This window comes from Cupressus sempervirens, chromosome 3, assembly GCF_028749045.1.
Source record: "Cupressus sempervirens isolate cs-2001-9-10 chromosome 3, ASM2874904v1, whole genome shotgun sequence".
Lineage (NCBI taxonomy): Eukaryota > Viridiplantae > Streptophyta > Pinopsida > Cupressales > Cupressaceae > Cupressus > Cupressus sempervirens.
The window spans coordinates 109,066,526-109,138,614 of NC_143120.1; the positions used below are offsets into that span (position 1 = coordinate 109,066,526).

General features: G+C 34.6%; 1 protein-coding gene across 4 annotated transcripts; it reads left to right on the top strand.

Moving 5' to 3' along the window:
* The first annotated feature begins 12,167 nt into the window (after positions 1-12,167).
* On the top strand, positions 12,168-24,345 carry LOC149565019 (bZIP transcription factor 1-A-like). Of its 4 annotated transcripts, none has more exons than XM_089818550.1 (14): positions 12,168-12,952; positions 15,849-15,932; positions 20,806-20,972; positions 21,095-21,142; positions 21,242-21,340; positions 21,426-21,509; positions 21,824-21,883; positions 21,998-22,167; positions 22,373-22,430; positions 22,541-22,589; positions 22,697-23,013; positions 23,101-23,190; positions 23,342-23,467; positions 23,597-24,345. In XM_089818550.1, exons 3-14 carry the CDS (start codon positions 20,910-20,912, stop codon positions 23,831-23,833), a joined length of 1,401 nt encoding a protein of 466 aa, XP_089674676.1. In that variant the 5' UTR covers positions 12,168-12,952; positions 15,849-15,932; positions 20,806-20,909; the 3' UTR covers positions 23,834-24,345. The 4 variants fall into 4 exon arrangements, with proteins under 4 accessions (XP_089674676.1, XP_089674679.1, XP_089674675.1 ...); XM_089818553.1 differs by having other exon boundaries at positions 23,113-23,190; XM_089818549.1 differs by lacking the exon at positions 15,849-15,932.
* The last annotated feature ends 47,744 nt before the right edge of the window (positions 24,346-72,089 follow it).

The window sequence follows — 72,089 nt, forward strand, 5'->3', positions numbered from 1 at the left end:
CATCATGGGCTAAAACTAAAAAACTCTTTCATTTACTCTGAACATGGCCAAACTAGGGCATATTATATATCAAAATTTATAGAAATGTCGACCCGGATCCAATGGTGAGGTCTATTTTTACCCAGGAGGTCATTTTTGCAAGCTACCCCCCCAAAACCCTCATTTAAAATGAAACATCCGAAAAACTCTTTTGTCCAACAATTTCACATGCCAAATCTTTTAACATCCCATCATAACAGCAAACCCAAAACCCTCAGATCTGCAATAAATCATTCATATATCTTGCCCTTTCTTTTATCCTCTCATGCATTCCCATAGATTCAATATAGGGTTATAATAATAAAACCATAGCTCTGATACCACTTGTAAGGAAACTTGGCAACAAAGAATATAACCATTTCCACATAACCCATAATAGATCTGAAATAAATATGGAATTAAAATCCACATACAAGAGAATAGACAACATACCCACAAAATTGTGACACAAGATATACCTTGGGAAACCCTCATTGAGGGAAAAAACCTAGCCTCCAAAAGCATCCATCACCATGTATTATTCAGCAAAAAATATCATTGCCATACAACCATGGAAGCCTTCATGGCCATAGCCACAACCGAGCAAACTATGTGAACAAGCATGAATCCACACATCCCATGCCATGCTTCCAACCTTCACAAATGCTCCCTTGGCTAACCTGTCAAGCCTTGTCCCTCTCGACTCTTGCCTTTTGTCTTCTCCTTGTCACTCTCTCTCTACAACAACTACCCTTGTGGCTGCTTATATAGTAGTAAGTCCCACAAAACCACCAAGTGGTATTACATAAACCATGTGCTACCTAACCCACTGACCCCACATTTAATATTGGGCATTTAATTCTTTTCCCAATATTAAATAATTACATAAAATATTTTCACAATGTTACAATACAACTCATCAAGAATATTCCATGGGAATCTTTACATGTTGCACGTCCATCTAGGTACAACAATACATAATAAAATAAAATAATAAAATATAACAATATTATGCAATGTGTGCAACATCCATTATCTCAACAGGATGATGACAATAATGTGATCTCATTCACAAGAAAACATGCCCGGTGAGTTCAAGCATATGTATTGATTATATTCGGAGGCTTTGGCTTGGACATTAAAATCTTTCCTATTTTCCTCAATACATTCATTCTATCTAAAATTATAATGCTCTTAATGTTGATATATGAAACTTGCATGCGCCTTTTCAAATAGACTTGTGTCATGATTACCTTGATATTTCTTTTGTTAATGCTTTGAGACTTCAATTTTATGCCATTATGCATTAATGGCTCATGACAATCTGCAAAGTATCTCTACATGCCTACTAAGGTCGAGAAATCTCCCTGATACTTGAAGTGTATTCTATCAAGAATATTACACACCTTCTTTGCATATTCCCTGTTTAAATCTCAATTTGGGAACCTTGAAATTTGAACAATTCGGATATGGTGTCTTTGAAAGTGGAATTTATTAGAATGATTGAGCCCAAGATTATATTATTGAGCCACCAAACATGAACGTAACAAATTGTACTTTAAAACCTGAATTGGTGAACTTACACCTCAAAATCTGCATTTGGAGCATGGGTCTAAAATTGAACACTGCAGATACTGGGTTTTTCAAACTGTTGAACTTAAACTTAGATTGGAAACTAGAAGCTGCTCTTCAATTTTGACAACCAATGAATTCTAAACTTCTCTGAATCAATGAATCTGCATTTTGAACAATGAATCTGAACTTTGCTTGAACTAAACCTACAAGATGCCCATATGAACCATTAAACCACTTCAAACCTTGGTTCAAAGAGGTTCGAGACTCCACACTTAAAGTTTTAAAATTGTGTCCATATTGGGTACCAACACAGTGCAAATCAAGTTGTGCAGTGGTTATAGAGTTCGCAATTGAAGTAATGCAAGTCCAGTGTTAACTGAGCTACTTAGTGTTGACCAAGTGACTCAGTTTATACTGAGCTCAAGGTGATAGTGTTTACCAAGCTATGCAGTGGTAAATAAGTGATTCAATTTATATGTCAAGTTTCACAGTATTCACCAAGTCACCAGTGCAGACCGAGTTCAAGACTACTTGCAAGTGATTAGTATGGACTGAGCTTCTACATCTACCGAGTGCATGATGATGTCAAGTATCAAAACCTCACCGAGTCAATCTTCAGAACCTAAGTGTCTACATTTGAGCTGACTTTGTAATATTTGTGTAGACTTATATTGTGGCCAACTTTGTAATTGTATAATTGGATTGGTATATATGTAATGTATTGTATCACATCCAAGGTGTGTAAATATATGCATGGAATCAATGTGATCATTAGTGAAGAGCATGAAGTGTAAATTAAAAAGGCTATAACAATACGAGGAGTAACAAAGATTCATCTATCATAGCAAAGTGATTTGTACACTTAGAGGAATCTCATTCAGCAAACCAAGTTGCAGATTAGAGATCAACTACTGCTTCATCCTAACAGGTTGATTAGTCAAATCTTTTAACAAGGTAGAACTAACAGTCTTATGCAAATCTCTTTACTCGATGCATACTTCATTGTATGTTTGTAAATCCTTTAACAAGGTGGACTTAGTAGTCATTATTGCTCCTAATAGGGTAGATCATCAGAAGTGATCAATGTAAGACTTAATAGGCCAACTTTATATTGCAGTACTAAAGCTTGTGGGTATCATCCCCACCCTAGTTTTACTTTCTATTTTGAGGGTTTTTGGGTCACCAAATCTTTGTGTCAAATTGTTATGTATGCTTTCATGCTTTCAGTTTCTCATGCATGCAATTAGATCAATATTGGATTAAAGTTTTATAAGTTTTATAAGTTATTGATTCACCACTCCCCTCTCACTAACTTAGCCTTAAAGAATATTTCCAACAATTGGTATCAAAGCATTGTGGCTCATAGGAAAAAGTTTGACAACTTGAGAAAAGATCAAAGGCCATGGAGATATTCAGACTTGACAAGGCCATTGATAATGAGAAGCTAGATTTGGAAATGGCTATTGCCCAACTCAAGAAAGCAAAGGAGCAACTTTCTCGATCCCAAAAAAGAAGAAAAGATCTTGCAATTCAAATGAATGATCATCTCTATATTGAAGAAAGAATTGAAGACCTTCATTCAAGCAATCCAGATGAAGCAAATGAAGCAATCAAAGAGCTTCGAGAAAAGAATGGTTCATTGCAAGAAGAAGTAAGAAAACTAAGAAGACAACAAGAAATTCAATCAGTATGATTATGCGAAGTTATGGAAGAGAAAAAAAAGACAAGAGAAGAGATAGAAGGAAAGAAAAATGAAATCCAACACCTATCTCTTCAACAAGTAGACTTCATTGATCAGCTCTCCAATGTAAATGAAGAAATCATGAACCTAAGATCTGAGAATGAAAGATTGTAGAATAACCTAAACTGTTAAAGACAAATCAATGAAAGAATAATGAAATCTCAAGCAAACACAAATCAATTGAATGAGCAAAATCTCTATAGACAAAAAGGAAAAGCAGGAATTGGATATACAAAAGAAGGAGAATCATCCAAGAAAGGAGCTCAAAAGAATCAAAGACCTACTTGCAATCACTGTGGTAGGATAGGACATACTTCAAACAAATGTTGGAGCAATGGAAAACCAAAATTCAATGGAAAATATTACAATTGCAATCAACATGGTCATAAGGGTAATGAATGCAAAGAGAAACTAAGATTTGAAGGCAAATGTAAGAAGCATGGGCACAAATCATCATAATGCAAAACCAAGATATTAAATCCAACAGAACAAATTGTAAAAGCCATATTGGTTGGGACTACAACACCTGGTGCAGATGTCATTACTATGGAGAATTTGGACACATTGGAATGAATTGTGTAAAGCATCATTTGAGGAAAAGAGATACTACTAAAAGATGACTTGGTCATCTTGCCAAGAACTGTATGAATACTGGTAGAATTAAAGATGAAAAGGAGGCAAAGGCTAATAACATTTGAAAATAGATGAGACGACAATGGGTTCCAAAGTCTACCGAGAATGCAAGTCCAAACAATAATGAACAAGTCACTCAAAAATTAGGTGGCTCAAAAATTTCTACTTGATCTCTCAAAGGAGAAATTGGGACTAGGCTACTAAAGAAGACATTCAAATCAGTTCTAGTTAAAAAGACAAAAGATCCATATCTATATTCAAGATACAAAGGGATCATCGAGTAAAAGGGTACCAATTACTATTGAGTCACTTTCGTTACCAAGTGAGGTTGGGTTATAGACTCTATCGAGCAAGGTCGAGAGTAACTAAATTTCATATGGTTACCGAATGATGGAAGACTCTACTGAGTAATCAATGCAAGGAAGTGGATGACAATTGTCAATTTGATCTACCATCTGTACTGAGCATTTATGGTGAAATTTGATAAAAGGAATGAAATCAAAGTCATTTTCACCGTGAAATTTCAAGAGCAATCTTCAAGAGCATCCAAGCGATTTGAGTGAATTGTTTCTAAAAGACTTCAAATTCTCTTAAACCCTACCAAGTGAAGATGGCATCCAATAACAACAAGACAAAACAACATTTAGACATGCTAGTTCATGGTGAATGGAAGGCTCCAAACTTCAAGCTCACTCCTACCATCGTTGAAACCCTAGATCTGAGTGAAGCACAATCACAAATCCCTCCAAAGATACTATTGATAAATGACATTCATTCTCACTTTAAATGCATGTTTCAAGATATTGGTACTTTGGAAATGGATGAAACCGTAGAACAATTGTGTGTAAATGGTGTTTTGGAACCCAAGCATCAACACCTAAAGACTAAAGGGTTAATCCATATTCTTGACATGCCCCATGAATTTAAAGTAAAATGGATTAAATTTATTCTCAGTTGGGTGCATAATGGACAATTATGGTTGGAGCAACCAATTTTAATCACTAGTCTCCCAATGTTGGCTAAGGCTAAATCGACCAAAACCCTAGGTCGAGCTGAACTAGAAAAGAAAACCCTAGTAGAATGGGATGGTAGAGACATGAAAATAAGTAGTGTCACTGATATGGAATTAAATATTGGTATACATATCATTGCACACAAGATCTAAAATTTAAGCTAGTTGAACAGTGTGTCGTTTGAAGCAACTGACCTTGCATACAAGATAATGAAGAATAATCTTTCTCTTGACCTTGTTGAGCTACTGTTGAAACAATTCAACAAAAACATGGATAGCATCAGGATGTCAATGAACAACTCATGTAAGTTTGGCTCTTTGTTGACTTGTTTATTCTTTTATGTTCATAAATTCTTCTCTTCAAAAGGTTCAGTTGTATGGAGAAAAGAGGTGCCAGTTCTCTACCAAATTAATGAATACATTGTTGAGATGGGAGAGAACTATAATAATATCATGGATATCTTATTTGATGCATTTAAAGAGAAAATGAATAATAAATTCAGGATACCAAGGAAATTAGTTGAAGATTACAAGGATGATGTGTGTTTCATGGTAGATAGTGATAAGGTATACATTCAGGCAGTCAGACCTAGAATTGCATGTGTAAAACCTCTTGGGTATGAGGTTAATATAGATAAAACTAAGAATATTATTGAGGCACTTTTAAATGAACTAGTTGATCCCAAGGCTACATATTTTGGTACATATGGTGAAGCCAAAGCCAGGATAGAACTGGAAATCAAGCTCCCTTAGGTGGTGAACAAAGGCAAGAAAATAATTGCTAAGTTGAAAACTAGTTCTACTCTTTTGTTGACCAAGGGAAAAGGTGAGGATGAAGAAGCAAAGGATGAGGAAGAATCAGAGGAAGAGGAACCACTAAAGAAGAAGGGCAAGGTAATCATTACCAAGCTTGCCAAGCCATCCACTATTGTGTTTACAAGAAGATCCTCAAAGAAGAAAGCTGATAAGGAAGGACGAGATATAATATTCAAAAAACCTCCACCCACCTTCCAAGATAGATTGAAAGAACTACAGGAAGGAGTAGGTATAACAAATTTCAAAGCATTAAAGTATGAAATCAGGACTGAGGAAGAACAAAAGTAGATTGAAGACCTGGTGATGGACGAAATGGGTAAGTGGAAATACTCACCAGACTAGCTTACTTCTCAGATTCCTAATATTTTGATGGATAAGATTAAGCCAAGATGGAAATTTGTCATGCAAACTGTAAAAGACATTTATGGGAAAACCCTGAGGTAACTTATTCTGAGCTTAGCAGACAAGGAGATTAAGGAATCTCTAAAGAAAAATGAGGAGAAATTAACTCTGAAATTCAAGACTTGTCTGATTCTGATGAAAGATATTGAGCATGTGGTAAGAAATGCAACAAATGCATGGAAAAATATCTATCTTCTTCATAAACTAAGTGATTTTGCTGTTGAAGTGAAAGATGATGATGATAAAGAGGAGAAAGATGAAGAGGAAAATGTTGAAGAGACAACACATTTCGATAACATTGATGATGAGGAGGAACAAGAGCAAGAGGCTACCAAGGAAGAAATGTAGGATGATGAGGAAACTAACCCAGTCAAGATTGCTGCAGTAGTTATTATCTCACTCCCTCACTCTCCAAGAAAAAATAGTGACAACATCTAGCACAGAGATGGCCTTAGCAGGATTGATTGTGACTACCACTGATAACACAAACATCCAATCAATCTCTGCACCAGTTCAACTCAGCACATCACTGACTGAAGTGACCTCCACTTCATCTACCAAGTCGCAGACTCTTCCCTCTTCTACTGTGTTGGCTACAACAGTGTTGGATACAACAATTTTGGATACATCAATTTTGGCTACCATAGGTATTTCTATAGGCATTTCTACAATAAGTGCAGTATCAGTTTTTGCAGCTAGTCCTATTATGTCTACTATTGTTTCCATTCCTAGCAAGCAAGAAATAAGTGTAAGGACAGTTGAGACCAAGTCTCAACCAAGCACAAAAAATTTGGGCCAAGGAAAAGAAAAGGAGGAGGAAATATACCTTGATGAGGATATAGAAATCCCAAACTGGGACATATCCAAACTCAGTCCAAATCAAATGCAAACATTTGGTGAACTTCTCCAAAAGAAAGCCAAACAATAGAGGCTAAGAGAGGAAAGGGATAAAGAGTTCAAAATCATTGAGGATGGCAACAATATTTTGGCAGAGGCTATAGGTATAGTGGTTGATTCATCTCAACCAATTTTGTTTCAGCTAGTAGAGGCATTCTAGAAGTTCAATGAAGATTCAGATGGACAGGACAAGTTACTGCAGAAGGCAGAGAAAAAAATTGAAAATAAAGTGTTAGAGCACATTGCTCAACAAATTGCAATTTATCAAGTAGAACTCTCTACCATTTTGGGCTCTTTGGAAACTTCATGTACAAATGTATCATTACTTTTGGTAAGCTATGTGACGTTTCAAATTTTACTAAGGAAATAAAGGACAAATTGTCCAAGATTGATGAAGACCTCAAGGGGAGTGCTCAACAGTTGTAGCTTGACCCCAGTTCAAGCTCTGCTCATTTCAATAAGATTAAATTTTTGACAGAGTTACAAGCAAAATTGCTTAGAGAAGAGGCCATAATCAGATCTACATCGGTAGATATCCAAAACATGATTCTTTCTAACATGGATGCACTACAAAAGCATGTTGCACATTCTAAAACCCTCATCCATGACAACTACTTCTCCATAGCAGACCGGATGATTGAGTTGTTAGCAGAAGTGCAGATTGCACTACATACATGTAAGGTCTTATAGGACAATTGGGACAAAACTTTGGCTATCATACTCGAGGTACATTTAGACTTTTTGTCTCATTTTGGCATTAATATGTAAATATATAGAATAAATCTTTGGCATTATTGTCAAAAAGGGGAAGAAAAAATAGAAGATATAAGGGGAAAAGATATGAAAATGATGAGTTATGGGGGAGAAAGATGTAATAATTGGTACATAAGCTGAAAAGGAAATGGGGTGGATAAATGTAAATAATGATTCAAAGAAGAATGTATTCATATGCACAATATATTGTATAGAAGCCTTACCATGTACAAAAATATATCTTACAAAATCAATTTTGAAAAATCTTAAAAATAGTATACTCTACCAAGCTAAGAATCACATGGTGATGGATAAAGGTGTTCAGGAACTTTTTGAATTCAGTTTTGACTAATAAGTGTTTTTGTCACTAATGCCAAAGGGGGAGATTGTTGACATATCAATCAAGTTTGTTATTAGTGACATACACTTATTCAGATTGTAAGTATCTACCAAGCTTATTGTATAGTTAACAATGTTAACCAAGCATTTTAGTTGTCACCGAGTTCTACAGTTGCTACCGAGTCCTTTGGACAAATTATAGTGTAAACCGAGTAGTTACAACTGTTATGAAGATCAATAGTGTAAAACAAGTATCTCAGTGTATGCCGACTTTACCAGTGCAAATCGAGCTGTGCAGTGGTTACCAAGTTCGCAATTGAAGTAATGTGAATCTAGTTTTAATCGAGCTACTCAGTATTAACCAAGTGACTCAAGGTGATAGTGTTTACCGAGCTATGCAGTGGTAAACAAGTGATTCAGTTTATATGTTGAGTTTTACAGTATTCACTAAGTCATCAGTGCAGATCAAGTTCAAGACTACTTGGAAGTAATCAGTATGGACTGAGCTTCTATGTCTATCGAGTGCATGACGATGTCGAGCATTGAGGTATCAGAACCTCACCGAGTTAGTCTTTAGAACCTGAGTGTCTACATTTGAGCCGACTTTGTAATATTTGTGTAAACTTATATTGTGGCCGACTTTGTAATTGTATAATTGGATTGGTATATATGTAATGTATTGTATCACATCCAAGGTGTGTGAACATATGCATGGAATCAATGTGATCATCAGTAAAGAGCAGGAAGTGCAGATTACAAAGGCTACAACAGTATAAGGAGCAAAAAAGATTCATCTATCATAGCAAGGTGATTTGTACACTTAAAGGAATCTCATTTAGTAAACCAAGTTGCAAATCAGAGATTAGCTATTGCTTCATTCTAACAGGTGGATCAGTCAAATTCTTTAATAAGGTAGACCTAACAGTCTTATGCAAATCTCTTTACTGAGTGCATACTTCATTGTATGTTTGTAAATCCTTTAACAAGGTGGACCTAGTAGTCCTTATTGCTCCTAATAGGGCAGATCATCAAAAGTTATCAATGTAAGCCTTAATAGGCCGACGTTATACTACAATACTAAAGCTTGTGGGTATCATCCCCACCCCAGTTTTACTTTCTATTTGGAAGGTTTCTAGGTCACCAAATCTTTGTGTCAAAGTGTTATGTATGTTTTCATGCTTTCAGTTTCTCATGCATGTAGTTAGATCAATATTGGATTATTGTTAATTGGATTAAAGTTTTATAAGTTTTATAAGTTACCGATTCACTCCTCCCCTCTTAGTAACTTAGCCTTTAAGAATATTTCCAACATACCTCCCATCCATAAATTCAAGTTATTAAACTTAAGATTCAAGTACTCACGTATTCAAGGATAAATCAACTCTATTTAATCATAAGGCATGCAAGATATGAAGTAATGTTTACATCTTAGCATGTGTCAAGGAATTCATGTTCTTCCTAGATCCAAGGTGAATATAGGATCAAGAGAACTTTCAAGCATCTTCATGAGCAATTCAATAGATGCGAAGGTATAACATCTTATCAATATTAGGATTACAAGACATAAGTCTAACAATTACATGTAAATATAACCAAAAATTGTAAAGAAATAAAGCACACAAAAGTATAACAGAAGACACAAAGATTTAACATGGTTCACCGAATCTTGGACTATGTCCACCAAACAAAGAGTCCAATCTCATTATCCAATTAAGATAAATTATAGTCTAATATATTTTACATTACACAACTGCTTATTTATAATCCTTTAGGCAATTTACCAATGTCCATCAACAAGTATACCCTAAAAATACTTAACAAGTTAGCCTAGGGAAATGCTTAACCAATCAACTAAAAAAGACTTGATGAGTTAACCCCAATTTTATCAGGGATCATTTCCCCAAACCCCACAATAAGTGGACAAGTGTATAGTACTTGCTTGATCAGTCACCACAAACCAATGATTAAGCCTCTGCTATTGAACACACTTTTTCTGTATGCAATTTCAATTTGATTTCAAAGTTAATTCCTTTATAAAGGATTGATTGAGGCAAACCCCTTTCTTCCAACATTTTCCATGTTTTCTATGCGTAGGTGAAAAATGACAATTTCAAATTTAGTTTCAGGAAGACCAAATAATGTGCTACAAATCCCTTCATTCTTCATCTCTTTTTGATAGAGCAAGGGTGCTACCCAACATTACGGGTGAATCAAGTCGCCCCTACACTCTAGGTCACCCCTAATAGACATTTCAAGAAGAAACTTTATGTGCAATTCAATTACAATTTCTTTTTCTCATATCTAGACTCAAAATTTGCATATCACCATGTTTCTCATCTACATCTATAGATGTGTCCTCTTTGTATCCTATATCTCTTTCTACTTCCCATATTTCTTCATTCAAATTGCATCAATCAATCTAATCTTAGTGAAGGGAGGAAACTCCCACACTTGTTGAGCACTTGAGTCCCCTTGAGCCTAATGTGTAATTTCCCCTTCCTAATGTAATGAAAGAAAGATGAAATTTGCAATTGAAACATTTTTTTTCCTAACTTATTTGATTATCCCAGTAAACACTCACTCCATCCTAGTTATACCATTCAACCTATATGAATATTTATATAAGTCATGTCATCTTGTTATAATAGGTTTTAGAGAGCACCTAGCAGGAGGACATATCAACATGGTTCACTAAGATGGTTTTACTTGCCACTTGATTGCATCTAGTCATGGATAAGAGCTAGTTGATCCAACAAACTAATTTCAATTAAGTTTTCTTAAATACCATCTCCACATGTGCGTAAGGGACACCAATATCAAATGACATGTTGAATTATTTGTTTAAGTTCTTTCTATTCCTTAAGAATCCATGGTGGGTGGGGGTTGGTTTAGGTAATCAATAATTAAGTGTTATGCAATATTAAGTGGGAGCTTTACTATGCACATAAATATTTTAAGATATCTAAAGTATTATCCATCTCTTTACATAGATTTTGAATGAAGATAATGCTGCCATCAACAAAACATAAACTAAATACATTAATATTATCCATAAGAAAGATATTCCAAATAAAATTATTATTTATATCGAAATTAAAAAATCAGCAATACCAACTACAAAAACATAGAAGAAGGAAACCAAAAAAAACCTTAACACAAAACTTTCCATAAAGAAAATTAAAAAAAGCAAAAAGCAAACAGAAAACATTAAGTACTAATCCAACATTAATCACATACTTTATAAAACAAAACAGTATTAATAATTTATACATGCTAGATCCAATCTTATTTTTTATAACACTAACCATAATTTATACATGCTAGATCCAATTTTATTTTTAAGAAAACTAACCATAACAATGCCAAAAACAGGGACAAAAAACACAAACAGCTCAAAGCAATATAAATACACCAAGAGATCCACCTTTTAACACTTGCACAATCAAGATTTTCTTAGATAAAAGATAATTAAAACAAAAAAGCTTTGAATGCAAAGGCCTAAAAAAAAGAAAGAATCATTAAAACCAAAATAAACCAGGCATTAAAAAAGAAGTGACAATCCCCTTTCTCTACCTAGTTTTGGCTTTGTTATCCCCATCATCTCCACTTCAGCGGACTTGAAACCCAAATCCAATCTAATTAATCGGGGGTGCAACTTAAAATAAGCAAGGCAGCACGTTTCAAGGACTCCCATTCGTCGCTGGCCACGCAGGCGCCTGTCAAGGGTGGGCCCCACAATCCACGCGGCGGCAGGCCGCGTGGCCCAGTCATTGTCAGCTGTCCGATTCCCCACTTCCCACGGAACCGACACGTGTCCCCACAAAACCCTAACCCCCGAGCCCATCCATCCATCTCAGACGTACACGTGGCAGGCCCACCGTAGGCATACGGGGAGTACAGGTAAGCGTAGGGTGGTCGTATATACGGGACACGTAGACGAAATGTTTGCATATGTGGGCGTTGTAGGAGAAAGAGCAGAGCATGCGTGGATGTTCTCTTTTTTGAGGGTAAGGAGTGATTTTGGTCGTTTGCTTTCTCGGATTTCTGAGGAGATCGACAAAACCATGAAATTGGGTCGACAGAGCGCGCAAATGGGTATCCGTTGATGTAAGTTTTTGTGGGTGACTGGGCGTGTTGGGTGATCTGTGGAAATTTTCCTGCAAAAAAACCTGTTGTTGAGATTGCAAGCATCTCGTTTTCCCGGGGGTCTGTTTTTTTTTGTCAACCAAATCACCAGTTTCGACAACGGATTACCATTCCATCTCATTGAGTTTTGGCCCATTTAACAAGTTTGTCTGATAGGTTTTGTAGTGGTGTTAACTTACCTAGCTAGCTTTTGTTGTCGTCGGAAGCACTTTTTCTGCGTCTTGGCAGTCATTTCCTCCACACCATTGCACCATTTAGTATCCATTTTGTTCATATTTCAATTATTCCCCTGACCCATAGTGTTATTCGTTCAATAGTCAGGATTGTATGCCTTCTTAACTCGCACTTCTGTCTTTAGTTGTAGAATAGTTTGATTGTCGTCAAGGACTTTGGGATTCTGTTAAATTGTCAGTTCGAGGGCAACCCATCTTGAATTCTTTTGCCTGAAACCCACAAACACCTTACATAGATCTTGGAACCTGCTTCTTCAACTGTGTCAGTACCGCAGGGAAATACCCTTTTATACGTATATCTCTGTGTTTATATCGCCTGGTTTTGGTCCAGACTAACTTCGGGAGGACTGCAAGTGGAGAGGGCCTCCTAGGGCTACTTTTGTTGAGGTAAGTGGTAGCAAATTGCAGATTCTGTTTTTCATGGCAGTTTTTTTATAGTTTTTTGTAGTTAGTGGCCTCAAAAAATATCTAGTATATGGATTTTGGTAACTGGGTTACTCTCTTTTGCTAGCTAGGAGTTTCGAAATCTAGTCTGTCTTTCCATTTTTCTTCCGAATAAAGAGAGAACAGAAATTTTTTGTTTGGGTCAAAAGTGCAAACTTTTGGTATTGTTTGCTTTTCAGTTCTCCTTTAGAAACAGTGTTTTTAACACCTGTTCACTTTGCTTAAATTGAAATCGTTGTTGCTCTTCTTATATCTTCTTTGCTTAAATTGAAATCGTTGTTGCTCTTCTTATTTCTTCTACTAGCAACTAGTCGTAATTGGTTCAAAACTTGTGTCAGGTTACAGATCAGTGCCATTTTGACTCTTACCATCTACTTAACCCTTTTTTCAAGGTGTTTACTTTAGGAACTCTTCGACTGTTAGGAAATCTAAGTACAATCATTAATGTTACAGAACGTAAACATCTCGTGACTTGAACATGTTTTTATGAATCCCTTGTGTTTGACCACCACATGTGTACTCCTTTTGTTTCTCTTTTGAGACAGCATCTACACTTTTAGTGGATTTTGATTTTTAGTAGGCTGCAGCTCAGCACGAAGAAAATTCTCTAACCTGCAACTTCCTTGTTTTTACTTTCGAAATGGTCTAATTTAGGATGTCTTTGACCACTTTAAAAATAGTCTCATAGGTAATTCCGTGGAGGATAGCGACTTGAAAACCCCGTTACAATTGGTAGCAAGACCTTGTGTTTGTCGAATTTCTTGCTGATTTTTTAGGGGGCTATTTCGTTTTTTGATCAGTGACTGTGAAAGGTTACAGGGTGCTTGCATTCTAAAAGGGGTCAGAATCTCAAATAATACGGAATCAAAATTATAGCTGGGTAGATGTCTCTATCTTAATCTCATCAAAATCAAGAACATTAAGGAAAAAAAGAATGTTATGGTTTAGTCATTTAGTATTATAATGAAATCTCTATATAATTATTTTTGGAGGTTATAAATTAGGGTTCAAATTCTCTACAAAATTACTTTGGCTAGAAGTGCTTGCAAGCTTTTGGGTGAATGCAAGAATCATAATGGAACAAAATGCTAGTTTGAAAGTTTGTGTAAATTCTTGCTCTGATCTGTCTGTAGCGTTAAGTTTACAAGTTGAGATCTCGCCAAATGCTTGTAAATTATCTGGCCAACTTCCAAGGATCTGCGAAATGCCAAATTCATTTCTCTTAAACATTACTTTACGGATAAGTTTCTTAATGTTGTCAAGTTTAATTGCTATCTGTTTAGTTTCACACATTCTTGAGTTGTTTATACTTTTGTCACATATCATAGATTCTATTGTTTGCTCGCAGCATCTGTTTATGTTTGATTTCACTGAATTTCTGGCAGTTTTTTGTTCTATAACTGTCACTTTCTATGACCACCTTGATTGTATTTGGTAACTTGTGTGTTTGCTCAATTAGTTATTAACCATGAGAATGAAAAATAGACAAATGTACCAGAAACCTTTCTGCAGTAGCTCTTTTATTTGGTGCCTTTCAGCTGCATTGCTATTGTTTTACTTATATATTATTCTCTGCATTGCAGTTTTAGTAGTCAGTTATCTATTTGGACTGCCCTTAGTTTTTCAAATTTAATTAGAAGAATGCAAGGAAAAATGAAAATTATGAGGCTTTTATCATACAATCTCGTTGCAACCATAAGCATTTATGTTGCTGACTTACTTTGCTAAGGGAGTATGTGACTGAGGATCTCTTGCTTAATATTCATTTTTGAGATACAATAATGGATTAGTTGGTTGGTTGCAATGCTGTTTAGCTAATTGTAGAGTCTATTTCTACTGTATATGAATTGGCTCTGTGCTTCAGAGTGTTCAGTGCAAAAGAAGTGTGACCCATGATATGTTGAATATGTAACTGAGGGTCTCTTGCTTTATATTCGTTTTTGAGATATAATAATGGACTAGCGGGTTGGTTGCAATGCTGTGTAGCTCATTGTAGAGCCTGTTTCTACTGTAAATTAATTGGCTCTGTGCTTCAGAGTGTTCAGTGCAAAAGAAGTGTTACCCAGGATATGTTGGATTAGCTAAATTAGTTACTATGTGGTTTTTCTTTTGATTGGTAACACTAAATTTCTAGCCTTGCCCAAGCTATGTGAGGTGACAAATAGGGCAACTCATTGGTGGCATGAACACACTGCATTATTGCATGTAATTCAAACCCGTGAGCAGAGGGACAGGCAGAGGCACAGCCTGCAAGCACACTGGCCCACGGAGGAGTTGGAGCAGGAAGTCACTGGCATGGGCAACATCCATGCATAGGTTCAAACCTCAATGGATCAGTGTGGCACAGTGGCTTGTTATCACAATGGCTCAGTGGGGGGGTGGGGTTTGAATATTGGTAGCTACAACAAAAATGTCATTATTTAATCATTGCACTATGCCAGAAACCACAGTTATCATATGTGGTTTTATGTGTGTTGGGAATGGCATAATTTTCATGTACGCTAAGAAGAACTACTGAGATTTTTATTAAAGTATAACCAGTGATGAATTCATTGCGTGTATATTTGTACTAGTGATTGTTGTCCGCCTCTGGTGATTTGTACATACAAAAGCTAAGAATAGTGCAGTTGTGGCAAAACAAATGTTTGAATCAGGTTGATTTTAAAACATTAGTTTAAGAGTTCTCTCTTTTCCTTTTTATGAGACTGCTTCTACTATTCTCTAGGGTTTTTGTGTTTGATATTATTCGAGTTTCTTGAAGACATCTGTAATTATTTTAGGATATTGCAAACTAAATTGGACAATGATATTAAACTTGCCTTTGCATTTGTTATTTTAGGGAACAAGTAATGTAATGTAGCTTTATTGTGCATCCCTTCAACTGCCACATTGGACTTAATACTGCAATCAAAGGCTATCTGTGGTAAATTTTCTGGGCTATGGAGCCTTCTGTTCTCTCTTTTGAGGGAAGAAAAATGACAGTGTTGTAATTTATATTAACTTATTTAATACATGGTTTGTTCTAAAGTTGTTCTCTATATCATTCTAACCATTTACTTTTATATGGAGGTTTTTTCATTTTTAGGGATGATCAATGAACTAGGCGGTGTTTCACTCATCATTTGCTACATTAAAATGAGAAGCTGCATATGTCTAAGCAATGTAACACCTTGTGATGAATACAACCCACTGTAATATATGTTTTACAATTTAGAGTGGTTAAAGTAGAAAAAGAGCATTAGTTTGTCAGTGATGCAAAAGGAAATTGGTTTCAATTGGCTTTTTTGTAAATTCTAGGTATAAGTTGTGTTATTATGAAAATGCAGTCAAATATAATGATAGAGAATGATTGCCCAGGGTGCGTGTTCCCCAGGATTTGAGGGATCATTTTCTTTTCTTTTTGGTATAGCATGTCTAAAATGTAATTCTCTATTGCTGCTTGAGCATGAATTATCTTGAATGTTGCGGGAGAAGTGATTTATTAACAGCAGAGGACTAAATGTTTCTGGTCAGGTTGAAATAAATTCTATTTCAGATGATTAATGGTAGAATTCTGGGGATGCTCACCAGTTATTGTATGTGGGTCACTACAGTAATAAGTTTATTGCTAGTAAAGTTCTGCAGGCTAGAGAGGTGTTTTTTTGGAAGCATTTTTGTGTTTCTTCCAAAATAACATGTGCTGGAAATTAGGGTTATTTTTCTAAATAAATCGTTGTTTGTTTGGTATTTTGTCACACACATGGGAATCTCAACCCATTTTCAAAAGTTATAGTTAACAAATATAATACAAGGGTGGGAAAGATCTAATTTTACGATCACAAAACAAACATATTACTTGTGTGCTTATGAGGAAAATGTGATGTTTATGCTTAGGGCATAAACTTGCATTTTGTACACATGAAAAGTGTTATCATTAATGCTTATTTTAAATGGTAGTCAATGTGGGTCAAAGAGGGCCATCTTTGAACATTTGGAGTGTGGGGGACAAACATTAGTTTGGGCATCTTATTTTATGATTTTACACTATATATTTTATTTCAGCTTTAATCATGTTCAGTTTGTGTGTGTTTTATTTCTTGAAATTTCTGTCATTGGTATTCTGATTCCCAAGATGTTTTATGTCTGTGTTTTAGACTGCATATGACTCTATAGGAATATTCTGAAATCATGAGTAAATATGGTCTAAACTTTAGAGTTTGATTCTACAATTGATTGAGGCGAGTAAATGTAAGTGTCAGGAATAAGGGAATTGTGAATGGTTTTGTAACATTTGTACCAATATTTCCAATTTTAGGCTTTAGATCGATCACACGTGAGTGAATCCAAGTGCAAACAGAAATTTGGAATGGGCATATTGATAAGTTAATGGTATCAAACCAGTGTACACAAATTGGCAGTGGTACCAAGAGAACAGACATAGGTTACAACATTGTTATCAATCATGTAGATTCTTGTTTCTGACAAGCTTATGGTAATAAACTACTGTACCTTTAATGGCAGTAGTAGTAAGAGTAGTCAACATTGATTCTAGTGAAGTAATCAGCCATGCAAATTCATTTTTTTGCCAAGTATAACCTGGTTAAGGCACGCATGGTTCACAAAAAGATTTATCAGCTAAGTGTGGATTCTGGCTACAAAAAGGTACACCAAGTTCAATTGAAATGAAAAGACTTAGTATTACACGTCAGATTTTATCATCCTAGAAACACCATTTAATATTAAACTATTAAAGAGTTCACCACCTTGTTTTGCACATTTTTCCATCCATGTATGGAATGCTATATTAAGTTCCTTCCAATGCCAGATGTCCAAATAAGAGAAGATTATTACTGTGATACAAGTCCTTGAAATGGAATGCCCTAAGCTAGTTCGTCTAGTTAAAATGACTAGCCCACACAACAAACTGATTCTACACCACCACATTCAACCTAGAAATTGGCCATTGGCTGTTTGATCATACCACCAACCTGCTTTTATGACAAGGGGCCTAAAACACCACCTTCATGCCATATCAGTTTGCTACAGACCACATACCAATGTCTGGACAGAAGACCGACAGGTAACATCATTCTTGAAATAGGGGAGACACCAAAGATAGGGTTGCTAGTGGGGCATGTGGAGAAGCAAAGGGGATGAAGCTATTTAATCAGAAGTCTTCTAATACACCAGCTCTCACATTCCAGGCCACATAATCTTTTACTGTACGACATTTTGACCCGCTTTCTTCCTTTATTTAAAATTTGACTGTATTACTTACTGACTCATGATCAATGGGGGGGAATCATAGTCTTATTTACAATAATACTGTTGTTTGGAAGACCTCATATCCTTAGCAATGAGAGAAACAGCAGCCGGGAGCAAAAAAAGAATCCTATACCATTTATGTTCGTCCCAGTGGTTCGAAATAAGCTTAATCATTCATTAGCTGCCAAGTACCAACTGCATTTCAAGTTCTTTCTACTTGATAAAGTGAAGTTGTAGGAAACTCATCAAAATATGGTCTTACACTGTCTTATGTAGTAGAGGTTGGCTCGGTTATATGTGAACTAACAACCATCACTAAAATCCCCTGGGGTTTGCCTAAAGCTGCCCTATTAAAATTTAGATTGACAAATTCTTCTTCTGGAGGGTGGTGCCGTATTGTAGAGTGTAGACACTTTTTTTGTTTGAAACAGTGATATTTTTTTATTTTGATGCCATTCCAGTCTGCTCCAAGTTACACCGCTGTATCTTCTTCATGAGTAAACAAAAATTTAAAAATAGATAAAAATTGAATAATTTAAAATGATTGATAAAGTGGCAGAGAAAACACCTAATTAGGTTGGCAGGGCAATTTCTAGCCCCCCTTCTTTTCCACATGTTCAAATTTGCAGCCCTAAAATGTAAGAGCTGCTATTTCTTAGGAAAAGATCCCATTAATGATTTAGAATTTTTTTTCGACTTCATGGGTCCTCTTGCCCCTTAGAAGTAGATTGTGAAGCCTGGGGACTTGTGGGACCAGACTTATTTGGATCTCAGATGTATTGGGGTTTTGCATGAAATTTGAGATCAAAAGTTATTTGGCTTTTACTTGCATTTCTTGTTCTCTTTGTTCAACTGGAATAGCTATTTTTGAAGAGCTGGCTGAGCTACTTGTTGTCAGTTCTTTTGGAGATGTTTAGTTGGGTTTTACATGAAATTTGAGATGATCATTGTCATTCTCTGTTCTTTTGTTTTCAAGGTTCTCATTACCTGAAAAAATTGGTTGGAGATAAACATATAGCAAAATTATGTGATGTGTAAAAATAAGCCACTTCGTTTTTCTGCTTTTGTTCAGGCATATGGAAACCCTCATTTCGAAGGGACTGTGACGGCATTGTTCTTCTGTTGACCCAAATCCAAATTGCAAAATTATACATGCTTTGAGATGTTTGCCTGAAAACTGTTCTCAATCCGCCAGAAAACAAACCTGGATTTAGGGTCAAATCCCAGTTTGAACCCTTTCTGGGTAATGAGACAGTCCACTTTCTGGGGCTTGCTGGGTCCCTCTGACGGCATTGTACTTCCATTGACCTCAAATCAAAATTGCAAAATTGTACATCCTTTGGGATGTTTGCCTGAAAGCTGTTATCAATCCGAACAAACCCGGATTCAGGGTCGGATTCTGGGTAATCAAATAGTCCCCAGGAGCTTGCTGGGTCCCCTGTTAAACAGCACTGAAATCAAACAGAAAGATCCTGGGGAAATCAAAACAATTTCTGGGTGAATTTTTCTAATTTCTTCTGTTTTACACATCAAGACATTTGAATTTGACAAATTGATGTTGTAGTAGTACTTTCATCACGGTGGTTTTGTTTGCTATATTTGATGTTCAATGGTATTCTGAACTTAATTCCCGATTTTAGGGTGCAAATGTGTATATATTTATGTTTCTTTGTATGGATGAACCCTAATTTTTTTTGTTGTCTGTGTACTGGAATCCTATACCAGAATTGAAATTTGAACTGGTAGCTTGACTCGAAAGAATTTGACAAGTTGTTTTTGTCATTTTTTTATTTTCAAATGTTGTTGTCACATTGTACTTTTTAAAGCAGAAAACATGGCTACCATGGAGAAAAGCATTTGAATCTCCGAAACATAAAAAATTACCTTCAACAAGAATATAAATGGCATGTCCTTTTAGAATGAATTGTCTTTAGTTTGTCAATTTATTTTGATTTGGTTACTTATTTGTCCCCTACAGACGAAAGCATTAAGACATGAAGCATAAAAATTGCATGTAGCAGGAATAGAAATCAGAATATCCTTTAGAGAGATCTATGTTAGTGTTCCAAACTTTAAAAAGATAGTAGATAGTATCTTAAGGGAGATTTACAGTCATGTAACCAATAAAATGGGCATCTAGTGAGAACTTATTTCTGGGGTATGACTAAATCATGAGAAAAATTCTATGTAAACATGCTGTTTATAAAGTTTCTCTCTGAAACATGTGCCATTGGTGATGAATTTGACATAATGTGTCATCCAATTTTTGTCAATAGATGTGGTTTTGATTTTTTATGTGAATACTGCAACCGGGACTGGAAAAAGACATAAGATGATTTTGATCTTTTAAATAAACAAGGTAAAAACAGAGATTGAGGGTCAGATAAGAATTGAATTAACCTGTTAGATAATTTATTGTGGGCATGACAAATGGAATTAAAGCATTTTTCCTCATTCAAATGCTCTTTTTTGTAAGAGTTGGTGGTTGGTTATTTTAAAAGGTGATTTCTTCTCTATAATTTTTAACACTTGCAAATGTGAACCGTTTCCAGCTAGGACGATTTCGAGGTCTTCCTGTTAAAGCATTGGGGAGCATATTTTGCATTTGCTTGTCTTTGTGGATTCAAAGTTGAATTGTGTTTTAGCTCTGTAACCAATGGGAACGGGGGAGGAAGGAACACCAGCGAAGACTCCCACGAAACCATCTTCCACAAGTCAGGTGTGTCTCACAGCTTCAGTCCAAGAAAAATATTTTGACTGAAGAACCTTGAAAGGATCCAATGTCATAAAGATAGTGGATAAAACTGTTGTGGTCTGATAATGATCTTTACACTTGTGCAGGAGACACCAACTACACCTGCATACCCTGATTGGGCTGCAGCTTTTCAGGTTTGTGATCATGTTTGTCTGCAGTTGGTTTCCATGAGTGGGTAGTAGATCTTGGAATCTAAGTAAGTTTGCACCATCTGAATTGTGCTGGTTTTTCAGGCATATTATGGTCCAGGAGCTACACCGCCCCCTCCTGCCTTTTTTGCGTCCACAGTTGGATCTGCCCCAACACCTCATCCATATATGTGGGGAGGACAGGTATTTGACAAAGTAATTTGATGTCAGTCTGTTGGGGAAGCTATAATGTTATAAATTTTACTTTAACTGGTTTCTGTGGTTTCAGCCTTTGATGCCACCTTACGGCACTCCACTTCCATATCCCGTGTATCCACACGGTGGACTCTATGCACATCCTTCAATGCCTCCGGTAATTATTTTTTTTTACTGTTAACTTCTCCATTTTCCTGCGAGTGTTCTTCCTTTACACCCACAAATGTTAAAATTTAGGAACTGAATTTAAAATTCATCTCTTTATTTTGGGTCATGGAAGATCATTAGTTTGCTTATTCATCTGCCTGTCCACATCATCACAAATTCTTAGTTTTATCAGATTCGTATTTGTCCACATCATCACAAATGTCATTTGTTTATTTATAGCATATACCTTTATCAGATTCTTAGTTTTGTCATCCCAATTTCTATATGCAACTAACAACATTTGAAACACTGTTGTTACACTAGGGTGCACTTCCATACGGTCACTATGGATTGCCATCACCCGGCAATGCTGAAGTTACAACGGTAACTACACAACCTGTTCTAGACAGTGAGTATTTAATGAGATGCCTAGGCTCCTATTAACTGTTCAGCTTATTAAAAGGTATGCACATTGATATCTACTTTAAATTAATCCAGGCTGCAGCACCTCCAAATTCTGAAGGAGAAGCTAAAACTTCAGAAGGCAAAGACAAGAATACAATGAAGAGGTCAAAAGGAAGTTTAGGGAGCCTTGGAATGATAACTGGTAAGGGAGGGGAAGGTGGGAAGGCAACATCTGGATCTGCAAATGAAGGTGGATCGCAAAGGTAGGATTTTATAGTAGTTTGATCTGAAAGTACGTTAAATGATTATCTTATGAAATGTTATGGTCTCCTATATAATGTCTCAATGATTTACTGAAATGACATTTATTAATTTTTATCTCATTGAATCTCTAAGGGGGCGAAATTGAAAAGCAACTATTATTTGCCTAATTGTTATTATAATAATTAGTTTAATTGCTGATCACAGTGGGGAGAGTGGTAGTGATGGTTCAAGTGAAGGAAGTGAGGAAGACAATGGCCAAAATGTGTGGTTCATCCCTTTACTATCTTCGTTGACCATCTTCAGCATCCAGTTCTGCTGTACTGTGGTTTCTAATTTTTTTCCTGACATTTTCTCTCTCTCAATGTGATTTAGGAGTCGCAAGTTGCAAGAAAAAGAAGTTTTGATCAAATGATTGTGGATGGTATGGTGCTAATCTTTTAATATTATGTATCTATTTCTAATTCTTTTACAAATCATTGCATTCCAAATGGGTTTCCATATATTTATAGATTATTTGGACAATGGCAGGTGCAAATGCACAGAATAACCATGTTTCTGTATATAATGCTCAAGCTGGAGAAGCATATATGAATTCTGGCGGGCATGCTCTGGGTAATCCCATTAGTCAAACTGTAGCAGTTCCACTAGGTTCTGTAACAGGAAAGCCAGCAGCTAGTGGGCCCATTACTAATTTAAATATTGGTATGGATTATTGGAATGCCTCTGCTGCGGGAGCCATAACTACTGCAAAAGCTAGGGGTAGTATTTCAACAGCTATAGTTCCAACTACTGCACAACTTATGCCATCTGGGCGTGAAGGTGTTCCTCCCGAGTTATGGATCCAGGTACTGAATGTGATATTGTTATTCAGGAATTTAGAATGATTGTATGATGCAACCTATTTCTATAAGAGATTTCTATGTTGATGGTAGGGTGATTTACAGGATGAACGGGAATTAAAGCGACAAAGGCGAAAGCAATCTAACCGGGAGTCGGCCAGACGTTCAAGATTGCGAAAACAGGTATAACAGCAAAATTTTCACATTTTTCTGGTTTAAAGGCATTTCTCTTTGGTACATACAATGGTTGCATGATAGTAGCACATCTTTAAAGGCCTTTCTTCTTTGGTATTGAGATTTTGTTCGGTGACTGTTGTTTGCTTGTATTGGGCAGGCTGAGTGTGAAGAACTGGCAACAAAAGTTGATACTTTGTCTGTGGAGAACATGACTCTTAGATCTGAGCTGAACCGCCTGGCAGATGAGTGTAAAAAGTTAACTGCAGAAAATGCTTCTATAATGGTACTGTCTTTTATATCTTAGTTTCTGTTTTTGTTATCTCTGTGTATGGCATTGGGTTTGTGTTGAACGAAGGTTGACTATAAGTTGCAACTGTGTATGCTTATTGAAATTGAGTATATTGTCATGCAGGAACAATTGAACAAAGTGCATGGAGAAGATACGACCACCGCTTCTGAGGAGAATGGTCCTACAAAGATAAGTTTGCAGTCAGTAAAAGCTGAAGGCAATGGACATTTTCATGATATAACAAGGGCAATGAGCTCAAATTCCAGTGAAAGAAGCGAACAAAGGCAGAGTGAGAAATGTGACTCTAATGGGAAGGCCCATACGTTATTAGATGCTAATGTTCGATCTGATACAGGTTAACATATACCGTTATGCTTTTTAATTTAATGTAGTTAGCAGATTGGAGATAATGAGCCCATGCTGTTTTCTTTGTTCTGGGCTCCTCTCCAAACTTATAAGCACCAACAAAATGACCAAAGTATGTTAATTTAGAATGCTCCCTAGTTTGTGTTATGAAGACCAATTATGTAAAGAAGTGATCTGCCATAAAACATTTTAAGTGTGTTTAGGGACAGCCACGATCAGATTGTTATTTGGTAGAGCTGAACTGCTGTCTGTAATTTCTTACTCCGGGGCCATCTAACTCTCCTTAATGGCCCAATACAGTTCTTTTTCCTTGCTTACAAGATATGACAGGCTGTCAAAAATTGTGAACACAAGATGGCTGGCGTTTTTAATTATTACTGTTCGAGTAATCATGCGTGTCCAGAGATTAAACTATATCCTTCAAAATATTCTCTACTCTGGTCTTTTACAACTCATATGTATAGTGGACTTGGTTCATATTTATATAGCTATTGGATGGAATATAAGTGGCGTTGTTGGACTTGATTTGGATGCTAATATAAAGATGATTTTGTAGTTACGAAAAACCCAATGCAAGGTTTTCTAAGATACAGGAATGGCTGCTCTTTATTTATCAACTGATATCGAAGTAGGCATTTCATAAAATGATGTCTATATTCTGCATAATTTTTTTTCATTGGAAGTGACACTAAAGAATTCACCATGAAAGGTAATTCATCAGTTGACATGCATACTGTCATCTCTGCAGCACAGAGAACGTCTCTCAATGCCTCTGTGTTTTTGGTTCCGCTTGTAGCCTTAGTAACATGGGAAATTGCATACCTGAAATTCATCAGGAACCTCAAAAGAAAACGACGCATCTAATGAAATCTGGTATTTATTGATCACGTGGTAATTGGACAAAGTTTTTCCTTAACTGAAAGTTTTTCGTAAACCTCGAAAGAAAACCATGCAATTCTGTGGGTTATGGTATATACTGATCCAATAAGCACATCGTAACTCTACAAATTATATTCTAAAATTTACCAAGCCTTTGACGTTGAGCTTATGAAGCTCAACACTGCTTTGGAGGAAAACATTTACGCACTTCAAATAAGACAAACTATTAATGGTAAGCGCATGGCATATCTTTACGAGTGTTTAGGATCTGAAAGCAAAAAGAAAGATAGTGGCTTACCTTATCAAGGTACTCGTGGTATAGCACTTAGCTTGGACATTGACATATTCTTAAAGCATTCACCCTCAGGTAATCAAATGGTCAGGAGTGTGGCCTGGATATTGACATAGTCTGAAAGCATTCAACCTCAAGTAAATCAGCATCTGTACTGTTTTGTTGCCTAGAACTTGTTCTCGTTTTTTTTGCGCTGCTACCCAGACTCCACCCTGCCTTGGTTTTGTCTGTCTTTAGCCAAGACGGGGCAAGACAAATCCTTTGGGGATGCATAGAGTTGAACCCTCAAGACCGACAGGGAATTGCACTTGTCTGATTGTAGAAAGAGGTTGAACCACTTAACCTAAGTGGAAGTAGAACCAGATAGAGAAGCCCGTGAATTTTTGATCTGGATTTTGGTGTTTTGTTGCCACATTCTTGAACAAATCTTGGAATGGGTTTAATGCCTTCGTTGTGACCAAGAACGTTAGTTATACCAGGGAAGATGAAATTTGTCAGAACCAGATGATATATGTATTCATAATGATGTACTCGAAGAAAAACACTTCCCATATAGAATTAAGAATAAATTCACATATCAGGAAGTTACTAATAAAGTGGACATAGACATCACATTAAATTCAAACATCATAACCAGACGTTTTCGAGATTCGCCCCCCAATAAGCCAATTGTCTTGAATTTATAAGAATTAATAGAATAGAATAAAATTCTCAGTCATTAAAATATTTGAAAAATCATTGCCAATTGTCTTGAATTTGTAAGAATTAATAGAATAGAATAAAATTCAGTCATTAAAATATTTGAAAAATCATTGCCAATTGTCTTGAATTTATAAGACTTGCTTAATAGAATAGAATAAAATCCTCAGTAATTAAAATCTATTAAAAATCATGCAAGCGAATAGGGTAGGTAATCCATTTGGTTTCATGCGAAGTGAAATTCCTCAAAATTGAAATCTGAACTACACTAAAATGAAAAATATTGCATAATTGCAGATAAATAAATGTATTTTAAAAAATTATTCGAAGTTTCTTTAACCAGCATTCCAACTTCTAGCTAACCTAATTTTCTTTCATTTGCTATAGATAATGGTAAGAGTTTGCTTAATCTTTATAAATATGACGAAATGACTAATTTAATAAAAGTTGACATTCTCTTAATTTAGAACCTAAAAGATTAATGAAGTTGACTTTCTATTAATTTATAACCTAAAAGATTTATGAAGGTTCAATATTACATTGCTCTCTTCTTTGATGCAGAGGGATTGGGGTTCTTTATAAATTTTCAATTTATCGGATCAAAGTGTCTTATATCTACGACTTTGCACTTTGTCCCGTATTGCTCTAGGGCTTGCAAATAGCAACTTTTGGTTTAATACTTCATAAGTAGATTCTATCAATTCGATTGAATTTGCAATGATCAAATACACTTGTCTTAATAGTTTACCAAGCCCCAAGCCTCTGAATTTATAACAAATCCACTTATCACCCTTAACTAGGCCTAATTGACAATTAGGATTCCAAAGACTGTTTTGTCCCGTATTCTCACGACTTTCCCAATGAAATCTTCAAACAAGCTTCAATTTCAAATATCCATTTCAACCTACTATAACATACTAAAAAGACCAAATACAGATGTTTTGGACCAAATCTATGCAATATTACAATTTCACTATTTTCAAGGGGAAATTAGGCATATTTTCCAAAGTAAGTACCCTTAAACCTTAACCAAACTCTCTCAAACTCCAGACAATATCTTGGTTCAAAACTATAGATTTTGTCACTTATATGACTTGCCACCATGTCTAAGACATCAAATGATCAGAACCTCACTAAATAAACTCACTTCCAAACTTTGCAGCTTGACTCTTCACCTTTCACCAACATATACAACTATCTTCAAACATAAAACAACTACCTTATAAGGCCAAAGTGCTATTGGTACACTGTTAGCTCCAATTTCACTAGTTTTCACAAGCAAAACTTCAGTGTACACCCATCGAATCTTTACTCCTTGCACATACTAGGTTAGTAATGTAATCACCTAAAAATGGTCATCTAGACTATTAGCCCCCTTTTCAACATTTTGGCTAAATTAATTTAATCACTTACCTAAGCCAAATTGCTAATAATCAATTTATTTGATTATAACTTATAGTTTGACTATGCTATCCTAAGTTTATTATTTGATTAAAAGAACATGTCCCCTTTTAATTAAATAAAAGACCCCATTCTTCTAACCCACTTAAAGTGCACACATAAAGTCCTTTTTCTATTTTGCAATTAAAAGAAAAGGCTTTGTGACTTTTGTCTTATATGACAAGTCAACTTATATTCTATTGGTTGACTTGTGTGTGCACATGGATCAGTCCTCTTTTTGAATTCCACCGTTGATCATCCACCATCTTCATCTTGATCTCTACCGTCCATACATCTTTAAAAGGGAGAGAGCTTTCCCCCTCAATCCATCATCATTTTGAATATTGTTATGCTGCAGGTTTTCTAACAGGTTTCTTTGGAGCTTTGTGGAGAATTTCTATTTCTTGTCTACATTCTCTCATATCATAGCATCTTAGCTTAGCTTTCATTTTTACATGTAGCTTAATCTCGCATAGCTTAATAATGGTATTGTAACACTCTCATACATGTTTTAGCATAGCTGCATTTTGCATTATCATCCTAGTTTAATTTTCATTTGCATTGCATTCTTGAGGAACTCCTTGGGACATTTGCATTCTTGCATTTTGTCTTTGGAACCTCCCATTGCATGGTTTACTAGCAAGAAGAGTATCTCTAAGGCTCATCTGAGAGCCCTTGAACTTGAAATACACTCTCTTGCACTCCGTGGATAGGGAGCTCTAAGCCGGCATCCAAGCATTCCAAACTCATGGAATTGTTTGGATAGAAGGGTTTAGAGTGGGACACTTTCGAGTGTACAAGTAACATCTCAATAATGTTACGAATGGGTCACTCCTATGAGAAACAAAGGTTGAAATTCATAGAAAGGCCCTAATTCCATTAAAATCATTTAAAATTCAAAAAGTGTGACTTACAATAAACCTGTTAGCACTACAAAAGATGCAAACCCTGATGAAATTTATTACGAAACCATTCAAGACAATATTATAACCTCAAATGGATCTTTAATAACATCCCAAATGCTAGATTACATAGATAAATCAATAAATCATATACACGTCTAAATTTGCAAGGAAAAATTGATTATTTATTGCCTCAATATTGTTCTTTTGTATAATCTTGTATATTTCCTTCTAGATTACTTCATCAAATGTCTCTCAGAGGTTTTAGAGACCCTTCTATAACCCACTCCAACCAATTCTAATTGGTTTTCATCATTACAAATTGAAAATAAAAATGATTTGTGAAGTCCTACCAACACCTAACTAGTTGTTAGGAATTTGAAATTCAAATTTGTAACTTATTAAACATGACTTTCTGGATTTCTAATACTTGATCTATGACCATGATTTGACCTTATTACACGATATAAACATCATACATCCATTTTATCCCATTAGGCATCTTATGTGCCAATTGACAACATTTGGTCTTATGGTCCTTACTAGACCATTAGGACATATGATCATATTATTGATTTCATTACAACTTAGGGCTATTATAGGCCTTATTATTTCATAATTAAGTCTTGTCAACCCAATACCATCGGTTGCAATCTTTCATGTGTTCCATGTCTTCTTAGCATCTCCAAATGCCCTTGCACCATAATCCCCTGTTGAAAAATTCTCTTGTCCCAAGAGAAAAGGGTCCTTGTCCTTGTCCCTACCATCCTCCTAGATAGTTCTCTATCATTCCTTCTTTGTTTAGACATTTTTCACCATGACCATTCCTTCGTAGACACCCACTCTTCATGCTTTGTCCTTGCATTCAAACCATGATTACTACAAAAGCATCATTTCTCTACCTTGTATCACAATCAAAAGGTGACTGCTACAATTGTATCTCCATTGGTTTCTAAGGGTTCTTCTGACCCCTATCCCACCTTCTCTTCTATTCCTTCAACTCTCCTTCAATCAAAGTAAACAAAATACTTCCTACCACAACTCCATTCACATATTTACTCTAAGGTACATATGTATTATTCACCTTACTGTCATTAAACATCATTCTTTGCTTCACACGACCCCTTCATTCATATACATTTTCTCTCCAAAGCATACAATAGACATGTCATCATTCTTATCAGTATTCAAAGGGTGAAGTAAAATTTTCCTATTAGCCTGATGCACAAGATATGTGTTTGGAAAATCATCATGCATAGTCTTCCATGTTGCTAAGGTCTTCCTAGAATTAAGTGTGCACATGTCATATGAACCACATCACACAAAACCCTATTGCTATATATCCTAATAGAAAAATTTACATATGCTTGTCCCCTGATGAGGATATTTCATTCTTGACTGACCCAATTAGCATAATAAGGACATCTATGAGGAATTCTTGGTAAGTTTAGTTTATTGATAATCTCATAGAAAACTAGATTATTATAAGATCTCAAGTCTATAATCAATTTGCATATCTTACCTTGACATAACATTGAGTTCTAAAAATTGACACCTTGGGCTTTGCTTGCTATTGAATTTTGGTCCTTTTTTGACAATAAGGAAATCTCTATCCATTACTGGATCTGCTGCCAAACATCTCTAAACATCTACCTATAAATATACCTCTACTTGCTCCATTCCTTCCACCACCTCTACAACCTCTTCTTCAAGCAGTAAATGGTTCTTTGTCTCTATCATTGCTACTTTGTCCTTGTTCAAAGTTTTCTCTTTTCATCTACCTCTATTTGCATTTCCTCCTCTTCCACTTCCTTGCCTTTCTTTTTTGCTTTTCATTCTCCCCTCTTCCCTTACTACTAGTTGAAAACATTCATCCATTGTTCTAGGCATCTACAATCCTATTTCATCTTGAAGGTTATACCTCAGTCCATTAAGATACTTTGCTATTTTTTCATCCTCATCTTCAATGCCACCTTTGATAATAAGCTTGTGGAATTTCTTAGCATAGGACATCGATGTACGAGCATCTTGCGTTAATGAGCAATCTTGCATCAATAAAAATTATTTCTTATTTTTTGTACCTATCTTCTGTTCACGAATTAGTCGTTGCTTCTTTGGTTTCAGGTGGAGTGCAATTGACATCATGTCAAGGACCTCTCCTAGATCCTTTTCCTAAGTGTGCATATTCTGATGTTTCATATTCTTCAACATCTGTGTCATTCTTTGCGATCCTTATTTCCTGAAGTTTTCATCTAGTGAGGCATGCTGTTTCTGTTCGTGCAATTTTTGATGATGATGTGGCATCTTGCACAATTGGGAGCTGACTCCTAATACACATGTGACCCTAACCTTAAGTGCACACAAACTTATGTTTTCCTTTGCTTGGGTTTTGGCTTACTCTTCCAAGACTAGACCCATAATGTAATTAAATGCTTGACTAGTTGACGTGTGGCTTAACTAGTTATGCAAGATGCTTGGTTAGATGTAGGAAAGTAGATTTAGAGAGGAAAAGATATATAATAGATGGCAGTAGAAGATGAAGCTGTGAGCTAGGACTCTGAATTGTAATTCTTATTCTGTATAAGGCTGCGACCCGAAAGGCCTCACAGTTGGGCATGTTGTTGATTCTATATGCAAACTTAAATAATTACACCTATTGAAATATTGTATATAGCCTCGTGTTCCTTGTTGTGTATGTGAATAAGCCTCCGTGCGTTACTCTTAGCAAGGGCAACTTGGGGTTTTCTCCTTGAGGCACCTCAGCGTCAAATTTTGTCTCATCCTCTTCACATGAATACCACAGTCCAAAGATAAAAATTGCTCCATAATCAACCCATTCTTTCTTTCCCATGTTGAAATCTTAGCCAATCCTCTAGCCATCCTATCATTTTGAACACTAGACCACCATGTTAATGCAATCCCTCTTAATTTTATTTTTTCTAACTTTGTTTTCTTCTCTTCTTCCTTTTCTTCACAGTCAAATAAGTTGTTTGAAGCATCCAATCATTCCAATACTTCTTCAATACCCATCTTCCCTTGGTAAACTCGTAAATCAATGTAGTTCTTTCCTCTACCATTTTGCACTTCTTTTAGTATCCTCACAAACAAAATTTCCTCTGGATCCTCTTCTTCAATAGGTTGCTCATGCCCTGCTCTCACATGCACTTCTTCTTCCCCCTCTTCTTCTGCCACATGCTCTTCTCTTCTTCTCCCATCCCTCTCCAAGTCTTCAAGTATTTCTTGGAGTGCAACATTCTATCTTCTCCATTATCTTTCTTCTCTAGCCCTATCCTTCTTTCTAGCTACTTCTTGTTCTTCTCTCTCTCTCTCTCTCTCTCTCTCTCTCTCTCTCTCTCTCTCTCTCTCTCTCTCTCTCTCTCTCTCTCATTTTTCTCAACTCTTACAATTCCCTATCCATCCGATTCTTTGGTGGCATCTTGTCTATTCCACAACCACACCACATACAACTACTTCTTCCTCACACTAGAATATACTAGTGGATCTGATACCAACATGATGCAAAGGGATTGGGGTTCTCTATAATTCTTTAAATTATTAGATAAATGTGTTTCAAATTTGCAACTTTGCACCAAGTCCCTTATTGTTCCAGGGCTTGTAAATGAGAACTTTTGGTTTTATACTTCACAAATGGATTCTATCACTTAGAATATATTTTAAATGGTCAATTACACATGTCCTAATATATTACCAATTGCTAATCCTATGAATTTATAAAAAAGCCACTTATCATTTTTAACCGAACCTAACTAGCAATTAGGATTCCAAAGACCTTTTTTTTTTCCTATTTCTTCACAATTTTGGAAAAAAAACTCTTTAAATAAACTTCAATTTCAAATACCCTTTCCGTCCCACTGTAACATACTCAATGACCTAACACAATTGTTTTGGACCAAACCTATGCAATATTGCATTATCATTGTTTTCAAAGGCAAACTAGCCCTATTTTCCAAAGCAAGTATCCTCAAACCTTAATCACTTTCTAAAAAATTAGAAAATATCTTAAAATGGTTCAAACTAAATATTTTGTCACTTATAGGACTTGCCACCTTGTCCAAGGCATCAAATGATCAAACCCTCACTAAATAGATTCGAAGCCTAGGGCTTCCTAGAAACCTTGTCAAAAACCATTTCCAGACTCTACAACTTGACTCTTTACCTTTCACCCAACATATGCAATCATCTTTCAATATTAAAAAAATCTTACTAGCATTTGCATCAAAAGAACATGCAACAATTACATCGATAATAATATATAGGGGGTATAAATGAGAACAACAAGATCTATAACTACAACTGTAGTTTGAATTACACCTTAACTATAATATTTACCCTAATCTAATGGTCTTTGAGTAGTCATTTTTTAGTATAAAAAATCTTATGGACAATCTTAGCCTTTTAATAATTTGTCACCATTGAAATTACAATTTAAAAAAAAAGAGATAAATTGTAATTGTTGTTAATGAACAATATTGAAAATTAATTTTTTTTGAATGGTTTCAAACATTAACAAGTTTTCCTAAAATATGAATTTTGAAACAAATCATAATAGCTAAAATTGAATAATTTTACATTTATTATTACTCATGAAACATCAAAAATACTTTTAATTAAAAAATTATACATTACATTTTAATAATAGTATCACAAGTTCAATCAGTATAAATGTGCTTAAAGGGAAAAATAAAAGTTACATAATGTAACCATTTAAAATAAATAAATGTGAGCATCCTATTTCTCCTCCTCCTTGGTCTTTTCCATCTTGTGATGTCTCTTCTCCTCTTCTCCTTTGTCCCCTCTTTCCTCTTTTTGGTTTCTCCATCTCTTTATGCCTCCTTTCATTCTCCTTCTCCTCCTCCTCCCCTTCTCTTTATTCTCCTTATGCTTATGATTTTTCTTCTCTTTCCCTACCTCCTCATTTTTCTCGACTCTTCTTCTCTTTCTTTACTAAATTCTCTTACTTCATTTATCATTTTTTCAACAACTACTTTTTTGACCACATTAAAATTTCAATATAATTATGAAAAATAAAATTTATATACTTGGTTGGCTTATTAAAAAAAAATAAAATTAATTATTAAAAAAATGACAGATAAGAAGTATCATCCAAAAATATCTATTATTAAACCTATGTACAATATTAATTTTATTTTTAATAAATTAATTATTTAATGCAAATAGTGAATTTAAAATTTAATTACAATTTTTGATAAACTAATTATTTCAAAATTTTTAGTTGAGTGTGAAATCTTATGAGATTTGTTACTAAGTTTGGCCATTGAATAAAATTGAGTTTCCATGTTAAATCCTTGTGTCATACTTCTGTGGATTTTATTTGAGATATTTTACTGTTAATGTTTTACATTTTGCAAAGTTTGTTACTACTAGGACAATAGATTGCAAGTTTATGTTGCTGGTTATTTTCTATAGACAAAGCTACTTAATGATTAGATATGAAGTATTTGAAGTAATTAAAAGTTGAATTGGTACATTTGGACCTGAGGATAACTGATTCACCCCCCTCTCAGTTATTCTAAATCATTTTAACAATTGGTATTGGAGCTAGGTTCTTGTCAAGAAAAGTTTGAAGGTACTTGAAGCTAAAGATCAAGATGTACAAAAAGGAGGTACCAAGGCTGAAGAAGGAGAACTTCCCTACACGATAGAGTTTGATGAAGTTCTATTTGGCAAGAATTGGAGGAGCTATACACTATGTTGGTGAAAAATGCACATGTAGAGATGCCAAGGCCTCTGACAACTCAACAAATGAAAGAGAAGCAAGAACACAATCAAGAAATGTTGGAGATTGCGTCAACCCTAAGCTATACCGAGTTTGATGACATAAAGGAGCACACTACTACTAAGAAAATGTGGGATACACTACAAACCATCTATGGAGGAGACACAAATGTTTTAAGAGAAAAATCAAAATGATTGAGAGGCAAATTTGATGAGATGAGAATGACAGAAGGTGAAACCATTTCTCAATACTGTGGATGAGTCAAAGAGGCGGTGTTGGTGTTTTAAAACTATAGGCCTTAAAACAACACTAAGATACAAAATAAAAATAGATGCCTAGGGGTTAGCTATTTCCCATATTCAACAAAAACCTATTTAGATATGAACCAACTTAACAAAGAAAAAGGGCTTTCTACACTTCAGGCTCTACAGGGCCAAGGTCAGCACACCTAGGGATTTTATCATTTACTGACTTTCCTTGCCCATTATTCATCCCTTATAACAGAAAGTGGTCTATTATCTTCTTGAAATTGAAATTAACAATTGATTTACAACAACTAACTATAATCTCAACAACTATTACAAGTGAGTGACCAACATGTAATTCTTTGTTATAGACTTTAGATAATTGGTTTGATTTAAATGTGAATTATGCAACCAAATGAATATTCCAATTTGCATCATAATTGATGACCAATGCTTTATCCATTGTTACATAGAGTCATGCTAGTAAATCTTGATCTATTCAATTGACTTACAATTAAATTTATCAGTTGTTAACCCAGAATCCCATTCTTATGATATCCCTCCCATATACTTAGAAACCCTATCAATTCATAGAAGCATTTACTTAATTTCTTGAATTAAAGGCAACAATGAATTGACCTATCCAAGCTGCCTTAAATTGCAATGGACTTTGCTCACTCAATCTCAAAGTGACAAATATATGAAAATGGAGACATAATTTAAAGACACAAATATTCAGAACTTCCTTTTGTATTGATATTCTTGATAACAATACACATATTTGATACAAAACTCAGAATATAATTCAAAACTTGACAAATTTATCATTCAAGATCCATTATATTCTTTGAAATACAAATTTGAAACAACATACAATTGACACAAAATCTTGGATTGACTGTAAATAGAAAAAGCATTAAAAGAAGACAGAATTCAAACCCCAACTCCACATCTTGGAAATATTTTTACAAGACAAGGATTGCAACAAGCTTCAGATGGGAGGACACTTGTCAAAATATGATTCAAAATAAATACAAAGATAATTAAGATATTTTCTCTTTACAAAAATTCCTTGTACTTGGACAAAATATAGGAAGCAGTTCCAAAACTGGCAGGTCGCGACTTTTCTTCAGGTGTCTCCAAGATGAGCATGTGTGCAACTTTAACAACCTGTCATAGTCATTGTCTTCTCTCTATTTTGTCTCTTCTTCCATCCAACTATGATTCCTAACTGATTTTTGTGGGAAAAGCTTTAATTTCTCCAACTACTTCCCACACATAAATTTCTCTTTTTGTTGGCCATTCAGTGCCTCTAACCTCTTCCAAATCACTAACCGTCTTATTACACTTGGCATCTGTTATGACTCTTGATTCAGTTACAAACCAATTTATATCAATTTCTACTTTGAAAAGAGAATCAATTAAATCATTGAAAGCAAGATTATTTTTATCATAAAAAAATGATTGTTACTCCTCCTAGAGCTAGTATTGAGTCAAAAGAGTTTGACCATTCCTACGAGTCTTTCAATCTATTTTCAGCATTCAAAATTGGTGGGATGTAGGAATCAATCCCTCATGTCAAAATCTTCATTTTATTTTGCACAATTTGCAACTTACAACTAAAGAAGCCAATTAATTCTCTTACTGTCTTCAAGCCTTCCTTTACTATGAAGATTTTATCAGGCAAATTAGGCTTCTTTGCCATTAAAAAAATTAGTCTTTCAAAAAATTGACTATATTGTCCCCATTGATTAAAAATAGGTGACAATCATGATAGTGCTTCATTGCATACATGCTCAACACTCTACAGAGAAATAAAAACGCTATGTGCTTGTTGAGAGATCTTCTTCAATGTGTCTATCCTATGGCCTATCATACCCTTTAGAACACTAGTTCTTATTTCACCACCTTGCTATGTAGCTTCAACATCTATACTCATTTTTTGTGGCTCAAGATCACTCTGAACTTCTTCTGTTGTTTGAGTTGATGTTTCTTGAGTGATTTTTGCTATTTTCTCACTCCCAACCTCTACGCTACTCTATTCTGCTATACTGAGCTATTCTTTTAAGGATGCCACTTCAAATTCTAGCTCCTTGGCCTTTAATTCTAACTCATTTTTTTTCCACCTGTAGACATAGCTCTTTTTGAGCTCTTCCTCATACAAATTTTTGATATCAATGTAATCATGGAAAGTCCTGGCTAGTTTAGTCTCTATTTCTTCAACCTTGGTTTCATTCATGAATAAAAAGTATTTCAGGGCCTTTGAGATCCCTGTACCCGAAGTACTTTGCATGGTCCATACTATCATGTTTCCTTGGGAAGTGTTCTGAATATTCATTAGCTTTGGCTTATTTGTTTCAGGTGCCATACTCCACATTGCCAAGGACTTAGAATCTATGTTAAAACTTGATCCTAATTGGAAACCATCAACACCAAATGCCTCATATGGAATTGATTTCTCTTGTTTCCTGATCTGATCAATAATGAAAGCTTGCTCAAGATTCCATCCAGCTACTAGAAGCATCCACTTCTTTGCACAAGGTCCCTAGCCTCTGCAGGAGTCATGTTCTCACTTTCAAGATCATATGCCTGCAGTTTGTCTACTAATTCCTGAATCTTTTCCTCAGACTCACTTGGTTTGAGTTTCAAGACCAACTCACTCTACTTTACTTTGTATAAGAAGATTTAAAATTCAACTAACTTCAAGAATTCATCGTCCTCCATAGATTTTTCTGCTTGGATTATCTTGTCATCCAGTCTAGCTACTGTCAGCTGTAAATTAGTCAGAGGCTTCTTTGCTGCTGTTACCTTATCTTGTAAATAATTTTGCCTTAAGTTAGCAAAATATTGATTCTTTCAAGGTATCAACTTTAGTGTCCTCTATTTTACCTTATCAGGTGTTTGGATCACCTTATGGCTTTTATTTCCCTTGGCAACCCATGACACTGCTGTTGGCTCCTTTGCTTCAACTTGCAGGACTACATTAGGCTTAGGGGAGTCACAATTTACTCTCCCTTCTTCACCTACTAGTTCTTTAGGAATTTGTGCCATGATATCACTATAGTTGTCCACCATCTTCCTTAGCATGTATGGGTATTGGACATCTAAATAGAAACCCTTGAAATTTGGGTATATCATTTTCAACTTATTTTCCACCCTTAGGATGTCATCAAATTTTCTTAATTTTTTTGTAGCTTCTCCTTTAGCTACAATATTTGTGATCAAATCCTCAAGGAGCAACTCCTTGGTAACATACAACACATAACCTTTGATTCTTTCAAAGTATTTTTTTTTTTTTTTGGTCATACATTCTAGATGGGGTAGTAGACAAGTTATAGTGCCTAAGGAAAACATGGATTTGATCAAGAGATTATTTTCCAATTGAAAAGTCTCCTATTCTAAAACATCTACACAAAAAGGTGCCTTTGTGCAATTTTGGCTCTAAATATTCCTTATTTATCATGAATAAATGGCACATGAATTCAATGATTGCAAATCTAGGAGGGATATATTTTGGCAATATATGAAGTGTTTGGGGACATACATAAAATCTCATAAGAGAAAAGGTTTGAAATAAGAAGATATCACCCCAATTGTGATCTAATCTCTTTTGTTCAGGCAAGAGTGCTTTTCTTAATAAAATTTTCAAAATTTCAGGGGCCCTAAAGAAATTGGGGTCTAACATTCTCATTATTATTGCACTAAAATTATTGAAAAATGAAATAGAATTAGAGTAATGGTAGTATCTATCCCATACTTGTATCCATAGTTGTACTACAAGCTCTCTATTTTCATCAGATGTTTGATCAAAGAAATCTAGATTAATGTATCCCACATTCTTGTACAATATAAGATGCATCAACAATGAATAATGGTGGAATATGAAATTCCCCAATTCTCCTCCTTATGCTGATTCAATTTATTCTTGCATCTTCTTTGTTGGCCTAGTTTTTCACTTTTGGAAATTCTGCAAAATCATAGTGAACAACCTAGTCACCTTTTGAAAATTAGGGGTCATATTTTCAAATTGATGTTTTCCCTATAGACAAAATCCCTATTTTTCTATTATCCTAGTATCATTTATGCCCTAAGTTTCGAAGTTCAGTTTGTGTCAAGCATGTTCTCATAAATTTTGTGGGAAGATTTTCATAAAGCCCTAATCATTTTTGAAAAAGCCTTTTATTATTTGTTTTCCGCAAAAATCTTCATTATTTTTCCTGAAAACCTTTTAACCCTAAGTAAAATTGTGGTTGGTCTCTTTGTTGTTTCAATAAAATTTTCTTAAACCAAAGGAGAACTTTATTGTGATCATCAAATCTTTTTAGATTGATGATTGTCATATTCTCACAGATTGAAGTTACAAGATATTTAACTAAAGAGATAATGCGAGAGGATGATGTGTGGAATTTGGTGGGACCCAATTCAACCTTGGGCCACAAAAAGAAAGGTGTCAGAGCGAGTTGGCATGCGAGAAATTTTTGATTGGTTGGGGTTGTTGACTTGGCTAGCAGAACTATGATCTTGTAAGTATCATCAGATCTTTTTAGATTGACGATTTTTGTATTCTCATGGTTTTAAGTTACAAGGTTTTTAACCAAAGCGAGAATACGACTAGCCGCCATGTGTCCTAGTGGGCCCTGTTCATAATACAAAGTGTCAAACATAGTTACTGACTATGTATATTTCTAGGTGGCTTATTTCCATTGGTTACTGACACAAGGATGTGAGGATAGTGTCACTTTATTGTTATTGTTAGATCTTGTTAGATTCATGATTCTTGTATTCTTGCAGTTTTAAGTTACAAGGTTTTTAACCAAAGAGAGAATACAACAAAGTGACGCATGGCATTTTCCCCAAAAGGTTATGTGATTGTAAATTTTAAAACAACACTGTCTGATCATTTTAGATCGACAAACATATTTCAAAATTACAACATAAATTGAGAATTTAACCATTGGAGAGATTAATGATGATCGATGCTAGTGCATGTGAAGGAATTGAGCATAAAATGAGCAATTCAATTAATTATCTAATACCAAATGATAAAGTTTTTAGAGTTTAGCAAGAACCAGAGTAAATTATGTTTTTCTCGTGCAGTAAGGTGTTGAATTTCAAATATTGTACGCATTTTGTAGGTAAGTGCATATATCCTTTGATCACTCGAGGCATTATATTTTGAATTATTTTCATTAAAAGAATTGTAAAGATGCCTCCGCGATGAGATTTTTTTGGGAAGGTAGATTATCAGCGTAGGAATGTGCATGATGATTTTTTAGAGCAACTACCTCAATCCACAAATAACGTAGCAAAAGGAAAGAAATTGGTTTAAACAAACCCTAGGTTGCAAATCAGTGAGGGTTTGTATGATAAAGCTAACTAGTTAAGGATAACAGAGACATTTGCTGGAGGTTTGGGGTTGTTTAGGAAGTGGTTTTCAAAGAGAAATCATGATAATCCTTTGAGAAATGTATGACAATTTGACATTGGCAAATTAGTAGTTCCTAGTGTATTTTTTGATGATGACCTCCTAAAAATGATATAAAAAAGATATGACCCAATGTTGAGGATGGTCAGGAATCACGCTGGGGATAATCTATTTAAGGTTGCACCAGAGCTAATTAGGGAAGTTTTTCATTTAAACCCTAATCATGCATTTCACGAACAAATTTATTTTGAAGATCTACAAGCTAGATATGATGCTCAGATGTTGTACCTAAGAAAAGGACCACTACAGGAACATTTTGTGAAAATAGGACATCTACCCTTGGTTACAATGAATACCCAAGAATCATTGCTAAAGAAATATTTCAATTCTAGAGCACAAGCATTATATTTTTTGCTCTGTAAGATATTTGGAATGGATGAACAAGATCACATCCAAGGGTCTATTATTTTTATCATGTCTTAGACACTGCAATATGCCATGAGCTCAATTTTTGGTTTTGCTACATATTTAGTAGAAGAAATTCATGATGGGTTGATAGGTGTCAGTAAGGCTAAAGTAGAAAAACCTTTCTATTGGTACTCCATGCTTATGTACATATGTTTGTATATGGGTGTCTCTATTTTCTCTAAAGAAATGAAGTTGGAGCTGGATAAGGATGGACGAAAGCTCCCTATTCCATTATGGAGCGCAAACATGACCTGGGAAGTCATTGATGCTAGTTTTGTCAGGTTTGATAGGTATTTTGCTTCTAAGTTTAGGGTCTTATTGATATGAAGTAATCCTAGAATACGCCAACCTTTTCTAGAATTAGTTAGACCTAAGGATTTTGCTAAAGGACTGAAGGTGACTCACAACTAGGGAGATATTATCCCATATGTAGTCTCTACTGTATTCAAAATATATGGTTTCTTAGGAAAACCCCATGTATTACCTTACTAGGTGCTGCAATTGCAACAATCCTATGGCAAATAGGAGGACTTGAAGAGAAGTAGCTCCTAGGGCAATCAAGAGGTACAATTTTTTCAAATTTCACTATTGTTCATAACTTTGTAATTAAGAAGGCAGGATGGAAGCACTTGTGAATTTTTTTGGATAGGTATTAAATGGCATAGTCACATGCATGTTTTAGTGACCTTGAGGGGTTTTATGATATTTTTAAAGAAAGGAAAAAGGCTAGATATTATGAATGTCTTGTATGCTTCCTTGAAGATATAATTAGGAATGAATTTGCTTTGTAAGAGCAACATATTAGGAAAGAAAAATGGAAGGTCTATAGTAGGATCCTTGTATTCATTAATGCTTTGGAACCTAAATATAATCCCTTATCCAATGCAAAATATTGGGGAGATAAGATTAGTATACTTATGAATAATTTTGCTAGGATTATGCAAAGCCTGAATGAAAAGAAAGTCATTTTAGTCCAAGCTTATCTAGATTAGGCTATAGAGATAGAAATAAGATTAGCTACCAAAGATATCATAAACCCATGACAATAAAAATTATAGAGAAGACTAGGTTATGTGGTAGCAAAGAGTGTACAACCCGTGCCTCTTTATAAACGATAAATTTTAGAAAGCCCACCTACTGAAATTATTGCAAAGAAGCAAAAACTAGAACATGGTTCTTCTTCTAGGGTTGAAGAATATTCTCCCACACAAACCCCACTCCATATAGATGATGAAGACTTCATAAGGGAGCAACTAAAATAGATGGGAAGGGAGAAGGACATTGTTATAACATCAACTGAGATAGAAGGGGTGCTTGAAGAGCCTCCCATGCCAACATTAGCTATCATTTTAGGAGATTTTTAGGGTAAGGAGATTGATCTTGTGGTGGAAGAGGCATATAAGAAGTTCTTAGATGATGAAAACTTTGTTAAATCTAGGGCATTTACTCAATTTTTGTGGAGAATCAATATTAGCAGTTTTGAGGCAAAGTGTAAGAAAACTAAAACAGAGCAACCTGATAGGCAAGACTCTGAAATTGAAGAGGAATATTAAAGCTAGCCTCATAGAGGAGTTTTCACAAATAACCCTTGAAGGGGGAAGGAAACTTCTAAAGGATTAAGGGGTTATGATACTACTAGAGTGAGACATAGCTAATGCAATAATTTTTGACATAGTGAGAAAAGCAAAAGACACTTAGTTTAAAATCGAGGAAGAAGTCTTGCAAGACCATAAGGGGTTGAAGTATAGAGATGACCATCAAGCCTTGGTAATATGGTCCATTAAAAAAAGAGACAAAGCCAAAATTCATAAGGTCTTAGATTTTGAGCATATAGGTAGTCTTATGGTCTACTGGGTAGATGAGCTAGATAGTGAGAAGGTGTCTCAAATGAATAAAGAAATGGTTGTTTTTGAAGTGGTGGTTGCTGCTAGGGAAAAGAATAAATTTTTGGAATTAAATGCTAAATTTGAAAGGGTGTAGAAGCCTATGAAGAAAGAGGAAGGAATATAGATCAATTGGAAGGTGTGATTGCACAAATGGATAAATAATTTGGGAAAACTAAGGTAGGTACACAACATGGTCAGTTCAAGATTGCTTATCCTCCTTGTCCTCCAATACCACCCTTCAACACCATTCCAATTATAGCATATCCTGACACTCCAAAAGAACCCCAACTATACACAACAGATGAGTTAGAAGAAGAGAAAAAAATAATTATATGCAATGCATGTGGAATTGACCATCAAGCATGAAGACAAAATTAGAGATACAATCTTGTATCTTGTGGAAAGAGTTGGTTGGCCTTCCTTTTACTTGGAATTTTCAAAATTGGTAGAGATTTAGAATGAGATGATGAAAAATGAGACAACTTTAGGGCCAATTGTGGATAAATAGATTAGCAGGGGAGACATCATTACAACCCTTTGTTGTCATGTTATAGATTTTTTTGTTGAACATGAATTTTGATCTTTTTCCACATGTGATTAAAACTATAGGCTAGATAAGGGAAAATGAGGAATGGGATAAGGAATTAAATGAATTAGTAAGCATCAAGCTTAACACAACTGTAAATGATGAAAAATATATTTGGTTTGCCAGAACCACAAAGGAGATAGTACAAGTACAGTTATTTTTTGATTCTTTTCAGCAAGATTTTCAAAAAATAAGAAAAACTAGGAAAAGTGTCTTGAGAATGCAGCAAGAAATTTTGAATTTCAATTGGCCTGATGATATTCTTTTTTGACAAATGGGTAACTGACTACTCACCAACAATACAACTATCGCAAGAATTTGCTGAGGTAGAAACTGTAGACAAAGCAGTGGCTATAGAAAAAGTGCAATCGGTTAATGTGTTAGTTCAAACAGAAGTAATGAATGAAGAAAAACCAATTGCAACTATGGACATGGAAAACCAAACTGATTACATGGAAGAAGATCAACAAATTGTAATAAACATCTAGATCAGAGAGTCTGACACATCAAGTGCAGATCAAGCGGCTCCACAACTGGAAGAACACCAAGTGCAAATGAACCAATCATTAGATGCAAAGGATCAACAAATAATTGTTGTAATAGAATTGGTTCCACCACAAGAAGATGAATGAAAAAGACATTTTGCTGTAAAGAAACAATGAAAATGACAATGTTTTTTCTTTTTGTGATGGTGACATCTTTGTTCCCTTTGTAAATTTTTTGTGTTAAGGATAATTGTCCTTTTCTCTCTAAGCATGAAGCTTGTTGCATCTCATACTATATAAATGAGATCCCAAGGCTAGAGAAGGGTCCAAAATTCATGTAATTTTTAGTGTTATGCTATTTGCATTTAGTCCAGTCAGTCTTTGTGTAAAATTTTGTGATGTATTCATCTACAAATTTGAGAATACAAGTGAACATTGAATGATAAGTTGTCATGTCTTGAAGTATTTCTGAGTGTATACCAGTATTGTATGATTTTCAAGGAGAATTAATACAAAAGGAATGTTCTTCCATATCTATTTTCTCTAAATTTTGTCTCCATTTTTATGTGCTAGTTATGTTGGGATTGTATGAGCAAGATTTATTCAATTTAATGCAACTAGGACAGGTTGTATATCAATTTGTTGTTTCTTTTAATTCAAGGAATTAAGTAAATGCTTCAATAAATTTGTAGGATTTCTAGTCATATAAGAAGGATATTCATGAGAATGGGGTTTAGGGTTAATTGCTAATATAATTGATTGTAAGGAAATTAATTAGGTCAAAATTTTACTGGGTAGACCCTAAATGCCAATGGATAGGGCACTAGTCATCTATTTAGTTGCAGACTGAAGAAGTCATGGGATTGCATGAAGCATAAAATTAAAATCAAATCAACCTTTACTTTACTGTTTGAAGATAAAATTGCTAATCAACACTTATTTGGAATAGTTCTCTGTGTGTCATAGTTAGCTGCTATAATCAAGAGCTATTTGCAAATTTGAGAAGAATTATGACCATTTCTTCTATAGGGGATCGATTTTTGAAGAAAAGAATATCTGTGAATGAAGTGTAATAGAAAATATCAAATACCTAGTCATTCCAATCTCTAAGGTGCACTAGCCTAAGCCTTGTAGAGCTTGAAGAGTAGAGAATCCATGTGATTCTATTAATGTTGGGTCCAGATCTGAGGAATTCTTAGTTGAATATAGGAAGTAGCTAACCCTTAGATTGAGGTTTTCCCTCTGCATCTTGGCATCATGTATTTTGTTTACTGGTAGTTTTAAAACACCAACATTCTCAATGATGTAAGCCACATAATCGCACTCCGCATTGTGGAAATCATCCTGCACATCCTAGGCTATAGTATATATTGATCCATACATCATATCAGAGCCATCACTTCCCACTACCTTGTGGAAGCCATACACAATTTTTTGAAAGTAATTTTTGAATTTTCCCACAAGCATCATTTTATCTACTTTCTTAGGATAATCCCCCAGCTTTTTTTAGGTCAATAGGGATATGATGCAACATAGTTTTTCCAATGTAAGCACTTGTATTTCTTTCAAACTTCCCTTGAAGCTCATCTATGTCAAGTGGGACACTCAGTTGACTCTCCAGTCCAAAAGCTTCAATGAATGAAGCACGATCAAATGTACAAATAATACATGTCTGTGAAATGATTTGGTTGCTAGATTGTATGATTTGATTAGGGATTTCACCAAATCAACATCTACATATACCTCTAGGAAAAAATGTTTTTCCAAATGTTTCCTCAATGGGTTGTAGATAGGGATCTTCTCAAACCTACTATTGTAAAAATATTTGAACAACTTATATCTATTGACACTAGGGAAAATTGCATCACTACATAATGCGTATGGGTCTCTAAAGTCATGATCATTTGCAAAGATGACATTTGATGACTCAGGGAATATCTTTATCCACTCATCTCCATATTTGTTCGGCTCTCTTTGTCGAGTTTTTCCTCATTTAGAGGCTGATGTTTTTGCAAACTCCATATCTTTAGCTTGAATCTCTTCTACTTTCTTCTCTAACATCTTGACTGCAAATAAAATCCAAACAGCTCCATCTAAAAATAGAATGTGAAAGCTCTGCAATTATAGTCTAAAAGCTTTGCAACTTCTCAAATTCTTCACGCTCTATAAATGGTATCTTGTTTCAGCTTGGGAAGTGTCTTTTTATTTCCTACATACTTCATCAAATTCTTTGCTACATCAAGTTACTACATGCATGAGCTTTAATTCTTATTTTTTTTGTCACCTAATGGAGCATCGACTTAATTATCCAACTTATCACTTTATTGCACTTCTTAAAACCTTACTAGTCAAAGCCTTTTTGTCATTTTCCAACTTAGAGAAAGCAAAAAACATTTTTTCATGTTATATTTAGGGCTTGCGATCTTACACCTTTTGTTTGAAATTAAAACCCTTTGTAACCTTGTAGAGAAGAAAAATGACCTTTACGATCTTATGCTCAATCTCTTCTCATATTAGTAGAGACCCCTTTTATACTCCTCACGGTCTTATGCTTATCATTTTATCATAAGACCATAAACATTATTTGCAATGCATTCTTCAAACCGCAAACTTACGCCTAGAAATCAACAACCATCTTCGTAACATCAGCAATGTGTATTTGAAATTTTATGACCTTATGCTTCAATGGTACCCATAGCATCGAGGTTTCTTTCCTAACTATTGTCTTAACCTTCTAACCATATGATAGCTATTATCTTCATTTAACATAATCTAAGAGGCTCTTACTTTATCTTTACTTTAATCTTATGACCATACGTTTAACTCTTCATCATGGCATCGGGATCCTCCTTATTTCATCCTCTGATCTTACTCTTTTCCTTGTCTCGTAGCTACGAAAGTCTTTGTATCCTAACTTTATGATCTTCCACTTTTTGTATCCTTGAGAGACTTTGTTAACATGTGCTTAATTTTGTTACACTTATGCGCTAGGCCTCACAATAAGATTATAACACTATATATATTTATAACTTTACACCTTACAATCTCTCGCTTTTGATCTTTTTGTATGGTTGGAGGGTCATAGAAAAGCCTTTACACTTCTACGCTACTCCTTTCATCATAAGATTGTAACACTTGCTGACCTTTATAAGGACACTTACGATGCTATGCCCTCATCATGAGCGTAAGATTGAAACCCATGTAAAATTCTTCTATGCCTTTATGCTTTCATTGAATATCATAACTTTAGGAGATTGAAGAGCTACCACTTACGATCTTGCACTAAAAGACTTCGATCATAAGATCATAAATAGACAAGAAAAGTTTTAAAAATCAAATGCAATCTCCCGCTAGACACAAAACCTAGGGCTAAAACCAACCTGATCATGGATCAAGAAATTTTTCAATGATTAAACATGAGGCACAAGTCTTAGACCAATTGGATGATCCTAGGTTAGGGAAAAATCTCAAAAAAGATGAAGGCATAAGCTTGCTAGGTTAGGGTTTTTATGGAAAGCTTTGACAAAAATATCTGAAAAAACCCTATTTGAAAAAGAATCTTCATGACATTTTCACAATATATTTTTAGGGTTTTAGCATAGTGAAAATATGGGCTAATAGGTGGTAAATGCTATAAGAGGATCTAACAGAAAGGTTGATGATGAAATTGTGATTATCAAGGTATTGAGAACCCTACTTCCTATTTATGCTATTAGATCTTCTATAATACAAGAAATGAGATGTACCCTTGTTAATAATATGACTTTGGAAGGATTAGTTGGTAGACTTACTACTTTTGAATTGTCAAACTTTGATAATTTTACTCCTACTACTATTGAATCGACTTTCAAATCTCAACTGATTCTTAATAAGAAAGGAAAAGGAAAATGTGTGAACAATGATAGTGATATCTTTGATGATGATCTTGATGAGATCGAAGCATTAATGTCTAGAAGACTTCAAAGAGGTAATGGGAAATTCAAAGGTAAATTTCCTATAATATTCTTTTCATGTAACAAGATTGGTTACATTACTGCAAGATGTCCTAACAGAGAAGACAACAATGAAAGGAAGGGAAGCAAGTATAAAGGAAGAAAAGATGACAAAGATAATAGAAGAAACAAGGGCTACAAGGACAAAGGTAAGAAATCTTGTTATATTGCTAAAGAAGAAATAGACAATGAGTCAGATAGTAATGATGAAGATGTTATCTATGTTGCCATGAAAGAAGATTCTGATGAAGATGAGAAAACTACATTAATCTCATATGTGAGTAAAGGTGATAGATGGATAATTGATAGTGTCTTCTCACATCACATGACCTGTGATAAAAGTAAGTTTGAAACCTTGGAACAATATAAAGGTAGCTGTGTCAAGTTTGGTAATCATGAATTGTGTTTTGTGAAAGGTAAAGGATCAATTAAACCGACTGATAATATCAAGTGTGACAATGTTTATTAGGTTAAAGGACTTAACTATAACTTGTTGAGTGTTGCACAGTTTAGTAAATTGAGATACAAATTTGAATTCCATTACAAGAAGGCCAAGACATTTGATGTTATTGGTTAGTTGATTCGAAGTGGATAACAGACAAGAGACAACTTGTTCTATCTAGATTTACTTGATGAGACTTGCTTGTTTGCATAATTTGATGATATATGGCTATGAAATAAGGATTTTATGTCATGTGAAATTTGACAATTTGGTAAGCATTAGTAAGATGAAAAGAGTAAGAGGATTAACAAAGTTGATGAAACTTGAGAATCTATATGTAAACAATGTTAGTTGGGTAAAATGACAAAGTCTAGTTTCAAGAGCAAAACATATTCATCTAATGATCTTTTTGAATTAGTTCATACTGACCTTTGTAGACCTATTGGTGTGAAAAATTATTGCGATGATACATATTTCATTCTATTTATTGATGACTACTCTAGAATGTGTTGATATGAGATTGTTTTGAAAAGAAGAACCTATAATGGAATAATCATTATTTTGTCAATGATGTCAAACCTGCTAGCTATTGGTGAGATAATTTCTTTTTGGTCTGAAAGATATCATTTAGTTGATTGATGAATAGGATTTAAAAAGAGGAGATAATAATAATACGTAGAGAAAGGTCAAGTTATTTGTTATGTAAAAGAGGCACTAAGACCAAGTAAGACATTGATACTATAGTGTATTTTTTATCTACTTAAAGTCTGAAATGAAAGATTAGTCAAGTTAAGACTGGAAGAAGATCAAGTATGAAAAGTGTTTGCCAAGCCTTGCTGAGTAGTCAGTGCAAGCAGAGTAGAAATCAGTAGAAGCAGAGTGGAAAAAAGAGGTGCCGAGAAAAGATGAAAAATAATGCAACCCGAGTGATTGGTAGTATATGTTGAGTAAAGTTTAGTTGATGCCAAGCATTAGTAAAATTTAATGTTTTTCGAGTGAACTAGTGTTGGCCAAGTGATAGAAAAATATAGATTTTGAGTGTCAACAAACAATGTTAAAATGAAGATTTGACAAATTTGAGCTAGCTATTTTGTTTTCTTGAATTATGTGAAGCATGTGGAAGATAACTATGATGAGATGGCGGAACAAAATTCAAGGTAAACCATTTTGAGGTGAATTCAAGGAATATTGTAGAAGAAATTCCAAGAGGAACCAAATGTAAAAGTGGGTAGATTCATTGTATCCTACCTAACCCTAAAATGGACGATTATGGTTAAGCAGAAAAAGATCTTAATTCTTTATTTATAGAGATAATTGGTCAAAGGCAAAGGTTGTCAAGTGTGAGAACCTAAGGAAGACAAGGAGTTTAGGGTACTACTTCATTTACTGGCCGAACAAAAGTGACTACAGTTGGCATGCAAAGCAAGAAGGCTTAAGAGTATGAATTCTTGAGGGGTGAACAAGCTATTAGAGCTGAAGTGTATGAAAGCCAAGAAGAATGGAGGACTGAAATAGAAATCTGTAATCTACAAGTGAGTTGCAATTTTTTATCAGATCAAGCTTTACTGTTACTTTCTAATAATTGTATCAGTCTAGGGTAAATCCTTTAGATTAAGGTTGACCTAATAGTCATTTGTAAATCTTTTAACCGAGTGATATTCTAATGAAATGGTCTTAAGTCCTCTAACAAGGCTCACTTCTAATAGGGTGATTGAAATCCTTTAACTAGGTCACATTTAACAATGTGTATTTTAACTATTAGCCAAAATGCCCCCTACCAAAAAATCAAATCCAAATGATAAGCTACTCAACAGTCACCTAGGGTTTCAAATTTTAGATATTTTGAAATGTTTTCACGAAATGATTTAACTTTGGCCATATCATTTTATGATATCTCATGGCCCTTATTTTCATGTTATGCCTTTAAAATATTTTAAGTTGCAATTGTGCGACTCACCCTTTGGTTTGTACAGTCACGACGAAGTAAGAGCTAACTAGAGTTTATATGGCGATGTTGCAATTTTCCTTGTTTTGCACAATCACATGGGTAAAATGGTAGACCATAATTAGTGCTATGATCAAGTGATCTTTCTTATTTCCTAGGGGCACGGTGGGTTAAGGCTGACCTCAGGTTGGGGTGGCGATAGTATGATGGTAGTTTAGATCTCAAGGTTTGCAATTAGTAGTAGTAGTTAAGTCCATTTTTGCATAGTCATAGGCATTCCATGTTAGATCAAGGTCTATGTTGCAATGATGCAAATGACATGTTGGCAGTTAGGTTCATAGTTTCGCTGTGTCACAAGAGTCAGTGGGAAATGTTGAAGACAAGCTGTGAAGCAACATTAGATAGTTGGTTGTAGTTTCACAAGTAATAACTGCTAATGAAGAAAGGTGGTGGCGAAGTTGTGATCATGAGTAGTCAAACATGAAACATAAAGTTGAATGTTGGAAGGGTGGCAGAATGATAAAGGATGATTGGTCCATGTGGTGAGGCCTGAAGGTTAACTCCATTGACTGATGACACGACTAATTTGGCGAGTTGATAAAAAATGAAGCAACTCTTTGATGGAAGATCTGATATTTCAATCTCCTGCAACCACTTTCATTGTTCCACATGTCTGATAAATGAAGGGAGATACTCCATCATTTCCTGTTGGCCCATCTAATAAGTTAGAATGATAATGACCACCATTTCTATCTTCTCAAGGGCTCTATTTGGTGAATAAATGATTTTCCTATGTTTGGATGTGTGCCATGATCAAATCTTTCCCATATTTGTAGTGTCTTCTCTCTACCAGCTTGAATACAATTGTTGAATTTTTCCTTAGGGCATAAGCTATCTAAGTTATTCTTGTACTATAAAAGTAGGTTTTTAAACCCTTCTTAGGGTTGATTATTCTCTATTTTTCCTTGGCATGCTTTGGCACACACATTGTGAATTCTCTTTGCCTATGAACTATTCATGATATTCTACCTTATCTCTTTCAGCCATTAATGTATTGTGCAAGATCTATTTGCCTCTCTTCAATGCATTGTGGTTGTCTATCTCTTGCATAACTGTATCTCTTTTTGGCCTATGAATGATATAAAGTGAATCTCTTCTTCCTTGTGTCATTTTTTTGGTTGTCTGATCTACATGTGATTGATAGATTAAACAAGTCTAAATCTATATATCTTTTGGTGTCATGATAGTTAACTGTGCATGTATGGGAAAAGATAGGATTGAACACTCTATTTTGGTGCATCACTTCCTTAGAATAGATTAGGTAGTTTGCTTTCATGTATTTCTTCTCCCTTTTCCTCTCTAAGTGTAGTTTAGGTGCATTCTGATAGCAAAGGAAGTCAACCTTCTCCAAAGACTCAACTGTATTATTCAAGTCCCACAATTTGGAGGTTGTTTCCATGTTTCACAAGGTTTTCTTAGGTAAAAGTTTTAGGCAAGGATGCAAACTTTTGTGACAACAATTTTTGGCACGCTCAGTGGGATAAACTCTTGAAACTTTATACATTCACTGGTGTCAAAGAAGAAAAGTTCCAATACGTGCTGAGAAGATAGTGCTGCTCTCAGTATTTTTAGGCCTTCAAGAGGTTCATTTTCAAGTACTTGGCAACTCTATCCTATAATATATCTAGTTTTTAGACCAAGTTATTGTGATTCATGCCCAAAGCTCATACAAGGGCATCTTCTAGACATAATTTTCAATACATTGAGCTTTCATTTCAAACCCTAGAAGAAAGAGTAATAGATTGTCTCTATCATTAGTTAGGAGTACAATAGTAGCACATACACCTATAAGATCTCTTTGCATTCCTCTTGTTGATAGATCACAACCTAGGTTTCTATCTTTTCATATAAAGAGGTCATTATTCCATATGGATCAACCTAGGGTACATGCATTTTCCACCTTTAATGATGGGAGTCCTCTCAGTTTGGCTCAATGACATGATATTCCAATGTTAGCTCTCAAAAGTATAATTGATTTCACTAGTGAAACTTCCATCTCCCCTATCAAACATATTCAAGAGATTTCAAATGTTTTTAGTATACATTGTATTACAGAGAATGATGTTTCTATTAGGCTTCTAGATTTATCTTTGAAAGGAAAAGCACTACAATAGTATAGAGGTTTACCTCATAACTCTATTACTGATTGGGATGGGTTAGGGGTAGAACTTTGTAAGCATTTTGAGGACAAAAGTGATCACCTATCACTTTTAGACCAGCTAACAACCATCAAGAGAGCACTCCACAAATGTATGATAGATTTTAACTACACATTTCAGAAGACATGGGATATAATACCCACTACAATAAAGCCTTCTCCTAGTAATGCATTCTTGTATTACCTCAAAGCCTTCAATAGTGATATTGCTATCACTCTACAATCTATGGGAGGGGATGCTTTACCAAATTCTTATGAGATTTTCATAAGAGTAGAAAATATCTTTATACAAGGAGGGGAGTTAGCTCCAAGGCCTCCAATGCATCTCTTTCCTGACATGCCCAATCATTAGCCTATTTTAGCCCCCTTTCCTACTTCCTTGCAAGTTAGTCCCTTGTTGTGGTCCCAATAGCTTCCACATCCTCTAATGGAGTTGATAAGATTGAGGTCATGATGCAAACATTGATGCAAAATATGGATAAGAGGTTGTAAGATCAAGAAAAGAGGATGGAGGACAATGGTGCAGTAATGCAAAAAATGAGTAATGAGTTGTTGACTATAAAGAGGCAACAAGCTCAAAATAATAAGCCTCCCCAACTTCAATATCAAGGTCCCATACATAATAGATCTCCAAACCAGATTCATGTCCCCTACAATTAGAATATACCTATCGACAATGCCCATACTATGAATACCAACCTAAATAGGACTTTAGTCTCTCAAAATAATCTTTCTCAAGATCAAGACTTCTGCTCTTCTTGTAACTACTCCTATGGATATTGTATGTGTCAGAGGGTATAGTATTATTTGGCATTAACTACACAAGAACAAGTAGTGGATCAACAACACAATGCTAATCAACCTGTTGATGCTTCTCATCCACAATGATAGGGTGATTATTCTTTCATGTACCATCAAGTAGAAAAGCATTATCATGTGAATCAAACCCCCATTTCTCACAACACTAGGAGCAAGAGAAGAGCCATTTATGATGCTCTTTCTCCCCTTCCTAATCAGGCCTCAACATCAAACACAATACCTCATGTATAAGCACTAAATCAGCAACACAATGCTAATCAACTTAGAAGTGCTCTTCAATAACAAAGGCAAAATAATAACCTAAGAGATGTGAATGACCCTCAAGTTGTCCTATATCAACCTCCTACACATGCAACCCCCAATATTTCTATTAAAATATCTAATGCATCATTTAGAGTGGTAGAATAGATGAAGAAAACAAATGTGAACATTTCCATGTGGGACACTATTGCTACCAAACCTATGCAAAAGAAGCCGCTGCAACAAGAATTGGAGAGCATTAAACCAAAGGATCAACCACCTAGCATGGGAAGTGCCACAAGTTTTGTACAATCATCAAAGGAGGTAGAAAAAAGGAAAAATTTTAGACCTCCTCCATTTTATTTTTCTTTGATTAAAGGGGATAAGTTAGTCCACAATTGCACGATTGATTTAGGGGCTAGTAGTTCAGTGATGCCCAAGTGTGTTGCTAATGTCTTAGAAATGAAATATGAGCCCATTATTAGGGATGTATTGTAGTTGGATTTTAGTACTATCAAGATTGTAGCAATCCTTAGGAATGTTGAAATGGCCCTACATGCATGCCATGGTTGTACTGTAGTTCAAGATATATTGGTTGTTGAAGTTAAGCCACACTTTTCCATCTGTCTTTCAAGAGATTTCACCGCCCAAATAGGTGGTTACATATCCTTTTATTAGTCATACATGTTTTTTAGAATAAGATATGGAATTAAAGCTTCAATCGGAGCAGAGCCCTCAGACCTCAATAATATTGAGCCCTACACTCCTAATCTCATCAATGTGAATTGTACTACCCTAGAGATAGAATGACATAGTAAATGAGCCTGCCACTTCCCTAGTAGAGATACCTAATTTTATCTTAGATGAATGGGTCAATGCATATCAGTTTGATCTTATATTAGAAACCCTAGAGACAAGCCTTGGTACTTATTGCATATTAGAGAAGGATGCTATTATTCCCAACCTTATGAAGACCAAAGAGGATACAAGTGGGATATGGAGCATGTACTTTGATGGATCAAGAAATAAGAATGGATTAGGGGTTGGTGTGATGTTGGTTTCTCCTACACTAGAAAGGTACTACTTCTCATTTAGGCTTTAATTCAATTGTACTAATAACATAACAGAGTATGAGGCATTGATTCAAGGTATTTTACTTGCTCAAAAGAGAGGAATTCAAGTCTTAAGTGTATATGAGATAGTGAGTTGTGTTTTCACCTAGATTGCACCCTTACACTGGAGTTTAACTTTCAACAATCTAGTCAAACATGGGATGATCCTTGGCTTGTGGGTATGCCATGTTAAGGATCAACCTCTGGTACAAAGGGTCAACTTCCCTAGAATAACCTCTTGAAATTGACTTTAACTTGGTAGGAAAAGGGGAGAGAGAGAAACATAACATAAACTTTAATTGTAAATGAAGGTGATTCACCAAAATTATGGAGTGATGCAACCTTGAATGAAACTCACAACTTGAAATGACTACAATAGTTTGATCACAGAAAGATTCTATTACGTACATGAAAATGTAACAAGGTACAGATATTTAGAAGAAGGAAACCATGTTCACAACTTCAAAATTTGATTACACACAAATTACACTAACTTCTCTCATAAAAATACTTCCCATATGCCTTAAAAACTCTTAACTTAAGCAAAGGATTAATTTAATCACACTAACTTGAAGTTAAAAATGCTTAAAAGACAATGACAAACTCACAATAGGGCCAAAAAGGATCACTGCTATATTATTTCAAAAGGAGCAAAAGCTCTAAAAATGCATCACAATATAGGACTAAGCTACAAAACACTAACTCTCCAAGAAGGCAGAAAGCAAGAACTCACAAGGAGGTAGAATGTAAGAGCTAGCTAGAATAATGCCCAAGAATGGGGTATAAATAGGTTCATAACCCACAACCTGCATTATCCCCAAAATTGGAAACCAATAAATAATTTCTATCAAATTAGTTGAAGACTGCAAACTCTCATCCTCATAATCATGCTGCAAACTAAAACTAGAAAACCGCCATCTCCCAATAAATCCACTGGTAGGTGTATGCAACTTTCCCTTTTATGAAAATCCTCCTACCCTAAATTTTGGCAAAATTGAATCAAATCACCTCCATTTTTTGCATTTTAAAAAATATAATTAAATGGGATAATTTATAACAACATTACCCATTCAAATATTTACATTTGTAATAAAATTCAAATATTAACTTAAAATCCCCTTATACACACCTTGGAATTTGATTTATTAAAAATACCCCCCTTGCACACATAATCATTCCCCCTTTCTAACACTTAGAAAAATAAAACATTTCCCACTATGCATAATAAAATGCCACCCCCTTTTATAAATATATTAATGTATTTTCACACATTAATATTATAATAAAGGAAAATTAAGAGGAAAAAGATGCCCTAGCTCAAACTTAAACTTGGACTGAAATAAGGAGGGAAAGTTTCTATTGCGACAGGGAGATGAACTAGTTTCTATAGCATCATTTTAAGAAACAACATGAACTTGAATGCATAAAGGTAGGATTTCGATCTTCCTTCTTCCATTTAGTCAATTTTCTAAAAAATACAAGGATTTCATGGTTGGGCTTGATTTGCAACTTTTATTATTCATCTCCTTCATTTTCATGCATGTTATAACTATAGAGGTTGTGGGATTGAACTCTCATATTGATTTTTTACCTTATTTTCATATGCCCAACCTCTGCAGTTTGATATGAGTCATGAACTACAAGTTGGGATTTTTTGCATGAGTTTGTTCCTTTGTATCTGTTGCATGCTATAGGAAGAATATGTATAATTATTTCTTGTTTCCTATCTACATATGTGATGAGGGTTTGAATATTAATTGCATGATAAGGCTAGGGCATTGTTTTCCATATAATATTGCCATCCCCATGTGAATGTATGTCATGGCTGCATATTGATTTCTACACTTTCATCTTGATATTTCCTTTTGAATGTGTATGCAAATACATTTTCCTTTCCAACAAGGGTGTTGTGAGCATGAATTTTAATATCCTGTTGTAGCTGCATATATTTCTTCCATACTTCAGTGATGCATTTAAACCATGCATCTCAAATGTAGTGATATTTTTTATTTTTTTCTCTTTTTCCCCTTTTCTACTACCTCTTCTAGCATGTTTTATTTTGTGATCTTTTTTCTATGTTACAAGAACTGTTTCTTATGTAGTTTTGAAAAAATGAATAAAATGACCCCTTATACCTCCACAAAATTTTTACTGGAAAGAACAAAGTTTGTTTATCACATAAATATCTAACTCCTCACCAATTTTTAAAGTCACAGGAGTCCATATGTATCCATATCAAATTTTCAAAGTGGTTATAATAGTAAAAATGCACAATTCCTATCGCTGATAACATGCCTGCATTCTACATTCTACTTTTTGCTATAGGAATGATGTCTAGTTCTTATCGCATCTAAAATTTTACTTGCATGCTACATATGAGATTTCCAATTTTGTTTAGCTTGTTGTACCTGCACATGAAACAAATACATTAGATAAAAAATAGGCTTCTCTCCTTTTGTATCATCTTTTTGAGCCTTTTGTGCATATTTTGAGAGTAGCCAAATGAGTACTCTAAGATTTTGCATGCATGATATTTGCAAGATATGAAACATTTATTAGATCTTTCTAGATCTTATCCCCCTCACTTTTTTGTTATAACCCTTGTAGGTTCTAGAAGGAAACTGGACCTAGTGATCAACCATTTGCATATATGACTCAAGAAATGTATGGTACCCCGATATTTTTCTTTCATTTATGATGCATGCAATTTCTTTCAATATACTCTATGTGTTGGCTATGCTCACAACCTATGTGAGCCTATATATTTCATTGATCTTGGTTAAATGCACTTTTCCTTGTACTTTCAATTTAGCTCCCTTATTTCAACTAATTATTTATGATACTTGATTTTTCTCTTAATTTGCAAATGAACACAAATATAATCAAGATCACATAATAATGAAAAACTAGGGTATTATAGAGGCAAATTCACCTAGCAATTAGGCTACTAAGTATCACCAATTAGAATGATATGAAAATTGTAAAAAGTTGATTTTCCATTAGGCAAGAAACCAAAATGTCACCAAGAATGGTTTGCTCAAGTCTTACAAACATAGAGTATGAGATTTGCTTGAAGATTTCAACACATTTAATATTCAAAGCATCCCTAGGAGAGAAAATAGACATGATAATGGACTTGTAGTAGTAGGTGCATCTTATGATGTGCCAAAGAGCCTTGAAGATGATAAGTGGTAGATTAGAGTGGTGGTTAGGCCTACTGTCCCTTATAATAATATCAATTGGCAAATGTTTAAATCCAATGCACAAATTCTAAGTTTCTTGCAAAATAAAGCAAAGTTCTCAGATAGAAACCAATCAAGATTACATGACTAGTATGGGATCGGATCATCAATCTCAATTCCAATAAGCTATGTAAGGGTCTGATTACCTTAGAAAGTGCTTTCACTCCTGATGATCAAGCAAGAGATACAAGCATGAACGTCATTGCAAGTAAAGATGATCATATACCAATCTTTGTTGCTAATAGAAGAACTCTAAACATGGGAAAGGTATGTATTGAAATTGAATAGAAAAATTTCATTCACCTATGTCAAGATTTTAGTGATGTGTTTGCATGAACATATGATGATCTAAGGAGTTTTGACTCAAGTCTATTTAAACATACCACAAATTTAAATGATAAAGCCAAACTAGTAAGAAAGAAAGAAAGGCCAGTGAATCCTAGGATCGAACCATTAATGAAAAAGGAGTTATCCAAGCTAATAGAGGCCAACATCATCTTCCATATTAAGCATTCCTCTTAGGTAGAAAACCTTGTCACTGTTAAGAAGAAGAGTGGAGAAATTAGATTATGCGTAGACTTTAGTGATCTTAACCAAGCCTCCCTTAATGGTCATCATACCCTTTCTTCCATGGAGCATATTCTATCTAGGGTCAGTGGTTCAAAAAGGTTCTCATTCCTAGATGGGTTTTCAGGTTACAATCAAGTGTTGATCAAGGAAGCTGATAGATACAAGACTGCATTTACCACAAAATGGGGCATTTATACTTATAGTAAGATGCCATTTGGGCTAACAAATTTAGGTGCCACTTTCCAAAAGGAAATAGAGATGGTCTTCAAGAACATGATAGAAAAAATTGTATTGGTCCATCTTGATGATATTATAGTATACGCAAAGGATGTGATAGATCATTTTGACCACCTTAGGTAGGTTTTTTCAAGGTGTAGAGAGTATGGAGTATCTTTGAACCCAAGTAAGTATGTATTTTCCACCAACCAAGGAAATCTATTAGGACACATTGTATCCAAGGATGGTCTGACTATTGATCTAGGGAGAACAAAATCAATACTTGTTCTCTCTCTTCCTAATCACAAGAAAGGGCTGCAAAGTTTTCTTGGTAGGATAAATTTTGTGAGGATATTCATTCCTAATTTGGCTACCATAGTGAAGCCTCTCACAACTATACTCAAGAAGAACATGGTCTTTACATGGACCAAGGAAGGGAAATCAAGTTTTGTAGATATAAAAGCAACCATAGCCTCAGATCCTACTCTCATCAATCCAAATTTTGAGAGAGATTTAATCCTTTAAATCTTAGGAGGTGAGTCAAGTATTTCTACTATTTTGACTCAATTGAATGATAAGAATGAAGAACAACCTATTTCCTTCTTTAGTGAAGGGCTTAAAGAGTATGAAGACAAATATAGCTATGTGGAGAAGAAAGCCCTTGTAGTTATAAGGGCTTTGAAGAAGTTTAGGCACCTTCTATCACACAAAAAGATCCATTTGCTAGTGCCTCATGCCAGTGTGAAGGATTTCCTTTTAAGTAAGGATATTAGTAGAAGAAAGTAGGTTGGATCACTAAGGTGATAGAGTATGACATGGACATTTAGATTACCAAGTTGGTAAGAGGGATGGGACTATGCAAGCAAATAGTATCATCTTAGGAATCAAATCAAGAAGTTACCTTGGTATTGACAAAACAATAGGAGGTGAGAGATGATAATCCAAAGAGCTAGATAAATGACATGGTGACCTTCTTATTAGGAAATGGATATCCTCAAGGATTGGATAGAGCTACAAGAAGATATTTCATATTGCATTCAATTCCTTATGCCATAGTTGATGATATTCTATTTAGGAAGGGCTTCAATGGAGCTTTGCTAAGATGTATTAACACAAATCAAGCAAAGAGAATGATTAAGGAGATTCATGATGGTCCTGATGGTGGCCACTTTATAGCAAGAACCACTATCATGAAGATAATGAGGGCATGTTACTATTGGCCATCCTTGTCCATGATTTCTATAAGCATGTTAGGAAGTGTAAAAAATGTACCTTTTTTTCAGGTAAGCAAAGACTTGCAACCCTTCCACTTCATCCTATTCAAGTGGATCAACCTTTTGCCTAATGGGGATTAGATTTCATAGGTCATATTAACCCTCCTTCTAGTTCTGGCCATAAATGGATTCTAGCTACTATAGATTGTTTTACTAGGTAGATAGAGGCAATTGCATTAAAGGATGCTACTGAGAATTTAGTTTTTGAGTTCTTAGATGGAATCATCACAAGCTTTGGCACTCCTTCCACCATAATTTTAGATGATGCAAAATTATTTGTTGGAGCTCAGATTTATGCATGGGTGGTAGATCATGGTATTTATTTGAGTACTTCTTCCAATTACTACCCTCAAGGTAATGGATTAGTTGGCTCATCCAAAAAGAATCTTATTAGGATAACGAAGAGAACCATAGAGGATAATCAAAGGTGTTGGTATCAGAAATTGAAAACAACTCTATGGGATGATAGAATAACACCTAAGAAAGCCATAGGAAATTATCCTTTCATGTTGGTATATGGAAACTACTATATTTGACCTCATTTTTCTACCAAATTTTTTGACCATCAATTAAAAAGGTTTAGGTTGGTCGGACTGTAGAAGGAAAAAATTATTTTTCTTAAAAAAAACAAAGCTCATGTTGGTCAAAATTTTGAACAACACGGGCTTAACTTTAAAATGAAAAATCATTTTCTATTTCATTATTTGATGGAGCGCGTGAAGGAGTTGGAGCTGGAGCATGGTGTAAGGGTTTTCTTATTGTGACATTTGATTCACATTGTTTTCTTTTACATTTGTCAGTCCTTCTACATTGCAGGTCCTCATTGCATTTGTGCACCCCAGTTTCATGATATATTTCTAACCTCCATGAGGTTGAAATTGTAGTTGTAAGGGCTATGGAGAGGGAAATTCATCATAATCCACTTCATTAGTGGTTAACTTCCACCATAGACCAATAGTCTTCATCTTTGTTGTTGATGGATTGATACTTTACAGATCCCCCATTTGAGGCCTACTGAGTACAAGGTGAGAAGGTTGAAAAGAAACAAGAGAACTATAAACAGGGCATATGGTTGGGTTCTGTCTAGTGCAACTATGTGAGAAAGGTAATTTGGCATTGTTATTGCCTTATATTTTCCATATTTTGATATTCTTGGTCTTTGCTCTTGGTCAATACATTTTCTTATTTGTTTAGATTCTTTGTACTGCTGTCTCTCTCTCTATAAACATCTCTTATCGAATGCTTATCTTTTTTAATTTTTAAAAGATTCCATTAAATTTGGGCTTTATATTTGAATAATTTTACATGATACCACTAAAACTATTCTATAAATTTTCTTACAATGTGTTCTTTGCAAACCATTTTTCTTTTCAATTATTATTTGTTTCATTTGAATTTTACTTATTTTTTTGGGTGATGATAATTGTTTATTGCATCAAAGCTTTTGATCAGAAAGATCATCCAAGGATTCTATTTCCATCCAGTTAATTTGCTCATATGGAATATGAATATGATGTCCATGGTTTACATTTGTCCCTAAACTAGATCACATAGCTTGCAAAATTTTTGGGCTTCTACGGATATTTCATATTTGGAAGATTATATTTATTTTGGTTGAAGTAAATGTCTATTTCAATACCATTTCTATGTTGTTTTTCTCAGCATGAAATTAACTATATTATTATTGTTGTTTTTAGATCACCTTGGAATAATAGCCACCCATTTCAAATTATATTGTAGGATCATCCAGGCATTCCTTGTTGAAGAACATAAGATTGTCAAGAAAGTGTTGAAGATTCAGAAGTCCAAGGAGAAGACTACTAAGAGTTAGAATTGGGGATATGATATTATAACTTGCCTTTTTTTCTTTTAGATAATCAAGATCAATGGTAACCAAATATTTTGGCTAATCCAGAGAGAAGTAGATTGTTTTTTTTTTCACCCTATGAGTAGCTATGATTGTACTTGTTCCCTTTCCTCACAGAGTGCTTGAGGTTTTATTAATCTTATGACCAACATGTATTTTTTCATCATCTGTGGAAACTTTTTTTCAATCACATTATAGTGGATTATAGGTATTTAATGCTTCTTTCTCATTTATACTCAGTGTTACGTGTTGAAAATTGCTAATTGATGACACATTTTAAGATTTATTCTTATTCACTTTTTGAGGTTTGATTGTATTTTTTTTATACAAATAATATGCAAAACTAGAATTATAATACTAAATTTGAGCATGTAACGAATTAAATAAATCATGAGCTGTACATTGGAACAAGGTTTAAAGCTCAAGCTTGACTATAGAGAAATGGTTAGAGGAGGTTAATTTGGACAAGGTTCCTAGCTCAAGTAGAACTGGTAGAGAAATGAGTCAAAGAACAATCTAAAAGGCCAGACATTCAATTCCAATTGAGTGATAGACTTATGTGGGATTCACCAAGAGACTCACATAAAGAATAGGTCCAATTTTCTTTAGAGTATGGAATTATAGTTATAATTGGTTTCATGGTATCAAATAGTCTTCCATATCTAGCAAGAGCTTTTGATATGGAACATTGTTCATGTTTTCTAATTCTATGGAATAAGTATGGTATAATATTTGATCCTTCATGGATGTCTAGAAAATACACTAAATGTGCACATTAATTTCATCTTGGTTTGTAGTTTAAATCCATTAGAAGTGAATATTCATCATGTTCTTGATTTACATATGTTTCTATTACCAACAAGTATTTACTTGTTTGCAACTGACTAGATATTAAGGCCTAGTGGTTATTGGGTTTTATCTAGACCTCCAATACACTAGAAGCAACATTTAAGTGTTGGAAATAGACATCTGAGGACTTGAAGCAAGAGCAAGATGATATTTAGGATTTTTCCTATAGTTTATGTTGACAAAAGATTGTTGAAAATAAAAACCTTGTAATTTGGCAAAAGACATTAGATCACATGACTCCTTTTGGACATATCAGTAGCATTTCGACACCTGTTCCATTGGATGAACAAATTCCATCAAATTGTAGGGTACATATTTCTCTTTTTTCTTCTCTTGATTCCCCTACTTGGTGTGATGACTTAGTAACATGAAGCTCTACATTGGACATCATCATGCATGTTCTTTCCACTATGTCTTCATGTACAAAATATTAGCTCTTGGATGTTTTGATTTTTGTACTATAGCCCTGAGATTTTTGTATTGGATCAAGCTATACCTTCTTTGATTTAATTGACTTTTTTGCAAAGCACAAACCCAATTAAACTTCACCTCCCTTAGTCCTTGGAAAAAAATATTTAGGAATAATCTACTTTTGGTTGGAATATGTGCTCTAGTATGCTCATTGCAATTCTTATTTCAAGATATTACATTGCTAAAAAAAGAAAACCATCAAAGTTGGCACTAGGTGGATGTTCAAGTGGATATATTGATCATTTAATGCCAAGTTGAATTTTTAGTTAACACCAATTTGAAGAAGTGTTTGAATGACTGACTCAAAATTTTTAACTTATTTGTTTCATTTTTCATTTTCAAACATTGAGCTTGATAAAAATTCATGTTCTTATTGCCTTTAATGTTATTGAATTTCATTTTTAGGTGATGAGGCTTGATGAGGCTTGCTAGTTCATTGACACCCTTTTGTCATCGAAGAATCATATTTATAGGTCAGAAATTAATGTATGTTGTGCTGCTCTTATTTGAAGGCCTATAAACTCAATTGCATATTAGAAATTCAATGTTTAGAGCTTTTAAACCTACTTACTATTATTTATAGCAGTATTCCATTGTGAAAATAAATGTTTATGTTTTTATGGTTAAAGAGTATTACACTTGAAAATCACACTGAAACCCACAATAAACTTACAATAATAGCAGACATTGCACAGAAATTTGGCAAAGCATTTCCTCGAATAAATTCAGAAAATACAACACATATCTTCAAGCTTAAACACAATTTGTTGATTCTTCACAATGAAGAATACATATGATGGAGAACAATCAGGGAGAATGTAAATTGTTTGACTTAGTGTCTAAAATTCTAAACAGTAAATCATTTGAAAGTTACATCTGATAGGTACAAATTTTTTTGGTAGCAACAGGGGTAGTCTCCTACACAAGGGCATACCAACATCAAGGACTTAATTGATTTGATGAGAAGGATAGCATTGTTGACATTGATAGGACAGGAATGACCTAAAATTTGGTAACACATATGATTGTTCTCAAGTTCTATTAAGGGTAGCACTTCTGGGTATCTTCATAATCAAATGAGTATATTCTTTATCTATTGCTTTATATTTTTAATAATTATTTCCTGTAATGGTTTTTGTGCTTAATTGTTAGTTCCACTTGTATGTTTGTACTGTAAGTTGTAATCATTTATTATTACTCCTTATATGCAACTATGTCAGAAATCTGAAACATTTTTGATTTGCCATTGGCTTGGCAGGACCTTTAGATCTAGGAGACAAAGATCAAATATTAAAAGCCAAGCTTCAGGCCTGATTACATAATTGCATAATAATAATGACTTATGGGACACTGATCAACTATTCAACTAGTTATTTGCAAATATAAAAGTTTCTTCTCACCTTATTCCAAGATGTAATTTTGAAATTTTAAACTACACAGATTACTATTCTATTTGCAACTGTTGTCCTATTCAAGACTTATTATGGTTGGTATATAGATACACTATTGGTTAGATATAAATGAAACACATGTTTTTATTGAAAATGAATATAACAATAGTATATAGAAAAAAAATTTTGGATCAGAAAATGATTGATATAAATTGAAAACAAGCATATCACTCAAACCAAAGTAATAAAATAAACTCATAGCTGAGCTTGATGAAATGTGGAACTAGATATCTTATTTGCAAATTTGAGCTCCCAACTCACTTGAAATGTGATTTAAAAGTTTAATTTTTTTTTTTGAAAAGTAAGAGAGTCTGAAAGGTACCCACCATCTGTAGCTCTAGTAGAAGGTGCATGTGTGGAGCATTGCAATTATCCAATGTAGCCAAGGAAATTGTTAAGATGTCTAGGATCTACTTCTCAATCTCTTGTTATCACTATTCTATACAGTTCTTACATTGTTTCTCGGTAATAGATTTTGATTTTATTAATAGTAAAGCATAAGTACAACATAGTTTTAATAATAGAAAAAACCCTAGCTCTCCCTACAACATCGAAATGAAGCTCACTAGTACATCTAAAAGTCTCCACCAACCTTACCAATAGCTAACCCTCCCTTGACATTTATAGAAACACATATAGATTTTCTTGAAAAGAAAAAGGGCATTCTCTCATGCCACCAACCCCAGAAATAATTACACAATTTATAGAAAATATCAACCATCAGCTTCCATAAATCTAAATACAACTACAAGGGTAAAATTTATTCTAATTTGGCCTTATTAATATCATTGGAGTCATAGGACCTAATAAACACTATTTTCTAATAGCTGAGAATTACATACCACATTCTAGTCTGGCAGTCTGTTCTTTCCTTTGCTGTCAACAAACACTCTTTCTCTTTTTAAATGAAGACATACCAAGCAGTCTTTCTTCTCTTAAACAAAAAAATTCCAATCAGACTCTCTTGTGATATCCCCATTGATTCTGATTCAATTTTTCTGATTTGTTTAGGTGCTAATTGAAGTGGTTTTAAGTTTATTTGCTAATGTTTGTTATTGAGTTTCAATGCCAATTAATAGTTTGGAGTTCAACCAAAAAATAAAATTGTGTTCAAGAATTAAGAGAATTTGACACACCATTAATAAGAATTTGTATAATTGAAGTCGAACACCCAAGCAGATGAGGAATTATATTGATGGATCTGTGTAGATCTCAATATATGTGTGCCCAACTTGCTACAGTGGTGCCAACTAGTTTTATTTGCATAAATAATAATTATTGAAAATAAATGGTGAAAGGAACAATGGAATTACTAAACACTATGCTTGGCTTGTAGGCAACATTATTGAATTAAACTAGAAATTCCTCAATGTGTCAAACAAGTTAAACCATAAAATCTTCCTAATGCCTGATGGATCTCAAATTTGTTGCTGTCAATTACTAATCAAGAAAGCTGCACAAACCTGAATCCCATTCTTGAATTGCACAAACCTCTTGGTGTATTACTCCAAAGTCCAAACACCTCTTATTTTTTGAGTTCTTAGTCCTAGTACAACAAGCAAAGATTGGAAAGAATGGTACTACTAGCTCCAAAATTTGCTAAGTCACGTAATAACTTTAAGCAAATCAACAAGATGAAAATCACTCCAAAAATGTGTGGAACCACTTCAAACCATAGGGATTGATTTCCAAATCTGAAGCCAATGATTCAATGAGGGTTTTCATTCTCAAAATAATCAAAGAAGAAATTGCAAGTTCAATCCAACAACATATTGTTATTTGTATTCTTTAATATGTGAGCGAATGAGATCCCAAAAATCCTTTTATCGCTTTGATGGGAGAAAAAGCCAATTTGAAATTATAAAATAATTGATGTTTCACCATTTTTTTTTCAAATTATAAAATTGTCTTTCATGTGCAAATCCTTTTCCCTAATCCAAGGGCATCCACATCTGAGTGGACATAAAGTAACTTCATAAAAAAATGACACTTATGTAACTAATATAAAATTAGACATTAGAACTTATATGTATAGTTAATTACTTCCATCTAAGTTGTAGGGAACATTGTCGAGGCATCAAAAACCAAATCTGATTATGCCAAGATGTAATTGAAGTAGTGGGGATTGGTACCATATTCTGACTATGTAGATATTTTCCATATTTTTCTATGCAGAGATTTGTTGCAACATTAACAAAATAGAAGATTTCTTGCAGCATTAACAACACATAAGACACCATTGGACTAGAATCTGATTTCTATTCACCAAAAGGTACACATGCTTTATATCTACTTGCAATCTATTAATAATTAGACTACGATTATCTCAAGGATTAATTAGACTACAATTATCTCTTGGTTTTAAGGGAAGATTACTTTGTTATTCTAAAATTAGTAGTATGTTTGATGAGTTTAGGCACTTTCTCCACAATAATCATAAGTATCGAATTACCAAAAAACATCTTTTTAATGGGAAACAAGAGACATCATCAAGGCCACGAAGAATGACACCTCATCTATGGAAGTTGGAATATGATTGACTAAATCATCAAGGTAATGTCCAGTTTGTCATTTGAAGTATAAAATTTGTATTTTGATATTGTCTTATATTTACTAATGATGTAATTGATGCTCGTGAAGGTTGTCAAGGCATCAATGACCAACTTCCTAGAGGAATGAAAAGTTATCCTACTCAATTTAATAGGTTATCGTACTATAAGGATCTCCCAATTATGCATTTATTTGGTGCTATGCACATTGGAAAGAATGTAATAGAGACACTATGGAAAATGTTGGATGGAAGGCATGATAGAGAACAAATTGCCAAAATTTGTACTAACATTCATGAATCCAATCACGCACTAAAAGATTTCATTGAATCAAATAGTACTAGAGACTGCATAAATATAAGTGCCCTTCCTTGGTTATTAACAGAGCAACAAAGTGATGCATTAAAAGAAGTCATAAAAAATAAAAATTTCTAACAAGATTTGCTACAAATATAAGCACTTTTCTATCAAAGAAAGGTGATTTTGGGCCAAGGTTGAAAACACATGATTGGCATATCTTGGTCAAAGTAAGTCATATATTTGTAAAATTGAATGTACTACCTATTGCATTATTCAATAATATATTTAAAGGATCATTTTTTAATGATTGCAATATGTCCTACCTCTATCCCTCCCACACCAGTTTGACAACAATATTAAACATGTCATATATGATCTTGAAAAATACATGAGGTTAGAAGTGTTTTTTCTTAGATTTATATAATTTTATCTGAAATCTATTGTATAATTTTATCTAAAATCTCATTTATGTGTTCTTGCACATTGAATCTCTTTTAGGTGGTTATCATCTAAAGAAATTGATAAAAAAAATATAAAATATTGGAAGAGAAAAATTCCACAGCTTATGTGTGAAATGCAAAAGTGTCTTCCTTCAACCTTTTTTAATGCTTATGAACACTACCTCATACATCAAGTTGAGGAGATTGAATTGTGTGGGCCTATAAAAACTAGGTCAATGTGGATGGTTGAGAGGCACTTGAAATTTATGAAGGGCTTAGTTCAACAAAGAGCACATCCTAAGGGTTCTATGGTAGAGGGATATATGGTATACCAAACCATGGTGTACATTAGTGAATATCTTCCAAAGTTTGCAGCAAATATCCATGTAGATTTTACTAATTTCCAATTTTCTCATGGTGGTGTGATGCCACAAGCTGTTAGTCTCAGATTGGTTTTGATAGTTGAGTGTCAACACACTTAACCAATTCTTTAGTTGATGTCAAGTATAATACAAAAGTCGAGCTACAATGTATGCTGAGCTAGAAAATTCAATAGGTGTTGAGTGAACTTCAGGTGTGAAGTGATCTTTAGGTGCCGAGAAAAATTCAAGTGCCGAGAAAAATATAGATGTCAAGTCACTATAGATGCCGAGTGAAACAAAATTACTATAGGAGCTGAGTCAGCCAATTTTCCTATATGTGATGAGCATTAGCAACTAGTATGTTTCAAGTAACATAGAATCAACATATGAGTTTGTGCCTTCACAAACTCAGATGTAAACCATTTTTGGAGCCGACATAGGATGAATCTTAAAGGATCTTGAAGATAAGAACAAATCTTTTACATTACCTATGCAATCAACATGCAGCCAATAGAAAAAATGGAGAAGGCATGCAACCAATAGGAAAAGTGCAAGAGTTGAGTGAGAAATGAATATTTAATATTGATTGTAGATTCATACCTAATTCTAAGTCTTCAAAATCTTTAAAAAGAGGATGAAACCCCATTGTATGCATGTGTGATGAGAAAGTGTACGGGTGAACTATAGAAAAATTTAGAGGGGAGTTTGAAAAGACTTAGTGAAGAAAAGAGCAACATTGCAGAATTCAATTATTGAAGAATAGAGTATCAAAACCTTATAGAGTGAAATATCAGATCAAGCAACGATCAGATTAGTTAGAGTATAACATGGATCTGGAATCAACAATTGAAGATTACAAAGCTATTAGGTCAAAGACTTTCTAATATTCTCTAGAAATTGTATTAGATATGGAAATCCTATGGACTTAGGTTGGCCTAGCAGCCATTTATAAATCCTTTAATAGGGTGGCATGCCAAGTGAATATACAAAAGTCCTTTAACTAGGCCTACTTTTAGCAGGGTAGTGAAATCCTTTAAGTAGGTCACTTTTTACAGGGTGTAAAGTCTTTAACAGGACAAGCCTTTCACAGGGCAGACCATTGGAAATGTCAAACATTGTAACCTTGATCAGTTACACATTGTTGTAGTGATATTTTTTTGGGTGTCGTCCCTACCCCAGTTTTACTTCTCATTTTGGGGGGTTACTAGGTTACCAAATTTGTGTGTTGTCTATTTTCATGCATGTCTTTACTTTCATGTTTATTAGATAAATTAGATGCATGTGAATGGTTTCAGTTAAAAGGATTTGAAAAGGTTAAAGTTAGTTACTTCTAATTCACCCCCGCTCTCAGAAGTAAATCTTCCCACTTGTTAATTCCAACGGTCGGTATCAGAGCCAATTTCTCACAAGGAGGAGCCTTACAACTTGGAGAAAAGATCTGGAAATGGAAGTCTACAAACTTGGGAAGATCATAGAGAATCAGGCAAGACATACAAATTGCTTTACATGCCTTGGAAGAAGCCAGAGAAGAACTAAGCAAATCCTTAAAAAGAAGAAGAGAGATTGCCATAGCTGAAAATGACACACAGTACAAGGAGATTGACACCTCAAATCTATTTTCAAATGGAGATTCCAAGGAGTATGATGCAACAATAGTAGACCTAATGGAGAAAAATAGAGCTCAAGTGGAAGAAATCATAATACTCAAGCTTGAACAAGAATCACAAGCCATGATGCTTTGTGAGGTGACTAAATAGAAGAAAAGAGCCATTGAAGACAAAGCTATGCTAGAAGCAGACAAGAGAAACCTTGCCAATAGACTAGAAGAAAAGTCAATTGAGGTAGCAAGAATTTCAAACATGTAGATAGTCACCTTAAGTTAGATGATGAATGCACATCATGAACTAAATGTTAAGGACATTTAGATCTCTACATTGAAGATGCAAAATGAACAACTGCAAAATGATCTAAAAAGAGAAAAGGAGATTGCAGAGAGCTTCAAAAAACCTAATGAGGCCATCAACTACTTTGAGTAGCTACTAAAATCACCAAGGGCAAGCAATGATACTTTACGACTAGGTTACATCAATATTGAACAAGGAGAGTTATCCAAAACTGTAGAAGAAAGGAGTAACAAAGTGAAGAACACTAAACATACTTGTCATTTCTGTGGTAAAAAGGGACATACCTCTAATGTGTGTAGGAGTAAGAATACCGATCAGCATGACAAGCCTAAGAATGCAAGTTATTATCATAAGTGCAAAAAGAAAGGACATCAAGCACATAACTATAGGACTAGGACTATCATAACACCAAGATTTGAAGGTCACTACTGCAATTGCAAGAAGTATGGACATAAAGCTTTTGAGTGCAGATCAAAACCTATGTGGACATCAAATCAGGTAGCAAAGGAAGGTAATCATGGTCATCACTACAATTGGGACTACAACACTAGGTATAGTTGTCATTACTGTCAGGAATATGGACACATTCCTAAAAATTACATATGGACACATTTTAGAGGAAACTATAGAAGATGGTTGAGCCAAACCACATGTTTCAATTGCTTGAAGACTGGTCAAATCGTAGGAACTGCCCAACAAGGTCAAAGGCACCCAACTCAAAGAATGACAAAGGTAAAGAGAAGGTAGATGTTGAACACATCAAAGGAGAAATGAACAAGACATGGAAGAAGAAAGATGGATGTAGCACATCAAATGAAGGGATCACTTCACCTAACACGTCAAGTGGTCACACTTCATCAAACTAAGCAAGAGAAGGCATAAGGGACTAATTTACAAAGTTTTATCATATGTCAGTTCCTAAGAGAACAAGAATTGAAAAAGAATAGATCAGCATGAACAAAGATGCAAAGTTAAAAGTCTAAGATTTCACAAGTGTTACCAAGTTGTCCTTAGATGCCGAGTAAAAATTTAATACAAGCCAAGTTGGTTGTCAAAATAGTAGGAGTCGAGTTGGTAGAGAAAGCCAAGTGAAGAAGAAATCTCAGTTGAAGCTGAGTAAGTAATACTACTATGGAGGCTGAGTGGTGAAAAGACAATGGAAGCCAAGTAATGTAGAATCCTTCAAAAGCCAAGTGGACAGCTGTAAATGCACTAAGGATTAAATGCTATGAAAATAGGGTATATTATCATATTTTCAATCATTTTTCTTCATTGCAAACAAAGAGAAAAGATGAAAAAGAGTGCAAAGTGAATCCAAAGTAGAGAATCCACTGTATAAGAAGATTTCAACAACATTCTAGCATAATTCCATCGATTTTAAGGTATTTATGACTGTGCTGAGCTACGTAGTTTCATGTTTTCTTTGTGTTAAAACCCTAGATTATGTAAAATAGCTTCCAGTTCTAGAACAAATTAGGAGAAGGAACAATTTGAAGTCCAATTAGTGTCCAAAGAGGTTAGACAATCTAATTTTCATCCAATCCTAGAGGTTGCATATAAGAACGATCAAGCTAGTGCCCTATCCATTATACCCCCTAAGGTTGTAATGGTTCAAGATGTAAGGAAATGCTATAATTGCAAAATTGGAGCTATAGGTGACATGGAAATGAGGGAGGCATATGAAAAATTGTGTGATAATGGAGTGCTAAAGGAAGAATTTTAGATTGTTGAAAGGAAGGGTTTAATGCATGCCCTAGAATTCCCTACAGTATTCAAGATAGAATGGATTAGGCTAGTGTTGAGCAGAATGCATGATGGAAGCTTATGGTTGGAGGATGGCCTTATAAAAATCACAAATAAAATTATTCATAAAGTCACAGGGTACCCAACCCTAGATCAGTCGAAGACTCTTAGAAGTGATGCCAAGGAAGCAATTGAGAAAACACAGGTGCTAAGTGGAATAAGACAGGGATGACAATTGACACTATCCAAGACCCTCTAGTTGACTTTGCTATTAGGGTCATTGCACACAAATTCTACCAATCTAGAAGACTCAATAGTGTACCTTGCATTGTAGTGGATGTAGGATACAAATTGGTGAAGAAGGATCATACATATGATCTTGCAGAACTATAACTGCAATAGATCAATGAAAATCTAGCAGTAATCAGGAGAACCAAGGGAGCCCCATGCAAATTTGATGCCATTTTGATATGTATTTTTTTTAATGTTTAGAATGAATTTCCTTCTTTTGGAAAAGTTACATGGAGAAATGATAGGACAATCATAGCTCAAGTCAATGATACATAGAGCATATGGGAGCTAATTTTTAGACCTTGATGACTAGTTATTTTGAGGACTTTAAGAAGTCAATGAAGCAAAGACTCAAAATTCTAGTTTCCTTTGTAGAGAAACATGTAAATGATGTATTCTTTCTTGTAGATATAGACCATACATACATACAAGCTGCCATACCAAGAGTGAGATGGTTAAGACCTCTTGGGTATGAAATTAACATAGATGAAGCATCAACAACAATAACTGCATTATTGGCAGAAGAGATAGACAAGGATGCACCACATTTTAGGACTTATGACATGGTTAGATCAAAAGTGGATATGAACTTGAAGACTACCTCCACTTTGAAAAAGAAGGATAAGATTGTTAAGAATCTAAAAGCTAAATTTGGAGAAGGCACTGCAGAAGAAGCTGAAGAAGAAGGTGAAGATGCCAAGGGTGATGAAGAAGAACAAGATCAGGGGCCACATGCCTTAACCCAAGGTATGGGGGAAGATGTAGATAAAGAGGAAGGTGTCAAGGAGGAAGCACCAAAGGCTAAGCCAAAGAAGAGAAAAGCTCAAAAATAGCTAGCTACACTACCTAAAGGAAAGAAGAAGAAACTAGTAAAGCCAAGCCCAAACA

Coding starts and splice junctions, on each gene's coding strand:
- LOC149565019 (XM_089818550.1), top strand. CDS start 20,910: ATGGGAACGGGGGAGGAAGGAACACCAGCGAAGACTCCCACGAAACCA. Junction 22,431..22,540: donor AGGAAGACAATGGCCAAAAT/GTGTGGTTCATC, acceptor AATGTGATTTAG/GAGTCGCAAGTTGCAAGAAA. Junction 23,468..23,596: donor CAGAAAATGCTTCTATAATG/GTACTGTCTTTT, acceptor ATTGTCATGCAG/GAACAATTGAACAAAGTGCA.